The 71,685-nt window shown below is 46.4% G+C and overlaps 2 protein-coding genes across 2 annotated transcripts; both read left to right on the top strand.

Annotated features, from left to right (window-relative positions):
* The first annotated feature begins 23,881 nt into the window (after positions 1 to 23,881).
* On the top strand, positions 23,882 to 34,183 carry LOC145713299 (uncharacterized). Its single transcript, XM_081791723.1, has 3 exons — positions 23,882 to 24,765; positions 33,339 to 33,463; positions 34,061 to 34,183. The coding sequence occupies exons 1-2, from the start codon at positions 24,324 to 24,326 to the stop codon at positions 33,362 to 33,364; spliced, it is 468 nt and encodes a 155-aa protein (XP_081647849.1). The 5' UTR covers positions 23,882 to 24,323; the 3' UTR covers positions 33,365 to 33,463; positions 34,061 to 34,183.
* Positions 34,052 to 38,263, top strand: LOC132678240 (uncharacterized). Its single transcript, XM_078443361.2, is given in 3 exon segments — positions 34,052 to 34,187; positions 34,610 to 34,670; positions 35,470 to 38,263. Coding segments are annotated over 3 exon segments (1,764 nt in total). The 3' UTR covers positions 37,037 to 38,263.
* Positions 38,264 to 71,685: the final 33,422 nt, after the last annotated feature.

Raw genomic sequence — 71,685 nt, 5'->3', positions numbered from 1 at the left:
AACGAAACCGCACACAAAGCCGATTTGGCGAAGGGCTGATTATTCCCAGGGCTTCCTCTTTGAACAGCCGAATTTGGCCTGTTCTTCGATCTGGGATGAACAAATGACACCTCACGGTGGATCACCGCCACCTTGTAGCTGTGGCCGCACCCAACAGTCCTCGATGCCCAGTCCCCAGCTTTATGGAAAATGCTGACTCCAGCTGATCAACAAGAGGCAGATATCCTGCCGTCACGGAGTCATCCGGATCTGTTCTGTTCGTTGCTTGTCTCCACAGCCCCCCAGCTGTGGTCGCCTTCACCTTGAAGGGACGTGATACACCTTTACTGGGTTATCCTCATGGATCTTCAACAGCTTTGCCCTCGCACACAATCAGGCGGGATCTGAACTACATCCCGGGTTCTCCAAGGACACAGGTGCCACATTACATTAATGACTTCCTCCTCCAAGGACCTATAGGAAATGCAAATGCTGAAAAAAGTGGCTAGCAAAAAGGGCAGGGGACGGTGTCAGGCATATAAAGTGGGCTCTGTCAACTTCGTTAAATTTCTGGAAATTATCGGCAATCGGACCCCCACCCAATCCCTCCATGATATCATGACGAAATAGCTGTTCTCCGCATCAGCACCCGTAACACCTGCTACATTCTTCTGTTGTTCCAGAGGTCACCGATTCCTTGCTTATAAATTTTACTTGAACCCATTTATGCTGTTATTTGCAAATCGGCCCCCAGTGTGAGTGGACACCCCTACCACAAATGGCTGGAGGCTCTCCGAAGACGTTTTTAAGGTTTATGTATTTATTTTGAGGGAGACAGAGACAGCGTGAGCTGGGAGACAGCGTGGAGGGGGGCAGAGAGAGAGAACCCCAGGCAGGCTCCGCGCTGTCAGCACAGAGCCCAATGGGGGGCTCGAACTCACGAGATCATGCGATCCTGACCTGAACTGAAACCGAGAGGTGGATGCTCAACCGACTGAGCCACCCAGGGGCCCCAGCTCTTCAAACTGCCGCGGAGCTCCCCCCATAGGACTCCCCGAGTGACAAACCGCTGGAGTTCACGCACTCTAGGTATGACGCCACGGCAGTGGTACACGGGGGAGCTCAGCAAAGTGGTTGCTCTTTATGTCTTAACTAGGACATCTTGTGAAGGAGCAGACCCAAGGGCCATCATAAGAGACCCCACAGTCATTTTTGCACTCCCTAATAATGACCGTCTTCATCTGTTGACTATACTTGGGTGATTCTCTAAGAGTTGCCTCTTTGGGGGGTAAAAGAACTCTGGGAATCTTTTGCCCCACTCACCCTCATTTATCATTCAAAGTACCTCTTGTCTCCAGTTGGTTAAGTGTCCGACTTCGGCTCAGGGCACGATCTCGCGGTTTGTGAGCTCGAGCCCCGCGTTGGGCTCTGTGCTGATGGCTCGGAGCCTGGGGCCTGCTTCGGATTCTGTGTCTCCCCGTCTCTCGGCCCCTCCCCTGCTCATGCTCTGTCTCTCTCTGTCTCTCAATAATAAATAAACGTTAAAAAAAAAAAATTCAAAGTAGCTCTTGTCTCTACATATCCTAAGGCCATAATCCAAGGCCTCGCCAGGAGACTCCTTATCTTTGTCAGGGTTCCAGACACTACGATAGTCACAAGGGCACTCACTTCACTTCCCAGAACATACAGTGCTGGCCTCTCCAACGAGGCATTCAATGGAAGTTTCTCCATCTCTTCTAAGTCTCAGGGTGCAGGCCTCATAAAGCACCATTATGACTTATTGAAATAAATTCGGCTTAATTTACGAAAGACGGTCTATGCCTGTCATGAGTCAGTCATCAGGTGTGGATATTAAATGTGTCTGTCTTCATCTTTTTTTTTTTCCTAGTACACTGTACTTTTTTTAATGTTTATTTTTGAGAGGGAGAGACAGAGCATGAGCAGGGGAGGGGCAGAGAGAGAGACACACACAGAATCCGAAGCAGGCTCCAGGCTCCGAGCCGTCAGCACAGAGCCCGATGTGGGGCTCGAACTCACAAACCGCGAGATCATGACCCGAGCCCACGTTGGACGCTTCACTGGCTGAGCCACCCAAGTTCAAGAATATTTCTATCCAGGGGCGCCTGGGTGGCGCAGTCGGTTAAGCGTCCGACTTCAGCCAGGTCACGATCTCGCGGTCCGTGAGTTCGAGCCCCGCGTCGGGCTCTGGGCTGATGGCTCGGAGCCTGGAGCCTGTTTCAGATTCTGTGTCTCCCTCTCTCTCTGCCCCTCCCCCGTTCATGCTCTGTCTCTCTCTGTCGCAAAAATAAAAAAAAAAAAAAAAAAAAAAAAAAAAAAAGAATATTTCTATCCAGACAGCTGAATCCGATGGCTTATAATGGCATGGAATACTTTAGAATCATACGACCAACTGGGCTTTGTTAAAAGTTAAAAGTTTTGTTAAAACAAAGTTTTAACTTTGTTAAAAGTTAAAAGTTTGTAAAAAAATTTCCACAGGCCTCCCGGCCTCTCATGTTTGGTGGTTGGCTTAGAAGAAAAAACTTAGTGCTTCGCTGTTTTTTTTTTTTTTTTCAACGTTTTTTATTTATTTTTGGGACAGAGAGAGACAGAGCATGAACGGGGGAGGGGCAGAGAGAGAGGGAGACACAGAATCGGAAACAGGCTCCAAGCCATCAGCCCAGAGCCTGACGCGGGGCTCGAACTCAGGGACCGCGAGATCGTGACCCGGCTGAAGTCGGACGCTTAACCGACTACGCCACCCAGGCGCCCCAGTGCTTCGCTGTTTTTATTATGAAAAACTCCTGCAGTCTTGGCCCTCTGCCTCATGGGGTGCTGTAAGTGGTGGGCAATAAGAAGGTGAAAAAAATGTTTCTCCCAAGGAATTGACGGTCTTAAAATTGCAATCTTTGTGTCATCTACACTGCGTTTCTGCATTTTCCGGCGCCCCGTGGATCCTGCTGTTAGAAATAAGGTGGAATGTGATCACAGTGAAAGTGGGCACACAACTTCCGTGTGTTCGTCATGCTGCCATAGTTTCGAGGAAGTGTGCAGAGAGAGTAAGTTTCTGACGACCGAGTCCTAAAATAAATGTCTGGAGAAGACACGGTAAGTGGAGGGTAGTTCCCCAGTGCTGTCGGTCTCCCACAGCCACTGAACACATACGTGGGGTGTGTTAGGTCCCAGTGGCCGGCAAAGATGTGGCCGTGAACTTCACCCTGGAGGAATGGGCTTTACTGGATCCTTCACAGAAGAAACTCTACAGAGATGTGATGCGGGGAACCTTCGGGAACGTGGTCAGAGTAGGTAAGGGCGACGACTTAACTTTACCTTGTCAATCCGCGGACAGGTGTTTCTCCCTTAACATTGCTCTAAGATGTGGAATGCGGGCAGGGAGGACACTGGTAACTAAATGAGGCATGGAGCGGGGCAGGGGGACAGCGCCTGGGTGGCTCAGTCGGTTAAGCGTCTAACTCTTGATCTCGGCTCGGGTCACGATCTCGCGGTTCGTGAGTTTGAGTCCCACTTCAGGCTCTGTGCTGATGGCTCCGATCCTGTCTCTCCTTTCTGCCACTCCCCAGCTTGTGCTCACTCCCGCTCTCTCTCTCTTTCTCAAAAGAAATAAACAAAAAAATTTTTTTGAACAAGGCATGGTCACAGCGAACAGATGATAGAGAGTCTAATAATTTTTCTCAAATTTGTAATCTTTTGGAATTGTTTGGCTCTGCATTTCGGAGGAAAAAAGGGAAGATCGTGACCTTGAAGATCAGTATAAAAGCCAGGGGGGTGGGGGGGGCAGGAAACTAAGGTGAGTTAACTCACAAGAGAAAGCAGTGTCTCATGTGATGATAGTTCAGAAGAAGGAAATGGTGCGGCTGGGTGGCCCGGTTGGTCAAGTGTCTGACTCTTGATTTTGGATCAAGTCATGATCTCACGGTCGTGAGGTCGAGCCCCATGTCAGGCTCTGTGCTGGTGGTGCAAAGCCTGCTTGAGATTCTCTCTCTCTCTCTCTCTCTCTCTTTCTCTCCCTCTCTCCCTCTCTCCCTCTGCCCTTACCCCGGTTCACACTCTCCCACTAAAGGAGGGAAGGAAAAAAGGGCAACGCCTGCTTCAAATTTGGTGATTCCTAGAAAATTTTCACCCAGAATACTTTCTTATATGTGACATACTTATTCAGTGCTTGCAAAATAGTTCACTCGGAAATGGTATTAATAAACCCTACATGTGAATATCACTCAGTTTTGATAATAGCAAGATGCTCTAGCATTCCTTCGATGTGGTTTGAAACAATTTAGACAAGGGGAAAACCTACCCTTTGGGTATAAATCATGAAAATGTAGTCCAGGGGCGCCTGGGTGGCTCAGTCAGTCGAGCTTCCGACTTCGGCTCAGGTCACGATCTCGCGGTCCATGAGTTCGAGCCCCGCGTCGGGCTCCGTGCTGACCGCTCAGACCCTGGAGTCGGCTTCGGATTCTGTGTCTCCCTCTCTCTCTGCTTCTCCCCTGCTCGCGCTCTGTCTCTGCCACTCTCTCTTAAAAATAAACAAACATTTAAAAATGTAGTTTAAATACCCTTCTCATAAATAGAAAATTTGTTAAGGAAGAAGTCATTACTAACGTGCTTCTCATTTTTTATAGAAGTCATACAGTAGAGAGAGTCTGTGAAAGTCAAGAGGATCAGTGTGGAGACAAGTTCAGTGTTATTCCAAATCTCAATCTGAGTCCATGTTGAAGAGTCCTCGTGGGTCATTCATTCATCCCTTAATAGTCACATCAGATGTCGCACTGGCCGTAAGCCCTATGAGTACCAGAAATATGGAGAGAAGCCATACGAGTGTAAGGAAGGTGGTAAAGCCTTCAATTCTCTCCAGTATTTTGGGGAAAAAAAAAAAAAGAGGAAGAAATCACAAGGGAGAGCAAAACTGAGAAAGTTAGGAATGTGGGAAAGCCTTCCATTTTTGTGGATCCTTTAAAAGTCACCAAAGGGTTCGCACTGGAGAAAAACCCCTACGAATGTAAGGAATGTGGGAAAGCTTTATGTGGTCCACAGCCTTTTCAAAGACACATGGAAACGCATACAGAAGATGCTCCTTAGAAATGTAAGGAAGGGGGAATTTAAGCCATTCCACTTCATTGAGAACACATAGAAGGACTCCCACAGGAGAGAAACCCTAAGAAAAGAAACAACGTGGGCAAGCCCTTAGTTCCTACACTTGCTTGCAATTAAACGAAAGAACTCATTCTGGGGAGAAACCTTATGAATGCCAAGAACGTGGGAAAGACTTTTCCCAACACCAAGCCTTAGAAATACACACGAGAGGGGCGCCTGGGTGGCTCAGTTGGTTCAACATCCGACTTTGGCTCAGGTTAAGATTTCACGGTTCCTACATTCGAGCCCCACACTGGGCTCTCTGCTATGAGCAACAGAGCCCGCTTCGGACCCTCTGTCCCCCCAACTCTCGGCCCTTCCCCGCCTCTCAAAAAATAAAAAAAATAAACATTTAAAATGAAAAAAAAAAAAAAAGAATGTGGGAAGTCCCATCTATCCATCGGTTTTTCAGACACACTGGAGAATACATACTGGAAATGGATCGTGTCAGTGTAAGGCAAGTGGGTTAGCATTTCATCTTCACCTTTCCTGTCCAAGGCATACATGGACTCACACTGGAGAGAAAACCCTACGAATCTGAGCAGCGTGGCACAGCCTACACAGGGCTTGCAGTTTGTTACAAGCACACAAAAGAACTCACACTGGAGACAAACCTTCGGAACGTGGGAAAGCCATCATTTCTCGTGCCAATTTGAAAGCGCCTGTGAGGGTGAGCACGGGAGAGACACCACGTGACTGTGCAGGATGTAGGAGAGGCTTCTGTCATCCTAGTCCTACCAAAGGCATGAAAGGACTCACCGGGTAAAAACCTCTCCTGCAAACCGTGTAGGAAAGACTTCAGCGGGCGCACGCCCTTAGATGTGAAAATTCTTCCGGGAAAGAAATAGACATGTAAGTAACATGACAAAGCTAGATGCGAATGAATGAATCCCTTTGTAGAGTTCCAGAAAACTTTCCACACGGAAGACTTGTTATTAAAGTTGCATGTGTATTGTGTTTACTGAGCCTCTTCCTTAAAAGCACATCATCGCAGGGTGCCTTTCTCCTAATTACTCTCAGAAACGAATGTGGAGAGGAGGGAATTCTGAGTTGTCTTTCCACCACAGCCCCCGAGACTATAGGTAGTTTTTTTTCCCCCCTTGTATCAGTCACTCATATTTTTTCTTTCCCTGTAGAAGCCTGTTGGATCCACAGGGGGAACTGAAGTCTGTTGGTCATGAGTAATTCGGTTTAATTTTTTTGTAATGTTTTGTTTGTGTGTGAAAGGGCCATTGAAAAATTAGTTTGGTATTTGTTGGTATTTTCTACTGGTCGGGTGTAGCAGTTCCTGAATATCCTTACTCCATTATACATGTGTACTGTACTTTTCTTGCTGAGAAAGCTCTTTTTTTAAGGTGATGGATACAGGAGCCTTTTTTTCATTTTCCATGGTAACAGCTGAAATAAAGTTTTGCCAATGGCAAGTATGGTGTCATGTGGACTTGTAGTTTCATGTTAATTTCTCCGTGGCAACACCAGGCAGGGGGCTGGGAGCTGTGAGGGTGACAGGAGCAGTGGGAGAACGGATGTCATGGGTAGAGTCCCCTCAGCCACAGCCATCTCCGCTGTTGCCTATTTATGAGATTTGCTGGCTTGCTTGTTCACACAACACTTGCAAATTGACTAGTTTTAAACGAGGAAAGAAATGGCTCCAGAATTCATCAAGTAATAGTTATTTCATTCGTGTCTCTCTCCCTAGAGCCCTTTACCCATAGAGCCTATGGCAATCTTCTGGGGGCGCCTGGGTGGCTCCGTCGGTTAATTAGGCTCAGGTCATGATCTCACCGCTGGTGGGTTCGAGCCCCACGTTGGGCTCTGTGCTGACAGCTCAGAGCCTGGAGCCTGCTTCGGATTCTGAGTTTGTCTGTCTCTCTCTCTCCCCCCTTCCCCCACTTCCGCTCTCTCAAAAATAGACAAAAAAAAAAAAAAAAAAAAAAAAAAAGTATGTTTGTAAACAAAGGGTCACAGGTCCATGAGTGGTTTCGCAGCCTCATGCCAATGCCCCCGACCCAGGGAGGACCTCGGACCCTGTGTGTAAACCCCACCTGGCCTGGCCCCTCTTCCTCTGAACAAGGGAGTCGCTCCACCGGAACGGACTCTGGACGCCTGTGTCCCCACGTTTACAAGGAGCTGCAGGAAGACGCCACGGTCCCCCTAGGGCCAGGACCAAGTTTTGTTTAAAAGCAAACGTCCCAGGAGGGGACAGGTTCGCGACCACCTAAGAGACTGGTTTTCGCAAGCAATCGGACCTTCTGCCCTGTTGTCACTCAGGAGCGGAGGGGCGGGTCCTTGCGAGCGGTCCAATCAGGGCCGCGGCAGGGGCAGGTGGGTGTGGCGACGCCCCGCAGCCCCCTGGAAGCTCGAGGCCTGGCTCCGGTTCGCTTCTCACCTGCGCTTAAAAGGTCCCAGGTGGCTCTGCTGCAGCGTTACTCGCGCAGTGACCTGCACCTGCCGCGGGAGCAGCGGGCGCGACGCCGGGCGACCCGAGAAGCCGGGAGATGGTGAGTGTGCGGGGCCGGGTGTGCCAGGACGGGGCGGAGTCCCCGAGTCCCCCGAGTCCCCGGGGGCGCCGCTCCGACCTCAGTCCCCCTCCACGCGCGGCCTGCGGGCTGTGCGGGCAGCCGGGACCCCGCGGCGTCCTGTCCCGTCACTGCGCGCGGCCGCGTCTCTCCCGATCCGTGCGGTGGCCACGGGGGGAGGGGGGGGGAGTCGTCAGGGGACAGTCGTGACTCCGTCTCCGGGATTCGTACGCGGGAGGTGCTGTGGTCTGTGGGGTCCCCAGCCCTTCCTGTCTCCCCAGGGGCACCCGTTTTCTCCGGAGCGTTCCAGATGTTGGGGAAACAGAGTCTCAAATCCACGACCCTGTCCTTTCCTTGAACTGGCAACAAATGCTTAATTTTCCAAATCCGGCTCCGCCTTCCCCCCCTCCAGTTCACAGCCTCAGTATCAACTATGTGTCCTCCGTGGTGCATTTCAAACAGACAACAGTATTTTAATTGCTTATCGTTTTCACACAGTCAGTGGATGGCTTCTTTTAAAAGGTTTATTTTGGGGGGCGACTGGGTGGCTCAGTCGGTTAACTGGCTCTTGATTTCAGCTCAGGTCATGATCTTATGGTTTGTAGGTTCGAATTCCATGTTGGGCTCTGCACTGAGCGCGGAGCCTGCTTGGGATTTTCTCTCTCCTTCGTTCTGCCCCTCCCGTGCTCACTCGCACTCTCTCTCTAAAAATAAATAAATAAGCTTTTTTTTTTTTTTTTAAGGGGGGGCACCTGGGTGGCTTAGTCGGTTGAGCGTTTGACTTTGGCTCAGGTCATGATCTCGTGGTTGACAGGTTCAAGCCCTACGTGGGGCTCTGTGCTGACCGCTCAGAGCCTGGAGCCTGTTTCAGATTCTGTGTCTCCCTCTCTCTCTGCCCCTTCCCTGTTCATGCTCTGTCTCTCTCTGTCTCAAAAATAAGTAAACATTAAAAAAAATTTTAAAAGAAAAAGGTTTATTTATTGTTTATGGATATTTTACATGAGGGGAAGCAGAGTCTATCCACCTGGAACTACAGCTGTATGAAATCCTTGTGCCCCTCCGGGCCGGATCTTTCCAGAGCTGAGCTGTCTTTTGGAACCTTGAACACCCTTTGAAACTTTCCTGGGCGATCTGTCCTCACAGCCCCGCACCTTCCTGGGTCTGTCCCATTGAAAACATTACATTCACTCTTTTAAAGTCTCTGTTTGACAATACATGTACGATGTATTTAATCAACGGGTCTTGCAAAACAGTATAAAATCGGTCCAAGGAGGCAAGAAAGAGGAGAGTTTCCGAAAGTAGTATTACATTGCATGTGTTAAAATTTCTTGTTTTCTAAAAAAAATAATAAATAAATAAAAATAGAATTTCTGGTTTTCTTTTTTTCTTCCCCGAGGCGGGGAGTTTAGACTGGCAACACCAGAGCGTTCAAGGATGACTGTTGAACAGTTTCCTGCCGTGCAAATAATAATGAATTAATATCATTAGTTTCTGAACGTGGGAGACACTTGTGGGTTTTCTTGTTAGAAAAATACCTTACAATTTTCTTGTCTCCTTTTACGTAATCACTGGGTTGGAGGGATTTTGTTGGAGTGTTCAGACACTGGGTTTGTGTCCCTTAAATTATCACTGGGGGGGGGGGGCGCCTGGGTGGCTCACTCGGTTGGGCATCCCACTTCGGCTCAGGTCATGATCTCACGGTTCATGGGTTTGAGCCCCGTGTCAGGCTCTGTGCTGAGAGCTCAGAGCCTAGAGCCTGTTTTCAGATTCTGTGTCTCCCCCTCTCTCTGCTCCTACCCCATTTGTGCTGTCTCTCTCTCTCTCTCTCTCAAAAATAAATAAACATGAAAAAACATATATCAGTGGTGGTCTAGAGCCACCCTACTGGGGTCAGAGGCATGCAGTCAGTGTCTTTAAGGTAAGATCCCCTTCTGGAACCTGCAAAGTACCTCGGGGCTCAGATCTTTCTGGGGGGCCTCTCCTGCAGGTGTCCTACCTACTCACACACACCTGAGAAGTACCCCTTTCTACTGAGAGAAAGCACAGAGCCCTGGAAAGCTGGGGACAGAAGTACACCAGGTGGGGAGGTGACACTCTTTCTGAAGTTATAACTGTTGTTCCCTGGGGCCTTTCTTTCTTTCTTTCTTTCTTTCTTTTTTTACATTTATTCATTTTTGAGAAAGAGAGAGAGACAGAGCACAAGCGGGGGAGGGGCAGAGAGAGGGAGACACAGAATCCGAAGCAGGCTCCAGGCTCTGAGCTGTCAGCACAGAGCCCGACGCGGGGCTCGAACTCACGGACTGTGAGATCATGATCTGAGCCAAAGTCAGCCACTCAACCGACCAAGCCACCCAGGCGCCCCGCCCCCTGCCCCAGGGCCTTTTCTAAGCATACACTGGAGTTTTGCATGTGCACAGAGTAGGTGTACTCAGAGTGCAAATTGTTTACATTGAGAAAGTCTGTGAAAGTCCAGTTCCGTGTCCTGGAACCGTGTCAGTGAATGGGGGGGGGGGGGGTCATCTGGGTCAGAACCTTAAACTGAACCCTGCTGAGTGTCCTCACTTGGGAGCCTGGAACCCTGAGGCAGGGAGAGGTTCCCTTTGCCCCGGGGAGAGGAGGGGAGGGGAGGGGAGGGGAGGGTGTGCAGGGCTCCCTGAGCACATTCCTGTGGCTGCTCGGGTGTCCCTCCCTTCCCTCCGCGGGGACTGACCCACTCCAGGGCTTGTCTCCACCGGGACCGTCTAGACCGGGGAACCTTCTGAAGGTGGCTCTCCTCGTGTCCTGTGGGACGCGGGCTGCTCGTCCCTGCTGAGTCCAGTTTCTTTCCTGGATTCCTTTATTGATGGAACAGCGCAGCCCTTGGGCCCCGGTTCCCCCCCAGCACTTGGGCCCCTGAACTGTAAGCTGGTGGAGAGAGACGGTGTGAGGCAAGGTGGAAAATGCGGGAAACCCAAGTAGGATTTGTGTTCCGTTTTACTCAAGGCAACCTCACGGTGTGAGATGAACGTGTTTAAGTTCTTGGGTCATTTTTCATTCTTCGGTCAGTTTTTGTTTGTATGCGTCCCTAGAGAACACTGACACCAACAGGCCAAAGCAACTGAATTCTTTAATCGATGCGAGGAAAACCAGCCAAAGCTTACATAAAACTTTGAGAAGCCGATGCATTTAAGGAGCTAAACTCAAACCCCTAACGCATCAGAATCTGCTACCCATTCTCAGAGATACCCTGAGGGTGACACAGGGGCAGGGCTGATTGTTGATGATGTGGGATCTTTGAGCACAATGGCCCAGAAAGAATTCTTGAGACATTCTTTGGTGCAAAAGGGTGGTTTTATTATAGCGCGGGGACAGGACCTGCGGGCAGAAAGAGCCGCACTGGGGTTGTGAGCAGGGACTGATTACGTAGGTTTTTTTAAAAATATAATTTATTGTCAAATTGGCTTACGTACAACACCCAGTGCTCATGCCAACAAGTGCCTCCTCAAGTGCCCATCACCCATTCCCCCGCCCCCACCCTCAGTTTGTGTTCTGCATTTAAGAGTCTCTTATGGTTTGCCTCCCTCTCTGTTTGTAACTATTTTTTCCCCCTTCCCGTCCTCCCTGGTCTTCTGTCAAGTTTCTCAAGATCCACATATGAGTGAAAACATACGATACCCGTCTTTCTCTGATTGACTTATTTCACTCAGCATAATACCTTCCAGTTCCATCCACGTTGCTGCAAACGGCAGGGTTTCATTCTTTCTCATTGCCAGGTCGTATTCCGTTGTATACATAAACCACATCTTCTTTATCCACTCATCAGTTGATGGACATTTAGGCTCTTTCCATCGTCTGGCTATTGTTGGAAGCGCTGCTATAAACATTGGGGTGCATGTGCACCTTATATAAGGCTTTCTACCCTATGCAGGTTAAGGTGACGTTAGGGCTTCAGGAAATTGGGTCTATAGGTTCCTGGAGTTCCTGGAGGTCTATTATTAGGACTGTGTTTTTCTTGTAAACCATTCAGACAGTTGCAAACTATATATGTGTGTATATATGTATATATATATATAGAGAGAGAGAGAGTGTGTGTGTGTGTGTGTGTGTTAAGGGGGTGGTGGTTAAGGGGTGTCAGCTCATGTCTTGCCCTCAGCTTGTTTTTAGCCCTCGGTAATGCTGTAACCCAACGAATGTGAGTTTGCTCTTTGGTGGGTCACAGGGGTAGAGGCTCATCCGGGGGGAGCTGTCACACAATGGCAACTATTTGGAGTGAATAAGATCACAGGGAAAAACTTCCAAAGCCTGGACTCCCCAGCAAGGGTGAGAGTGGGTTCCTTTTATTTAGAGTTAGGATGGGTGGCTCAGTCGCTTAAGCGGCTGACCTCGGCTCAGGTTATGGTTTGGTGAATTCGAGCCCCGCGTCGGGCTCTGTGCTGACAGCTCAGAGCCTGGAGCCTGCTTCCGATTCTGCGTCTCCCTCTCTCTCTGCCCCTCCCCAGCTCACGCTCTGTCTCTCTCTCTCTCAAAAATAAATAAACACTGAAAAAAAAATTTTTTTTAATATTTAGGGTTAGGATGAATATCCAGAAAGGGGAATTTTTTCCTCGTGTGTAGAGGTGGGCACAAGGTTGCACATGCATCTGGACACGTGATTATACATACAGTGTGTTGTTAATGAGGTTTGCGCTCCTTCTCGGGCGGAGAGTTTAACATTATAAATTGTTTTTGTTTAATTTTTAAAGTTTATTTATTTTGAGACAGGGAGAGCGAGCGAGCGTGGGGGAGGGGCAGAGGGAGAAAGAGAATCCCAGGCAGGCTCCACGCCTCCGGCACAGATCACGAACAGTGAGACCATGACCTGAGCTGAAGCCCAGTCAGATGCTTAACCCACCGAGCCGCCCAGGCACCCCCACATGTCTCTGTTTATTTTAAATAAATCCGTAGATAGCACAGTCTAACCTAAGAAAACTTGCTGCCCATAGATCCTGGATCCCTCCAGCACGGTTACACCAGCCCCACCCGAATACACGGTGTTTATCATTTCTTGAACTTTTGGTTAGTGTTTCCTTATATAAAAACAGCCATCACAGGGGGCGCCTGGGTGCCTCCGTGGGTTAAGGGTCTGACATCGGCTCAGGTCATGATCTTGCAGTTCGTGGGTTCGAGTCCTGCGTCCGGCTCCGTGCTGGTAGTGTGGAGCCTGCTTAGGATTCTCTCTCTCTCTCTCTCTCTCTCTCTCTCTCTCTCTCTCTCCCTCCTTCCCTCCCTCCCTCCCTCCCTCCCCCCTTTCCCCCACCTGCATGCACTCATGCTCACTCTCTCTCAAAATAAATGAATAAACTTAAAAAAAAAACCAAAACCCAGGCTTGCAAATGCATATTTTTCTTATCTACGTTTGGCCTTGTAATGAGCAGTTGGGACATTTTTTTGTTGTTTGCGGGCAGCTTACACCGGCCCCCGGCCTCTGAACTGTGACCCCTCCCCCCCCCCCCCCCCCCCCGCTCCCCACCCCCACCGGGAAAGCTGATGAGAACGTCTGGAAGCCCCCTTCTCTGGCGCTGACTTCAGACTCAAAATCGCACAAACCCCTGCCTGCCTGCGCGCAGAATCTGTGCTCCGGCCCCACCCCACCCCCAGGGAAAGCCCGAACCGGGCAGCTCCTTTCCTGGCTTTCTGAAGCCATTTCACAGCTGCCTGCGAGGCCGGCCCTTCCTCCCCCAGGGATGCCTGTCATGTGAGTCCTGAGCTTTCCCCTACTCTCTCGGGGTGTGTTTGTGTGTGTGCCTGTGTGCCACGTGGGTGTCATTCTTTTTTTTTTTTTTTTTTTTTTTTTTTAATGTGTATTTGTTTTTTGAGAGAGAGAGAGAGACCGAGCATAAGTCGGGGAGGGGCAGAGAGAGAGGAAGACACAGAATCCGAAGCAGGCTCCTGGCTCAGAGGCTGGCGCGGGGCCCAAACCCACAAACTGTGAGATCGAGATCATGACCTGAGCCAAAGTTGGACGCTCAACCAGGCACCCCAGAAGCAGCAGTCATTTAACTAGAAAAAGAGAAGGGAGAGTCAAAGGCCGCCAGTAGATGGGGGCCTGAGTCCACGCTCCTTGACCCCAGAGGACTCACCAGGACCTTTAAGGACCTCTGCTGCTTCTGCCCCTGCCTCTACTGCAGCCAAGATCCTGAGCCTCCAGGTAGAGGGCACGACACTCAGGTGCCCCTGTGGCACGGCAAAGGGATTCGTTCCACTTGATTTAAGTCCAGGGCCCTTAAACCCTGTAGGGCAGCCAGTGGTCACGGGAGAGGCTCTGGAGAACCCTGAGGCTCTCTGGAGGAAAATGTTAAAAGTACCCGGGTAGAGAGGACACCCCCCTCCCCCGAAGTACATCCAGCGATGGGAAAAAACAAGACAGAGAAGGAAGCAGAAGAAACAAAATGTTGAAACCAAGGTCTAAAATTTGCCCAACTGGAAATGCAACGTGTAATAAAAGAATTTACGCAATAAGAAGGAGAAAAGTACCCTGCTTGGCCCTCGGGGCCTCTCAGAGGTGGCTTCTGAATTCATCTTGCTAATTTAGGAACCCTCCTGCACATCATCAGTGGTAGGGTCAACTCGCAGTGACACCCGGGGACCCCGCTAAGTTGTAGCAAGATACCCGGATCATCTTTGGGGAGTTACTGAATATCATACAGAGGACAAGAGAGTATGACTCACCTTAATCATCAGAAAACCACTGTCTTGCCCGACTTCCCTGTGGTCATACCACGGTGTCCTGAAATATCCTTCACCAAGCAGAGCAACTCTGACCGAGCAAGGAATGAATTAAATTTAAATGAAGTCTTCGGCACTTGGAAATTTTATTTTATTTCTTTGAAGATTTATTTGCGGTAGCTTTTGAAATTTTAATTTTTTTATTTTACTTAATTTTGAGACAGAGAGAGAGAATGGGAGGGGCAGAGAAAGAGGATCCCAAGCCGACTCCGCACTGTCGGCATGGAGCCCGGCGTGGGGCTTGTACTCACAAACCGGGAGATCGTGACCTGAGCCGAAATCAAGAGTCGGGCACTCAGGGGGTTCCGGGGGGGGGGGCGGGGTGGGGGGGGCAGGCAAGCAGGAGCCAGGGCCTGACCACGTGGGTCCTGATGCCTCCTCCCTTGGTTTCAACACCAGGTCGCAGTGATCTGTGATAGGCTTCGCTATCCTTGGAACTGGATTACGGTGCCTTCCAGGCGGCATAAAGCCTTTTCCTGCATTTCATACCCTTGGGAATGTTGCTGCATTGGCCAGTGTGTGCTTTTTAATGGGACCCTGAAGTGCTGAAGAACATGCTTGAAACAATAAGATGGCTTTGCAACGATTATTCTGCTTTTTGTGTTTCATATTTACCTCGTGTGCTGCTCTTTGGTGGCACACGAGGGGACTGGCCTTATTATTCTGCATGTTGCAGTTCTCGTCAATGACCTGGTTTAGCCTGTCCTACATCCCGCTCGCAAGGGATGCGAATTAAAAGCTGTTCCTCTCTCTTAAGTTGAAAATCAGAAATTCTTTGAAAAGAGCATTGGAGGGGCACCTGGGGGGCTTAGCCAGTTAAGTGTCTGACTTCGGCTCGGGTCACGATCTTGCGGTTTGTGGGTTCGAGCCCCGCGTCGGGCTCAGCGCTGACAGCTCAGAGCCTGCAGCCTGCTTTGGATTCTGTGTCTGCGCCTCTCTCTCTGCCCCTCCCCTGCTTGCACTCTGTCTGTCTCTCTCTCAAAAATAAATAAACATTAAAAAGAATAAAAGTTGGATGCTTAACCAACTGAGCCACTCAGGCGCCCCCAAAATTTTTTGATAAGGATCAGAGAAGCTCCCTTCTGAGGTTCTGTTCTCTTGACGACAGTCGTCATGGAAACAGAACATGGCCTTACAAAAATTGCTTCCACTCCTTTCAATTGTCTTAAAAACAGTAATATACTTATATTCCTTTGGCAGCTTCCCTTTTTCTTCTAGCTTCATTACGACATAATTGGCAAATCAAATGTGCATATATTTAAGGTGTACAACGTGATGATACATACATACATTGTGAAATGATTATCACAGTCAAGCAAATTAACACATCTATCCTGTAGCTAAAAGAGAGAGGGAGAGAGGAAAGAAATAATGGCTGGAGACGTCCCAAATCTTGGGAGAGAGGCAGGGACACCCAGGTAAATGAAGTCAAGTGTCACCAAATGGGCTCAACCCAAAGAACACTTCACAAACACATTATGATCAAGTCACCAAAAATCAAAGACAAAGAATTCTGAAAGTAACAAGAGGAAAGTGACTCATCACACACGAAGGAATCCCAATTAGACTATCGGTGGATTACTCAGCAGAAACCTTACAAGCCAGAACAGAATTGGATCCTATATTCAGAGTGCTGAGAGAAGAAACTGTCAACCAGGAATGCTTTTCCTAGTAAAGCTGTCCTTCAGAAACGAAGGAAATATAAAAACTTCCCCAGACAAACAACTGTTGAGGGAGTTTATTTTCTTATTTTATTTTTATTTTTTTAAACCTTAAAAAAATGTTATTATTTATTTTTGAGAGACAGAGAATGAGCGGGAGAGGGACAGAGAGAGAGGGAGACACAGAATCCGAAGCAGGCTCCAGGCTCTGGGTTGTCAGCACAGAGCCCGACACGGGGCTGGAACCCACCAGCGGTGAGATCATGACCTGAGCTGAAGTCCGGACGTCTGACGCTTAACTGACTGAGCCACCCAGGCATCTCTGGTTGGGGGAGTTTTATCACCAGTAGGCCTGCCTTAGAGGAGATGCAAGAGGGAATTCTGGACGCTTAAATAAATGGATGCTGATGAACAACGTGAAAAAAATGTGGAAGTTTGAAGCTAACGGGTCAAACTGTCTTTGTTTTTATTTTAAAGTCCTCTAGGGGCGCCTGGGTGGCTTGGTCGGTTAAGCGTCCGACTTCCGACTCAGGTCACGATCTCACGGTCCGTGAGTTTGAGCCCCGCGTCGGGCTGTGTGCTGACAGCTCAGAGCCTGGAGCCTGTTTCAGATTCTGTGTCTCCCTCTCTCTCTGCCCCTCCCCCGTTCATGCTCTGTCTCTCTCTGTCTCAAAAATAAATAAACGTTAAAAAAAAAAATTAAAAAAAAAATAATAAAGTCCTCTCTACACCCGACAGGGGGCTCAAAATCACAACCCTGAGATCACAAGTCACACACTCTTCCAACTGACCCACCCAGGCACCCCTACTGTTGTTCTTAAGATAAACCAAATTGACAAAACTTTGGCTAGGCTAAGAAAAAAATGCAGGAGATTCAGATTACTGAAATCCGAAATGAAAGAGGAGAAACTGTATCTGACATCATAGAAATACAAAGGGATTGTTAGAGATTACTGTGAACAATTACACGCAAACCAACTGGGTAACCTAAAATAATCGGATAACTTCCTCAAAGCACACAACCTCCCAAGACTGAATCATGAAGAAACAGAAAAATCTGAACCGACCAATAGTGAGTAAGGAGATTGAATTCCCAATAAAGTCTCCCAACAAAGAAAAGCCCAGGACTGGATGGCCTCACTGGTGAATTCTACTAATCATTCAAAGAAGAACGAATACAAATCCTTTGTAAACTCTTGCAAAAAAAACAAAACAAAACTGAAGCAGAGGGAACACTCCTAGAGTTCTTTTACCAGGTCAGCATTACCCTGATGACAAAGCTGGACGAATCAATGAGATACACCACATTAACTGAATCAAGGGTGAAAAGCACACGATCATCTTAACAGGTGCAGAGAAAAAAAACCTTTGACAAAACTAAACACCCTTTCATGTTAAAAATTCTCCATAAATTTATTATTGAAGGAACGTTTATAGATTGTATGGGTTCTTTATGTATTTTGGATATTAACTCCTTCTTGGATATGTTATTTGCAAATATCTTCTCTAACTCAATAATTTACCTTTTTGTTTTGTTGACGGTTTGCTTTGCTGTAAAAATCTCTTGTTTTCAGTTTCAGATAGTCCTACTTGTAGATTTTTGCTTTTATCTGAGAAGACATCCCAAAAGATATTGCTGAGACCAATGTCCAAGGTTTACTGCCCATGTTTTCTTTTAGGAGTTTTATAGTTTCGGGCCTTACATTTACATCTTTAATCCATTTGGGGTTTATTTTTGTATGTGGTATAAGAAAGTAGTCTGGTTTCACTCTTTTGCATGTTGCTGTCCAGTTCTCCCAAAATTTATTGTCTTTTCCTCGTTGTACATTTTTGCTTCCTTTGTCGTAGATTAATTGACCATATAAGTATGAGTTTATTTCTGGGCTGTATTCTGTTCCATTGAGTTCTGTGTCTGTTTTCATGCTGGTACCGTACTGTCTTGTTTAGTATAGCTCTATAGTATTATTTGAAATCTGGGAGCATGATACCTCCAGATTTGTTCTTTCTCAAGATTGCCTTGGCTATTCAGAGTCTTTTCAGTTCCATACAAATTTTAGGATGATTTGTTCTAGTTCTGTGAAAAATGCTAAAAATGCTATTGCTGTTATGATAGAAATTGCATTTAATCTGTAGATTGCTTTCGTTAGTATAGACATTTTAATATTATTAATTGTTCCAATCCATGAACATGGTATATCATTCCATTTATTTGCATCATCTTAAACTTCTTTCATCAGTTTCTTATAGTTTTCAGAATACAGAATACAGGCCTTTCACCTTCTTGATTAAATTTATTCCCAGGTCTTTTTATTCTGTCCAATGCAATAGCAAATGGAACTGTTTTCTTAATTTCTTTTTTTTTTTTTGACAATTTCTTTTTTTTGACAATTGTTGTGTAGCACTGTAACAGATTGTATATTAATTTTATATCGTGCAGCTTCACTGAATTCATTTATTCTAATAGTTTTTTGGTGGAATCTTTAGGACGTCCTGTATTTCGTATCATGTCATCTACAAACAGTGATAGTTTTATTTCTTCCTTATCAATTTGGATGCCATTTATTTGTTATCTTTTTTTTTTCTTATTGCTGTGGCTAGGGGCTTCAAGTATTATGTTGAATAAAAGTGGCAAGAGTGGAGGCACCCAGGTGGCTTAGTCAGTTGAGCATCTGATGCTTGATTTCAGCTCAGGTCATGATCCCGGGGAGCCCCCATTGGGCTCCACACTGAGTGTGGAGCCTCCTTCAGATTCTCTCTCCCTCTGCTCCTTTTTCCTGTTCATAATCTCTAACTCTGTCTCTAAAATAAAAATTTTTCAAAAGTGGCAGGAGTGGACATCCTTGTCTTGTTCCTGATCTTAAAGGAAAAGCTTTCAGCGTTTTTTCTATTGAGTATGATATTAGCTTTGGGTTGTTTTTGTTGTTGATGTTTTTAACTAGGCTCCACACCCAACACAGGGCTCAGACTCACGACCCTGAGATCAAGACCTGAGCTGAGCTCAAGAGTCAGCCAGTTAGCCAGCTGAGCTACCCAGATGCCCCTATGGGTTTGTTTTATGACTTTTGTTATGTTGAGCTATGTCCCCTGTATACCCACTTTGTTTACATTTTTTTAATCATAAATGGATGTTGAATTTTGTTGAACTCTTCTGCATCTCTTGAGATGATCATATGATTTTTACCCTTCATTTTGTTAATGTGGTGTATCATGTTGATTGATTTGTGAATATCGAACCATCCTTGCATCTCTGGAATAAGTCCTACTTGATTATGGTGTATGATCCTTGATGTATTGTTAAAAATTCTGTTTGCTAATGTGTTGTTGAAGTTTTTGCATCTATATTTATCAGGAATATTGGCCTGTAATTTTCTTTCTTTTCTTTTCTTTTCTTTTCTTTTCTTTTTTCTTTTCTTTGTTCTTTTGTAGTCTTTGGTTGTGGCATCTGGATAATGCTGGCCTACAGAATGAATTGGAGAGCAGTCCTTCCTCTTCAATTTTTGGAATAGTTTGAGAAGGATAGGTATTAGCTTTTTAAATGTTCGATAAAATTTACCTGTGATATTGTCTGGTCCTGGACATTTGTTTGTTGGGAGTTTTTAAATTACAGATTCAATTTCATTACTAGTAACTGGTCTGTTCAGATTTTCAATTGTTTCCTGATTTAGTCATGGAAGACTGTGTGTTTCTAAGAATTTATCCATTTCTTCTAGGTTGTCCAATTTATTTGGCATATAATTATTTGATAGTAGTCTCTTATAATCCTTTTCACTTATGATTTTATTTGAGTTTTCTCTTTTTTGTTTCTTGTTGAGTCTTGTTAAAGATTTACTAAGTTTGTCTATCTTTTCAAAGAACCATCTCTTAGTTTCATTGATCTTTTCTATTGTTTTTTTTTAAAGTCCCCATTGTGTTTATTTCTGCTCTCCTCTTTATTATTTCCTTCCTTCTAATAAATTTGGGCTTTGTTTATTCCTTTTCTAGTTCTTTAAGGTGTACGATTAGGTTGTTTATTTGAGATTTTTCTTGTTTCTTGAGGTAGGCCTATTAAACTGGAAAATTCCCTCCTAGAACTGCTGGATTCCATAGGTTTTGGAATGTTGTGTTTCTGTTTTCGTTTGTCCCAAGGTATTTTTTTTTTATTTCCCCTTTATTTCTTTGTTGAACCATTGGTTGTTTAGTAGCATGTTGTTTAGCCTCTACGTTTGTTTTTTCCTTTTTTTTCTTCTTATAATTGATTTCTAGTTCCATATTGTTGTGGCTGGAAGGTGCTTGATATTATTTCAATCTTTTTAAATTTACTGAAAGTTGTTTTGTGACCTAACATGATCTATCGTGGAGAATGTTGCATGTGCACTGGGAAAGAATGTGTATTCTGCTCTTTGGGGATGGAATGTTCTCTATATGGCTGTTGAGTCCACCTGGTTTAGTGCGTTGTATAAGGCCACTGTTTCCTTATTGATTTTCTCTTTGGATGGTCTATCCGTTGATGTAAGTGAGGTGTTAAAATCTACTATTACTGTATTGCTGCACATTTCTCCCTTTGTATCTGTCAATATTTGCTTCATGTCTTTAAGTGCTCCTGTGTTGGATACATAGACATTTACAATTGTTACATCCTCTCATTGATCGATCCCTTTATCATTATGCAGTGCCCTTCTTTGTTTCTTGTTACAGTCTGTTTTAAAGTTTATTTTTTTTTCTGACACATGTACTGCTATTCCAGCTTTTGTTTCGTTTACTCTTGCACGGAATATCTTTTGCCATCCCTTCACTTTCAGTCTGTATGTGTCTTAAGGTCTGAAGTATATCTCTCGTAGGCAGCATATAGATGGGTCTTTTTTAAAAAATACATTCAGGGGCGAACTCACAGACCGCGAGATCGTGACCTGAGCCGAAGTCGGACGCTTAACCGACCGAGCCACCCAGGCGCCCCTTAACCTTTTAATTAATATGTGTCTTGGTGTGGACTTCTTGGGGTTTATCTTGTTTGGGACTTTCTTTGCTTCCTAGACCTGAATGTCTGTTTCCTTCCCCAGGATAGGGAAGTTTTCGGCCATTATTTCTTCAAATATGTTTTCTGTCCCTTTCCCTCTCTCTTTTCCTGGGACCCCTATAGCATGCTTGATGTTGTCCTAGGGGCCCCTTAAACTGTCCTCAAATCTATTATTATTTTTTGTTTTTGCTGTTCAGTCGGGATGATTTTCACCACCTTGTCCTCCAGATTGCTGATCCATTTTTCTGCATTGTCTAATCTGCTGTCGTTTCCCTCTAGTGTATTTTTCATTTCCTACTTGTATTCTTCAGCTCTGAATATTTCCTTTCTCCTTGTTGAAGATCTCACTGTATTCACGTTCTTCTCCTGCGTTTGATGAGCCTAGGACCCTTAATTTGGGCTACTTCATCGGGTAGATTATCTCCATTTCATTTATTTCTTTTTCTGAGGTTTTCTCTTGTCCTATCATTTAGAACATGTTCTTCTGTCTCCTTATTTTGCCTGACTCTGTGTTTGTGTCTAGGTGTTAGATCAGCTACGTCTCCTGGTGTTATGTACAAGACATCCTTTGGGGCCCAGAAGAGCAATTCCTCCGGTCACCGGAACCAGGCATTCCAGTGGTGTTACCGGGATGGGCTGCCTATGTCCTCCTGTGGTGTATGGACCACGACTGCTGCAGGCACGCTTGTGGGAAGGCCCTGCTATAATTGTGGGCACACTGGTGGGCGGAGCCTCCCTCCCCCACTGGTATAGGAGGTGTCTGCAGGGGCACCAGTCCCGGACGGGGCTGCCTGCCGTGTGTGGTGGTGGGGATGGGGGCAGGAGCCACCAGGCTTGTGCGGGTCCTGGCCAAGGCCACCTGCTGGATGTGACAGGGCAGTAGCTGCTTTTGGGGGAGCTCTGGTCCTGGCCAAGGCCACCGGCCAGGTGTGTCAGGGTGGGAACTGCTCTGGAGAGGCACCTGCTGGGGTGGGCAGGTTCGGCAGGGCGCGTCTGCAGGGGAACACCAGGGTGAGGTGAGCCGTGCTAGCAAAAGGTAGATGGAGAGTGTCAGACCTGGCAACTGGGCTGAAGGAGCACAAGAAAATTTGCCCCCACCAGTACCTCCGTGCCTTTCAAACTGCCGTCGCTGTGCTGGGTCTCTGAGTGAGCCTGGGCATTGGTCCTTTAAGAGCAGAGTCTCGGTTTCCTGTAGCCCTCCAGCTTGCCTGGAGGTAAGCCCCACTGCCTTTCACAGCTCCCGGAGTTAAGCCCTGCTGATTTTTCTTTCTTTCTTTTTTTTTTTTTTTTTTAACGTTTATTTACTTTTGAGACAGAGAGAGACAGAGCATGAACGGGGGAGGGTCAAAGAGAGAGGGAGACACAGAATCGGAACCAGGCTCCAGGCTCTGAGCGGTCAGCACAGAGCCCGACGCGGGGCTCGAACTCACGGACCGCGAGATCGTGACCTGAGCCGAAGTCGGCCGCTTAACCGACTGAGCCACCCAAGCGCCCCCTGTGGTCTTTCAGTAGGCCTTTTAACTTTTTGTTGAATGCTGGACGTGATGCACTGTGGAAAAGGAACGGAGGTAAGTAGGCCTTTAGTATGAGGGCTCGTGTTTATCTGAGTAGGGTGTAGGCTGTGTTTACTCTCTGTTGTAACTGTCAGAGGCTAAAATATTCTCAGGTGTTCTTGCTTTTGTCACCCATGTTGCCTTTAGGGTTTTATGGAAGCTTCTTAAATAAGCTCTGAAATGTACGGTCCTTTCGGTTTATTCCAGTGTTATTAAACAGGAGTCTTCCTGATGTAGTGGGATGTGGTGGGTGGAGAGGAAGTGTTCCATGGTCCTATGATCTAGTCTTTGTATTTTTTAAAGATGTTTTTTTATTTTATGTTTGAGAGAGAGAGAGAGAGAGACAGAGAGAGACAGAGTATGGGAGGGGGAGGAGCAGAGAGGGAGGGAGACACAGGATCCAAAACAGGCTCCAGGCTCTGAGCTGTCAGCACAGAGCCCGATGTGGGGCTCAAACTCAAAGAACCATGATATCATGACCTGAGCTGAAGTCCGCACTTAACTGAGCCACCCAGGCGCCCCTCTGACTCCCATTTTTTTTCCTTAACATTTATTTATTTTTGAGACAGAGAGAGACAGAGCATGAACAGGGGAGGGTCAGAGAGAGAGAGGGAGACACAGAATGTGAAACAGGCTCCAGGCTCCGAGCTGTCAGCACAGAGCCCGACACGGGGCTCGAACTCACGGACCGCGAGATCGTGACCTGAGCCGAAGTCGGACGCTCAACCGACTGAGCCACCCAGGCGCCCCTGACTCCCATTTTTTAATGTTTGTTGGCTGACAGCTGTAAAAGCCGCCCTCCTCCTCCGTCCCCTTGTGCCCCACAACTGAACAAGGTGACAAGAAAACCTGGCAGATCACTGCTTTGTTGCTGGCATGAGGGCCAGTCCCAGGAAGTCCCTGCCCTTGTGCACAAACCCTTACTCCAGACACCCACTGCACCTCAATAAAAAACCTAGGCCGGGGTCCTTCCCTTACTCTTTCAGGGCATTTCCCACCTGCCTGGGGGGCCTGCCCTACCTGGACACTTCCATTATCCAAAGAATTAACCTTTCCATATGTTCCTGGAAGGAATGTTGTCAGCCAGACCTAGGGTGGGGGCCCACCTGACTCTGCAGGTGAACCTCACAGTTATAGGAGGGGTAACACGGTATATATATTGCAATATACTTTGATTAATTATTCTATTAATGAATACTCCAGATCTTTACATATCAATCTCTGGTTTTTAAAAAGTATGATGATGAATTTATGCAACCAATTCTTTCTATTTTTTAAATTTTTTAATTTTTTAAATGTTTGTTTTTGAGAGAGAGAGAAAAAAAACAAGCAGGGAGGGACAGAGAGAGAGAGGGAGACACAGAATCTGAAGCAGGCTCTAGGTTCTAAACTGTCAGCTTAGACAGCTTAGACGCGGGGCTGGAACTCACCAGCATGGAGGTCATGACCTGAGCCCAAGTCAGCTGCTGTTTAACCGACTGGGCCACCCAGGCACCCCAACCAATTCTTTCTAAACAGCCAGTTGTTACCAATTTTTTTCTGCCACACCCGAGAACGAAAACTCACACTGCCCCGTTGCAGAAGAAACAAAGTTACAAATTGTTCTTTTTCGACCTTAATAACGTCTGAAAGTCTTTGATCATCCAACATACTGAGAAAAGAGTGTGCAAAATGTTTTGTGGTAGGATTTGCTAGAAAGACCAACATGGAACCGGACTCATGCTAACGAATGGCGAGGTCACTTGCGTGTGCGCTTGTGAGGAGGGGTCACGGTTCCGCGAGCGGCCCGGCGGCCTCGCGCTTCCCAGCCATGGCCTTGGAGACAACAGGCGGCAGCCCCCCGCCCAAGCAAGGTCGGCTCAAAGGCGTGACCTCCGGCCCGCTGTCGCTCAGGCGGGAGGGGGCGGGGCCGTGCGAGCCGTCCAATCAGGGGAGCCGCCGGAGCCGTACGTGCGGGCGACGCGCCGTGGACGCCGTGGACGCCGTGGACGCCGTGGACGCCGTGGACGGCGAGGGCCGTGTGCGGTGGCTGCTGTGCGGCCGAGCCTCGCACCCGCTGGCGCCGTCCTTGAGGGCTTCGGGAGGTTCCGCCGCGTCCTGGGTCGCCGCGACCTGCGCTGGCCGCGGCAGCCGGATGGTGGGCGACCCGGCACCCCGGAAACCGAGCGATGGTGAGTGTGCGGGGCCGGGAGTCGGGAACCGGGGGCGGCGGGACCTGGGCTCGCGGCCGTGACCCCCGCCCGGAGTGTGCGGACCCGAGTCCGCTGCCGGCGCGGCACGCAGCGCGGGGCCGGGCGGCAGCCGGGGACCCGGGCGTCCTGTCCCGTCGCTGTGCGCGGCCGCGCCTCCCGTAGACTGGGCGATGACCACCGGAGGGTCATCGGGGGACTGTCACGCCTCGGTCTCCGGGGTCCGGGCGCGGGAGGAGCTGTGGTCTGCGGGGTCCCCAGTCCGTCTCTCCCGGGAGGGAGGGGGGGGGGTACCCGTTTTCCCCTCACTTTTCCAGATGTCCGGGGAGTGGGGTCTCAAAGCCACGACCCTGTGCCCCCAGGCTAGCTCTTCGTAAGACTGGAAATAAATGCTTTAATTTCCAGATCCTTCCCTGCATTCCGAAACGCCATCTTCCCTCTCCAGTTCACAGCATCATTATTAACTGTTTGTTCTCCGTGATGCATTTCAAATTACGCAGTATTTTATCGTTTAACCACAGAGCCGCGAATGGCTCTTTTTAAGGATTTTGGGGGGGGGGGATATTTTACACGAGAAGAAAGCCAAGCATAACCACGGAGCTATGTTTTATGAAATCCTGCGCCTCCCCGCTCAGGATCTCTCCTGGGCACAGACATCCTGGGGGGAAGCCCTCCGAGTGGAAGTTCTCTAAAACTTTGCTGGGTGATCTGCCCGCACACCCCCTCCTTGCATTTGTCCCTTTGAAAAGATTTTTTCACGTGAGACTTAGTTCGGGCTTGGAAGACACTCCAAAAGTATTTCCAAAAAGGTGAATTTCAGGAAAAAAAAATTAATTTCCATTCGTTAAAATCTGTTCCCTTTTTCTACCAAGTGGCTATAGTAATATTCCGAGGTGTGTTCCTTCTTGCAGGTGATTTCAAGTGGCTTCTCAGGGCGTAGACTTGTAACATTTCCAAGCCTTCCAGTCCAGTTGCATACAAATCCGTTTCTTTTCTTGGGAGTAATCACATCTTCATCTTCTGATAGTAGAAATCGTTGGTTTTCTTGTTGAACTGGTAAAATTCCTGAAATTTTTCTTTCCTTCTTAACGTACAAAACACTGGGTGGTTTCACCGGATTCAGGAATTACTGGATTTCTGTCATTTAAATTTGTCATGGGGGGGGGGGGGTAGGGTAGGTGGCTCAGGCGGTTGAGCCTCCAACTTTCCACCCAGGTCGTGATTCGCGATTGGCGGGTTCGAGCCCCGCGTCGGGCTCTGTGCTGACAGCTCAGTTTCTGGAGCCTGCCTTGGATTCTCTGTCTCCCTCTCTCTCTGGCCCTCTCCTGCTCCCGCTCTTTCTCTCTCTTTCAAAAATAAACGCTAAAAAAAAAATTTTTTTTTTTTTTAATTATTCATGGTGGTCCAAAGCATGACTGGGGAGCACAGGCCCGCGGCCAATGACTCCAAGCTATGGCCAGCTCAAAGCTGACCAAGGGAGTCTCCCTAGGTCTAGATATTTTTACATGTTCGGGTTTTGCATCCATGATACGGATGCCCTGCGAGTATAATATACATATTGAGAAACTCTGTGAAGGTCCAGAGCTCTGTCTCCGGGACAAAATGTTGATGAACTTGGGAGTTTAAACTGAATCTGCTTGAGTTTGGAGGGGGGGGTTCTGCTAAGCTTCCGGGAGAGGGGAGGGTGTGCAGGGCTCTCGCAGTTCACGTCCGTGGCCGTTCAGGTGTCCCTACCCTCCCTCCCTGGGGACTGACCCGCTGTGGGGCTGCTGTCTCAACGGGGCATGTGTGGACCCCGGCCTGGACGTGTTTAACCTTCTGAACGTGGGTTTTCCTGAGCTCTGGGTTAGCAGGCTGCTTACCTGAGCGGATGTGAGTGTTTGCATTTCTTTCCTTAGCATTCTTCTCTCCGTTGACTATTTCAGTCCTTCCACTATGGCTTCCCTTCGCAGTCTACGGTTTTATTTCTGTCCGAGTGGGCAAGATGTTTTTCTTTCTTGGGCTTTGAAAATGTAAGGTGATTGAGAAATACGTATGAGGCAAGAAAATCTTGACACCAGTTTTTAATTCATTTCAGGCAACAGACTCTCAAGTGGTAAGATGGGTACATTTGTGTCCTCAGGCACAGTTTTCATTTTTGTTTTCTTTAAAGATTTTATTTTGAGGGCACCTGGGTGGCTCAGTTGAGCGTCCGACGCTTTGATTTTGGCTCAGGCCGTGATCCCAGGGTTGGGGGATCAAGCCCCGTGTAGGGCTCTGCACTGAGGTTTGGAGCCTGCTTGGGATTCTCTGTCTCTCCCTCTGCCCCTCCCCCCACTTTGTGCATTCTAAAATTAAAGCAAACAAACAAACAAAAAAGATTTTATTTTTATTTATTTTTTTTTTTTAAATTTTTTTTTTTTCAACGTTTTTTATTTATTTTTGGGACAGAGAGAGACAGAGCATGAACGGGGGAGGGGCAGAGAGAGAGGGAGACACAGAATCGGAAACAGGCTCCAGGCTCCGAGCCATCAGCCCAGAGCCTGACGCGGGGCTCGAACTCACGGACCGCGAGATCGTGACCTGGCTGAAGTCGGACGCTTAACCGACTGCGCCACCCAGGCGCCCCAAAAAGATTTTATTTTTAAGTAATCTCTACACCCAACACGGGACTCGAATTTACAACCCTGAGATCAAGAGTCAGATGCTCCACTGACTGAACCAGCCAGGTGCCCCTTATTTTTCATTTTAATTTAATTTAATTTAATTTAACTTTAAGTAGGCTGCATGCTCAGTGCGGAGCCCAAAGTGGACCCCGAACTCAAGACCTTGAGATCAAGAGTCGGGCGCTTAACCGACTGAGCCACCCAGGCACCCTCATGTTTCCATTTTTATTTTTAATTTATATTGAGAGAGCAAACGTGAGTGGGGGGGGGGTGGTAAGAGAGGGAGAGAGAGAATCCCAGGCGGGCTCCTCGCTGCCAGTGCAGAGCCCAAATGCGGGCCTAATCTCCCAAACCGTAAGATCATAATCTGAGCCAAAATCAAGAGTCAGACAGTTAACCCACTGAGCCGTCCAGGCATTCCCCATTTTTCATTTTTAGATCAGTGTTTGCATGTGCATGTCCCCAGAGAACTTTGACATTTAAAAGTCTATTAAGGCAGATGAATTTCTATTTTAACGGATGTGAGAAAAACTACCTAATCTTATATAAATCTTTAATTTTTTTTTTTAACGTGTATTTGTTTTTGAGAAAGAGAGCGAGACAGAGTGCGAGCCAAGAAGGGGCAGAGAGAGGGGGAGACACAAAACCGGAAGCAGGCTCCAGGCTCCGAGCTTTCAGCACAGAGCCTGACGCGGGGCTCAAACTCACGAGCAGTGAGATCACGACCTAAGCTGAAGTCAGGTGCTTAACCGACTGAGCCGTCCACGCGCCCCTCATCTTGTGTAAATCTTTTTAAAAGTTTTTAGTTTTCAGGGATTAAATGCAACCCCCTAATGCAGTGCATCATGCATAACTCATTCCTGACAGTATCCCCAGTGTGAAATATAGTGGAGGGACAAACTCTGATATCCCTTTCCCTTTTAGTTAGAGATATGAAATTTTCCACTTTTTATGGGTTGCGGTTTTATATCCATTAGTGGTTAAAGAGTTAAATCTTGGGGTGCCTGGGTGGCACAGTCCATTAAGCGTCGGACTCTTGATCTCGGCTCAGGTCCTGATCTCACGGTTTGTGAGTTTGAGCCCCACATCGGGCTCTGTACTGATGGTGTGGAGCCTGCTTGGGATCCTGTCTCTCCTTCTCTCTGCCCCTCCCCAGCTTGTGCACTCGCTCTTGCTCGCTCTCTGTCTCAAAATAAATAAACCTAAATAAAAAAAAAGAAATCTTAAAATGATTTCCTATGTAGAAAAGTTTAAATTAATTTAAAATTAAAGTAGCAAAAGTTAAAAACACTACTATGTAGTGAGATATAGTGTATAAAAGTTTATTTTATACTAATTGCATGCTAAGGATAAAAATTCATAAACTAGTAGAGTTCAGAAAAAAATTAGGTTTATTTATTTTGAGAGAGAGGCAGAGAGAGAGGGAGAAAGCGTGAGTGGGGGAGGGGCTGAGAGAGAGGGAGAGAGAGAGAGACTCCCAAGCGGGCTCCGTGCTGTCAGCACAGAGCCTGACATGGGGCTCGATCTCATGAACTGTGAGATCATGACCTGAGCCAAAACCAAGAGTGAGACTCTTAACCAACTGAGCTTCCCAGGTGCCCCCAGAAAAAAAAAATTTTTTTTCAGATAAAATGATGAGAGTTCAGGGTTTGTTTGGTTTTTTTTAGAGCATTTTATGTTTACAGAAAAACTGATCACAAAGTACAGAGTTCCCACTTGACCCTTCTACATCCACAGTCTGCACTATTTTTAACGTCTCCGATTATGGTGATCTATTTGTTACAATTGATAGACCACTAGTGAGGCACTGAAGTCCATTCTTTATATGAACATAGATATTTTGTGTTATACAGTTAATGGGTATACAATTAATTAATGGGTTATACAATTATACAATTTAATTATACAATTAAAGGTATGATGACCTGTGTCCATCATTTTCTGTATCATAGAGAATAGTCTTCCTTTTCTAAAAATATCCACCTATTTCTTTATTCAGCTTTCCCTCCAACACACCAATCTTTCACAAATACCTTTTTTTTTTTTTTTTTTTAATGTTTTGTTATTTTTGAGAGAGCGAGCGAGAGAGAGACCGAATCCGAAGCAGCTCCAGGCTCTGAGCTGTCAGCACAGAGCCTGATGCGGGGCTCGAGCTCACGGACTGTGAGATCATGACCTGAGCTGAAGTCGGACGCTTAACTAACTGACTGAGCCACCCAGGCGCCCCTCCCCTCTTCTTTAAATAATTTTTTTAATGTTTATTTTTGAGAGAGAGAGAGAGTATGTGCAAGCGGGGGAGGGGCAGGGGGAGGGGGATAGAGGATCTGGAGCAGCTCCAGGCTCCGAACTGTCAGCACAGAGCCCGACGCGGGGCTCGAACTCACGGACTGTGAGATCGTGACCTGAGCCGAAGTCGGGCACCCGACCGAGCCACCCAAGCACCCCCTAGATGGATTTCTTGTAACGTTTCTTGCCGAACAGGTGTACTCCTGTCAGATTCCTCCATTTTTATCTCAGAGTCTTTACGTCTCCCTCGTTTTTGAAGAAGAATTTTGTCTAGCATGGCATTTGTCGGACAGTGGCGTTTTGCTGCCAGCAGTTTGTCACTCCAGTCTCTTGCTTAAATAGTTTTGGAAAGAAGTCCAGTTTAATTCTTAACCCTTTTCCAGTGTAACTGATGTTGGTTTTTCCCTCTGGCTTCTTTCACTATTCTCTTTGATTTTTCTCCAGTTTGGATATGATGCTTGAACGTGCATTTTTGTTGTGGGGTTCCCCCCCCCCCCGATGTCCCGTGTTCTCTTAGCTTCCTGGGTGTGCAGTTTGCTGTCATGGATGTTAGGACGATCCAGTGATTCTCGCTTCACTGATTTTCTTCTGTTCCTTTCTGCCTTTCTTTTCCATCAGTTATTTCCACTGTGTGTGTTTTACACCTGTTGTCCCAAAGTTCTGGGATGTTGTGTTATGTTTTTCTGTTCTTTTTTCTGCCCCAGTGAAACAGATTCTTTTGAGGACTTAATATTTTTTTTTCAACGTTTTTTTTTTTTTTTTATTTTTGGGACAGAGAGAGACAGAGCATGAGCGGGGGAGGGGCAGAGAGAGAGGGAGACACAGAATCGGAAACAGGCTCCGAGCCATCAGCCCAGAGCCCGATGCGGGGCTCGAACTCACAGACCGGGAGATCGTGACCTGGCTGAAGTCGGACGCTCAACTGACTGCGCCACCCAGGCGCCCCGGACTTAATATTTTTATTAAGAATATTCTGGGAACACCTGGGTGGCTCAGTCGGTTAAGCCTCCAACCCTTGATTTCGGCTCAGGTCGTGGTCTCGCGGTTCGGGAATTTGAGCACCGCCTCGGACTCGCTCGCTCTCGAAGTAAATAAATAAACTTAAAAAAAAAAATAGAATATCCTGGGCATATTTGAAAATAGCTTCTTTTCTGTCTCCAATTTTGAAGACCGTGGTTTGCCCTGTGTCCTCAGTTCTGTAACGGATTTAAGAAGAGTTGTTCATTTTAAGTTTTTTGCTTTTTCCTTGTGAGGGAGTTACTGCTTCTTAGTTCGTCATGAACTGAGTTCGACCTGAGCCGAAGTCGGACGCTCAACCGACTGAGCCACCCAGGCGCCCCGTGACTCCAATTTTTAAAAAATGTTTAAATTGACATCCAAGTGAGTTAGCATGTAGTGCAATAATGATTTCAGGAGTAGATTCCAGTGATTCATCCTCTATGTATAACACCAGGGCTCATCGCAACAAGTGTCTTCCTTAATACCCCTTCCCCATTTCATTTAGCCCATCCCCCTACCCACAACCCCTCCAGCAACCCTCTCTGTTTGTTCTCCATGTTTAAGAGTCTCTTATGTGTTTGTCCCCCTCCCTGTTTTTGTATTATTTGTGCTCCCCTTCCCTTATGTTCATCTGTTCTGTGTCTTAAAGTCCTCATATGTGTGAAGTCATATGTTTGTCTTTCTCTAATTTCCCTTAGCGTAACACCCTCTAGTTCCATCCACATAGTTGCAAATGGCAAGATTTCATTCTTTTTGACCGCCCGGTAATACTCCATTGTATATATACACACCACATCTTCTTAATCCATTCACCTGTTGCTGGACATCTGGGCTCTTTGCATACTTCGGCTGTTGTCGAGAGTGCTGCTATAAACACTGGGGTGCACGTGCCTCTTCAAAACAGCACAACTGGATCCCCTTGGATAAATACCTGGAAGTGCAATTGCTGGGTCGAGGGTAGTTTGATTTTTAACTTTTTGAGGAACCTCCATGCTGTTTTCCAGACTGGCTGCACCAGCTTGCGTTCCCACCAGCAGGGCAAAAGAGAGCCTCTTTCTCCGCATCTTTGCCAACATCTGTTGTGGCCTGAGTTGTTAACGTTAGCCGTTCTCACAGGCGTGAGGTGGTATCTCATTGTGCTTTTGATTTGTATTTCCCTGATAGTGATGTTGAACATTTTTTCATGGGTCTGTTAGCCATCTGGATGTCTTCTTTGGAAGAGTGTCTATTCATGTCTTTTGCCCATCTCTTCACTAGATTATTTGCTTTTTGGGGGGTGCCGAGTCTGAGAAGTTCTTTATAGATTTTGGATACTAACCCTTTATCCGATACGTCCTTTGCAGACATCTTCTCCCGTTACATCGGTTGCCTTTTAGTTTCGCTGATTGTTTCCTTTGCCGTGCAGATTTTTCTTTTGAGGAGGTAGGTCCCAGTAGTTCACTTTTGCTTTGGTCTCCCTTGCCTCCGAGAGACGTGTTGAGTAAAAAGTTGCTGCGGCCGAGGTCAGAGAGGTTTTTGCTTGCTTTCTCCTCGAGGATTTTGATGGCTTCCTGTCTTACGTTTAGATCTTTCATCCATTTTGAGTTTGTTTTTGTGTCTGGTGTAAGAAAGTGGGCCAGGTTCATTTTTCTGCATTCTGACTCCAGTGTTTGATGCTTGCTCCCAGCTTGGAAGCTCATCCCTCCTTCTTCCTCTTGTGGTCCACATCTATCCAAGGCAGTAAGAAAGCCTTAGTGCTTCCTGCTTTGGCAATGGCAAGAGATTCGGTCCACAGAAGCCCCTACCCTTGTGTGTGAACTTTTAGTCCACCCGTAACCTGATTAAAAAAAAAAAAAAAGTCCACGTGCTTTCCTTGCGCCCTCAAGCCACTTCATCCTGCTTGAGAGGCCTGCCTTCCTCCCCACAGACGCCAATTATGAAATCAACTCTCTCATACCCTATTGGCAGGATGTACTGCCATCAGCTTAGGGACTCCGATGCTTGGGTCCGGGCTGTTCGGCCTCTGCGCATCACACTGGAGCGCGTAAATGAGAGAAGCCGCGGGCGCTGCCCCTCGTGTGGCCGGTCGGGAGACTTCCTCCCGAAGTTGGACAATGGAGATTTTATGTCCTTTTCGAGGAAAGCACTGCAGAATCCTTTACCTACTTGATAATCATCAACAGATGCACAGTCAAACCATCGCGGACGTCCACGGACTCCCTCGCGGCCTGTAGTTCTTAGCCTGTTCCTCGAGGTCAGCGTGGGCCAGAGCACACGGTTACAGTTTGGCCAGAAAGAGCTCTTCTGGCACCTTCTCATCTCAGTTTGTGTCCTAAAAATTGAGAAGCAGCCCTGAGGCTCATGTGTAGAGGGTCTTCGGGGAGATCTAAATTGTCACGCCTCTTGAGCATGTCCTGTCGTGCTGGGTTATCTAGCCCCTAACTTCTGAGTAACTTACTGGCTCCAGGAGATGGGTCAGGGAGAGGATGGAAAAACCGAGTGTAATAAATATCACACAAGTTAAAAGTGCTGCTTCTTGATGAGAATATGTTCATTTATCCAGCTGCCTCTGGCTACTTCTGGTGGCCTGGAGTGCCTCAGGCCGATGTGACAAACTGATCCTTGTTACACGTTGGATTTCCACAGGCCTCCTGGACTGTCCGGTTTGGTGATGGGACTGGAAGAAACAGCTTCCGGTTCTTCACTGTGTTTTATTCATTAAAACCTCCTGCAGATCTGACCCCGTGCATCATGGAGTGCTGAGTTAAATGGTAGGTAATAAGGAAGGAGAGGAGTTTTTCTCAAAAGGAATTGGTGTGCTTAAAATAATACTTGTTTCATGTGTATAGCCTTTCTCTCATTTCTCCAAGGGGCTTCTAGACCCTGCCATTAGAGAACAGTAACATTTAAAGTGATCACAGTAGGGGCACCCGGGTGGCTCAGTCGGTTGAGCGTCCGACTTCAGCTCAGGTCATGATCTCAGGGTCTGTGAGTTCAAGCCCCGCGTCGGGCTCTGTGCCGACAGCTCAGAGCCTGGAGCCTGTTTCCGATTCTGTGTCTCCCTCTCTCTCTCTGACCCTCCCCGTTCATGCTCTGTCTCTCTCTGTCTCAAAAAAATAAATAAAGGTTAAAAAAAAATTAAAAAAAAAAATAAAGTGATCACAGTAAAAATGTGTAAGTAATTTGCATGTGTTCATGATGTCGTTAAATTCCTGAGGAAGTGTGAACAGAGGATAAGTGTCTCATGAGCAAGACATAAATGTTTGGAGATCGCAGAATCGTACATAACCTTCCTGTAAATTGAGTATAAATCCCCAGTGCTGTCAGACTCCACGCATACTGCTGTAAACATATTTGTGATGTTTTAGGACTCAGTGACCTTTGAGGATGTGGCTGTGAATTTCACCCTGGAAGAGTGGGCTTTACTGGATTCTTCACAGAAGAAACTCTATAGAGATGTGATGCGGGAAACCTTCAGAAACGTGGCCTCAGTAGGTAAAGATGATGATATTTTTCTTTCTTTTTTTTAATGTTTATTTATTTTTGACAGAGAGAGAGAGAGACAGAGCATGAGTGGGGGAGGGGCAGAGAGAGAGGGAGATACAGAATCCGAAGCAGGCTCCAGGCTCCGAGCTGTCAGCACAGAGCCCGACACGGGGCTTAAACTCACAGACCATGAGATCATGACCTGAGCCGAAGTCGGACGCTCAACCGACTGAGCCACCCAGGCACCCTGATGATATTTTTTTCTTACTTAACTTTGGCATTAGAGAACAAGTATTTCTTGCTCATCAATCTTGTTCTGACATGTGGAAAAAGAGTACATTGGTCAGGCTAAGCTCACCATAGATATAAAATCTGGTAATTTTTATATGATTTCTAATAATTTGGATTTTTTTTTTCTGTCTGCATTTTAGAGAAAAAGTGGAAGGATCATGACACTGAATACAGGTGCAAAACCCAGGGGAGAAAAACAGGGTGAGTCGCACGATAGACAGCAGTGTCCCACATGAGAATCCTGCTATGTCGTGATTTTTTTTTTTGTTTATTTAGTTTTGAGACAGAGACAGAGTATGAGCGGAGGAGGGGAAGATAGAGAGGGAGACACAGTATCCAAAGCAGATTCCAGGCTCTGAGCTATTAGCACACAGCCCGACGTGGGGCTCGAACTCATGAACCGCGAGATCATGACCTGAGCCAAAGTCATATGCTTAACCTACTGAGCCACTCAGGCGCCCCTGTCATGATTTTTTAAAAACCAAATTATTCAGCTTCAAATTTATCCTTAAATTTTTTTCACTGAAAACATTTACTTAAATGTGACATAGGGGTTCAGTGTTTGCAGAATGGTGCACTTGGAAACAGCATAAAGAAACCCTGTATGTTAATGACCACTGTTTACATAATAGCTGTGGTCAAGTCCCCTTTACAAAGCATTCAGTATATCAACTTCTCAGTCTATTCAGAAAGGGCAGGAAACCTTCATTTTGCTGTAAATTATAAAAATGTAATTCCGATAGGGACCCCTGGGTGGCTCAGTTGGTTAAGTGTCTGACTTCAGCTCGGGTCATGATCTTACAGTTCGTGAGTTCGAGCCCCATGTCAGGCTCTCTGCTGTCAGCACAGAGCCCACTTCAGAACCCCTGTCCCCCCATCTCCTCACCCCTCCCCTGCTCCTGCTCCCACTCAGAAAGAAACGTTTTTTAAAAATAATTCCAATACCCTACCGAGTTATTAACAAAGACATCATTAATAATATGCTTCTCGATTTTTGCAGAAGTCCTACGGTAGGCAAACCTTGTGAAAGCAAAGAGGGTCGTCAGTGGGAAGAAACCATCAGCCAGATTCCAGATGTTAATCTGAACAAGAAAACTCCATCTGGGGTAAAAGCACCTGAAGGTCGTCCGTGTGGAGAAACCACCGGCCAGACTCCACATCTTAGTCTGAGCACGAAAACTCCTTCTGGGGTAAAACCCTGTGACTGTGGCGTGTGCGGAAAAGTCTTTGTGACTCATTCATCCCTTACTAGGCATGTCAGATCGCACAGTGGACACAGGCCATATGAGTACCGTGAGTACGAAGAGAAGCCATATAAGTGCAAGGAATGTGGGAAAGCCTTCAGTTCCCGCAAATCTGTTCACAGACACGAAAGGACTCACACTGGAGAGAAACCCTACGGATGTCAGGAATGCGGGAAGGCTTTCACGTGGCTCACAACTTTTCGAAGACACGTGATAACTCACACGGGAGATGGGCCCTTTAAGTGTAAGGACTGTGGGAAGGCTTTCAGTGGCTCCACGTCATTGCGGACACATGAAAGGACGCACACTGGCGAGAAACCCTATCAGTGTAAACAGTGTGGCAAGTCCCTCAGGTCCCCGCTAGGCTTGCGAATACACGAAAGGAATCACAGCGGGGAGAAGCCCTACGAGTGTCCGCAGTGTGGAAAAGCCCTCAGTTGCCCCAGCTCCTTTCGAAGACACGAAAGGACTCACACCGCCGAGAAACAGTACGCATGTAAGCAGTGTGAGAAGACCTTCAGTTCTCCTCTGGGTTTGCGAATACATGAAAGAATTCACTCCGGGGAGAAACCGTATGAATGTAAGGAATGCGGGAAAGCCTTCGTCTCTCTGTCAAGCATTCGAACGCACATGATCACGCACACCGGCGACGGGCCTTACAAATGCAAGGAATGCGGGAAGGCCTTCATTTGCCCCAGTTCCTTTCGCTCCCACGAAAGGACACACACCGGAGAGAAGCCCTATGAGTGTAAGCAGTGTGGGAAAACCTTCAGTTGGCCCAGTTCCTTTCGAATCCACGAGAGGACTCACACAGGGGAGAAACCCTACGCGTGTAAGGAGTGCGGGAAAACCTTCATTTATCGCACCACCTTTCAGGGACATGTGAGAAAGCACACTGGAGAGAAACCCTATAAGTGTAAAGAGTGTGGGAAAGCCTTCATTTCTCCCTCGAGCGTTCGAACGCACATGATCACGCACACGGGAGATGGACCTTATAAGTGTAAGGAGTGCGGGAAAGCCTTCAATTTCCCCAGTTCCTTTCGCATCCATGAAAGGACTCACACGGGAGAGAAGCCCTACGAGTGTAAACAGTGTGGAAGAGCCTTCAGTTGTTACACGTCCTTCCGGACACATGAAAAAACTCACACTGGAGAGAAACCCTATGAGTGTAGGGAATGCGGGAAAGCCTTCATTTATCGCACTACCTTTCGAGGACACGTGAGAACGCACACGGGAGAGAAACCCTACAAATGTAAAGAATGCGGGAAAGCCTTCAGTCGTCCCAATTCCTTTCGAAGGCATGAAAGATCTCACACCAAGTAGAAGCCTCCTGAAGGTAAGCCGTGCGGGGAGAAACGTTTGCTCTTCATCCTTCCGTGTGAAAACCCCCGCTGGAAAGAAACACGATGAATCTAAGAAGGCCTGACACAAATCAGTCCGTGTATAGTGTTCCAGAAAACTGTAACGTGAAAGAATCATTATAAAAGCTATAAATATATTGTCTTGATCAGCGCCTCATTCTTACGGCGGATCTCTGGGCTCCGGGTATTTACTGCTTGCTTCCAGCAATGAACGCTGAGGTGAGAGAATTCTGCAAATACTCTTTAAGCGATAGACGATTGTTTTCTCCGTAAATCGGTAACACTTACCTCTTTCCATTCTTGAGCTTGTTTGATCCAAGGGTGAAGTGAAGTGGTTTCTAAACAGGTTTAATTGTTATACGATGTTGCGATTGAATCCTGGATCAATGACATTGAGGTATTTGTTGGGATTTTCCTGCTGGCCACCTGTGTCAGCGGCCAGATATCCCTTACCCATCATGTATTCCATCACTCTTACGAGAAAACCAATTCTTGTTTTGGCCAAAAGAGCCTTATCCCGTTTTCCCTGTTAGTAAAAAGACGGCGTAAGTTTGCAAATATGCAGAGTTTATCTTGTAGCCTGATGTCTGTTCCCTTTGTCATTCCTTCTGGCTGGAATCTGAATAATCCACTTTGCATTAAGACAGACCTATCACTGGATAATAAAATGCAGAATTGGGAGATGGCTCTCTCACGTTCTGTTTTGTCACCTGGGGAATGAGACATTTTCTACAATCTATGTCCTCTGTGATTCCATGTTAGAACTCACCTGTTGCCTCACTTGTAGGAGATCTGGAAGGTGGTACAGGAGGCGTCAGGTTTCAGAGCCACCATACAGAGAGACGGACGGATGCGCAGGAGCTTTGAGGATACCCGCTTGCAGCCTGTGTTCCCGATTCCCTGCCCCGCCAATCAAGAGTGCCCTCAGAGCCAGTTAACTGCTTGACTTCATCTTCCCAGAGGTATAGGTTTCCGCAGATACCTCCCCACGCTCCACATAAAAGGTCCGTCACAGTCTAGGGGACTGTGGGGATGTGCCCACCGGGCAACTAATTTGAACTTCCGTGGTTGGGAGTATTCCCTGATGCTCAGACTCTCCTCTCCTCTCTAGATTATAGTCACGCAAGCTCTTATTTGCACAGTGAACACCTTGTTCTGCTAATACCACGAGTGACCGTGTATTCCTGGAACCACAGGTGACACTGCTCCTGACCCTGCCCTTCCCTGGAGGACTGGCGCCTTCCTCCCGTCAGGCAGGTTATGGAGGAGGGTTCCCTTTGCTCGCAGCTGTGCGTAATTCCTCAGTACGGTTTCGAGTATGTTCGAGCGTATGTGATTAAAAGCAGTGCATCTGTCGAAATGTTGTTTCTGAAAACATTTTATTAACTGTTTTGATACAGTCTGTATGCTAACAGAATAGAACAGCCCCTGCGGGCAGGACACAGTCTTCCTGGACACGGAGGCTCTCGCAGGCCCTGAGCTGACGGTCCCACGCAGCCAGGCTTTCATTTTGCCTTGGGGCCCGAGTCCAGGCCTGCTTTCCCACAGAGACCTCCTCGTTGAAACGATCTCGGTACCTACGGGACAGGAAGAAACAGGCCTTCTCGCATATCCCACCTCCGGGAGAAGGTGTGTTCCCCTGCGCTCCAAATGATGTAATCGTTCTCGAGGAGGCCACCCCTTTTCTAGACTCACTGGCCATTTGGGGAGGCCCCTGGGACCACGTGAATGACCGGGAGAGGTCGTGTACTTGATGGACCCTGTGCCGCCATCACACCTGATGAAGGAAGTCAACTGCAGAAATACTTTGTCCCCAGATCAGAGGCCATCCCTGATCAAAGACTGTGCAGATCGATTCCAGGCGGTCACGCTAGGGCTACAGGACGTGCTGGCCAGGAGCGCAACTCACCCGCCCATTTGTATGCATCCTTTGACCGTCGCCAGTGACCTGTCTGGTCCCATCACCAGAAACCACTCCTTATCCAAGGTTGCCCCCTTTGGGATAAAGAACGCTAGGAATATCCTGAATCACAATGATGCAAGTAGAAGTCAGGGTCCCTGCTAACTCTGTACATACATAAACTTCAAACTACAGAGGCTTTTTCGATACTCAGGGCAATAAATTAACTCCAGTTTCTGAGACTCCTGCTGACATCTCAGACATACTAATATTAAACTTGGCCCTGTGTGCCCATGAAATATGAAGCCACGGAGACCCCCTCTACCCTAAAGCTCTAGGCAGAAGGCACAGGACTTCCTCTGACATGGCTAAAACAGTGACCGACCGGAGCACCTGTTGTGAAAAAAATCACACCACTGGTAATATAAACAGTGGACGGAATTCCCAGGCCAAGGAGGGGGTTATAGCCGGTGGAAAATAGACTGTATGCGGCCCCTTATCTCCTATGCAGGGCTGCTTCCTATGACCAGACCGTGTTAGGTACTGAGACATGACTCACTCACCCTAACACACATGCCACTGATGACACCAGAACGCAAGGACTCATTCACTCCAGGCACTGATGTGATCAACTCCTTTCTCAAAAAAAAAGGGGAGGAAGGAAAAAAAACCCCGGACCACCGGACCCTTGCAAAAGGCATTCACTGGGACTTGCCTATTTATTTATTTGCCCATCCCCCTGCCCACCTCCCCTCCAGCCATCGGGTGTGGGGCTTGCCTCCTATAAGCTCAGGCCACAGCCCTCACGGAAGCCAGAAAGGCTCATTTAGACAAACCCTGATGTCTTCTAAATGGGTCTTCCTGCTGCTCAAGGCCTTAGACTCCACCCTCGGTTTTGGGGCCCATGACCTCGTTTTTGTCGTCATGTTTGCTGGCACCTTGTGACGAGAGGCCTTTCTGTACATGACCTTCATGTGAAAATGGTCATTTTCACGGGCCTGTGCAGTTACAATAGCGCCCACTCTCACATCCCACCCTTGGACCTTCCTCCTAGCATCACCCGCACTCTGTACCCCGCGTGTCAACATTTTGGGCTCCCTTTTCCACAACCACCTCAGGGCCACCGCAACACAGACAGGAGGTCTTCGTACCAACGGCACTCGTGCAGTCATTGTCAGGGGAGTCACTGTCCACGCCCGGGGCACGTATGGTGTCATTCAACAGACGCTCATCACGGGTCCCAATGAAAAAGTGTCCAAACGCTCTAAGCACCTACCGCGGACGGCTAATGCTTTAGAGGCTTTGGGTGGAGGAAAACTGGTAGCTGTGGCAGCCGACTACTTGGCTTTGGGCGGTTTACTGGCCAGGCAGGGAGGGTTCTGTTCCCTTGAAGGGGCTGCTTGCTGCACGTGGGCACACAACACTGGCAAAGTGCCACCAATAACAACAAAGGAGACAACAGGTGACGATAACCAACAACACTGCTAAAATAACCAGACAGAGCTCCAGAAGCCTATTGATATACCCGGATCTCTCCCAAAACCTCGGGATGACTAGATTCCAATGCTTTTTCAAAGATCCCTCATGTTTTTTTTTTCTATTATTTCTTTTAAATGTTTGTTTATTTTGGGGAGACAGACTGGAAGCAGGGGAGGGGCAGAGAGGGAGGGAGACACAGACTCTGAAGCAGGCTCCAGGCTCTGAGCTATCAGCACAGAGTCCGACGACATGGGGCTCGAACCCACAAAGCACAGGATCATGACCTGGGCCGAAGTTGGACGTTTCACTGACTGAGCCACCTAGGCGCTTTTTTTTTTAAATGTTTTGAGAGGGAGAGAGCACAAGCAGGGGAGGGGGAGGGAGAGAGAGAGCGAGCGAGAGCTGTCAGCACAGAGCCCGGAGCAGGGCTTGATTTCATGAACCGGGAGATCTTGACCTGAGCCAGAACCAAGAGTCGGACGCCTAACCGACTGAGCCACCCAGGTGCCCCAAGGTTTCCTCATCTTGATTAGAACATGTTGCTTGTGTTTGTCACATGGCTTTTAAAATTCATGTTCAAATTCAACTTTGCGTAAATGTGATGTGGCACAATTCAGTGAACAGCCACCAGGGAGTGAACTTTACTAAAGACACTATGTTTTTGATGTCCGACTATTGGCTTTAGGTGCCCCCTCACCCTGCCTAGCCCACAATAGGCAACGAAACTAAGACGGTTCACATATGCCCCCTTTCTCTCTGGGCCCATGGTAGGAGGGTCAAGCCTTGAAAACCCACAGCCCCAACTGCTTGACACATTAAAGGCTCTGCCTGCTTTCCCCCCTTTACTCCAGCCACCTGAACCCACTTACACTTGCCCTGCTTTCCCAAGTGCCTGAGTGATAAACTGGGAGCAGAAACCACTTCAGCCGCTAACCTGTAGGAACACAAACTCCAAGAGAGGAGTTGCTTGAGTATAGCCTACCTTGAGAATTAAATGGTTTGGGGAACCCGGTCTTGGAGGGCTCCCCACAATTCATAAATTCTTCCTGCAGGAGCCAAACCGGTTTCTCACCGTGAAGATCAGAAAAAAATGCCTCAGGGCGCCTGGGTGGCTCACTCGGCTGGGCGTCTGACTTGCACTCAGGTCATGATCTCACGGTTCATGAGTTCGAGCCCCGTGTCAGGCTCTGTGCTGACAGCTCAGAGCCTGGAGCCTGCTTCGGATTCCGTGTGTCTCTCTCTCTGCCCTTCTCCCACTTGTGCTGTCTCTCTCTCTCTCTCACAAATAAATATTAAAAAAAAATTTGTTTTTTAAATTGCCTCGTGTTTTGTGCAGGAAACAGGAAGAAATGTTTTGATACGTACACAATGCAGTCTGTTTTCTGTAACTTAAACCTCCCTTCAAAGAAAACGAATTTGCCAACGCGTTATCTGATTGGGGAAAGAACAACCAGACAACTCGAGCCCTCTGCACCTTTCCTCTTTGACTAACGGGGAGGCAATTTTCATAGTCCAGGGATTCTGTGCCATCAAAACATCACAGGCTTCATCATCATAACATAACAGAACATTTTCCCTCCCAAATACCTTACCATCGCATCAGCAGGGCCCCAGTGTGATTAACACAGAAAGCTGCAAGACACAGACTCTACTTAAGATTGAGTGGCTGGGATACCCAAACCCCCTGGGGAGAAAAATACAAGGACACGGGAAGGTACTGTAGCCCCGGATACCTACAGTTAACAGTGAACATTCAACATAGTCTAGCTCCCTATTCAACGACACACAAAACCTCCCATTAAAGGCCAATTTTCCCCAAATCTTATTAACTGATACATCGTGTCTGGCTTTCAAGCAAAAATTGGAAGGCATACTGAAAGGGAAGAGACAACGCATTCTGAAGGGACAAAACAGTCATCAATACAAGACTCCGGTACAGGAGAGACTCCGAATGACCGGGCTATGAATTTTAAAAAACTGTTAGTTTCACACAAAGCCAACCTCAGAACAAGGAAGATTATCTGGGAGAAAGAAGGGCATTACATACTAGTGAATCTGCTAATTCTCCAGGAAGACCCAATAAACCTTAATATGTCCTATGCCAAACAACATTCTCAAAGTAACTGATGCAAAATACACAGAACTGCACAGTAAGATAGACAAATCCACAACTATCACCTCACTCTGTCAGTAACTGGCAGATCCAGCGGGCAGAAAATTGGTAAATACATTGTTGAAGAGAGAAGGACCATCAATCAACTGGTCTTATGTGATATTGATAGATGATTTCATCCAACAACAGCAGGATAGACCTTCATCTCAAACTAACATGGAACAAGTACCAGAGAGACTACATTCTGGGCCCTAAAACACACCTGTAAAAAAAAATTAAGACCAGAAGCCCTACAAAGGATGCTGTCAGAACACAACAGATTTAAACTAGAAATCAGTAGCAGAAAAGATAGCTGGAAAACCACCAAATGTTGAAGACTGAGCCACACACTTCGTTTTAATATTTTTTAAACGTTTATTTATTACTGACAAACAGAGCATGAACAAGGGAGGGGCAGAGAGAAGGGGAGACACAGAATCTGAAGCAGGTCTCAGGCCCTGAGCTGTCTGAGTACAGAGCCCGACACGGGGCTTGAACTCCTAAAATGCGAGATCATGGCCTGAGCCGAAGTCGGATGCTCAACTGACCGAGCCACCCAGGCACCCCTGAGCCACACACTTCTTAAGAAAAAAGTTTAAATATTTCATCTGGGGCACCTGGCTAGCTCAGTTGGAAGAGAATGTGACTTTGATCTCAGGGTCATTTGAGCCCCGCGTTGGGTGTAGAAATTAAAAAAAAAAAAAAAAACTTAAAAAAATTGCAGCTGATGGAAAATGGAAATCTATCCCACACTTATGTGTGGGATGCAGTTAACAGCAGTGCTTGGGAGAGAAACTGATAGCACTTGAATGCACACATTAGAAAAGAAAATAATCCTCAACTTTTGGAAACTAGAGAAAGAGGAGTCGGAAAAAATAAAACCCAAACCAGTGTAATTAAAAACAGGAAATTGGTAGAAAAAATCAGTAAAACAGATTTTTTTAATGGTTTTTTTTGTTTAGAGAGAGCGAGAGCACAAGCAAAGGGGGGTCAGAGACAGAGGGAGACACAGAATCTGAAGCAGGATCCAGGCTGCCCAGAGCCTGACGCGGGGCTTGAACCCACAAACCATGAAATCATGACCTGAGCCAAAGTCGGATGCTTAACCACCTGAGCCACCCAGGCACCTCATCAAAGATGTTTATTTGAAAAAAAAAAAAAAAAATCAATGAAATTGATAAAGCTCTAAGCAGGATAGTCAATAAAAAAAGAGAAAACAAACTGTTAATACCATAAATGAAGGAGAGGCCATCACAGCTCATTTCATGAGAATTAAAAAGATGACAAAGGAACATTATGAATAACTCCATGCCCACAAATCTGGTAACCTAAATCAATTGGACCAAGTTCTTGAAAAACACATTTGACCCAAACCGCGCGTGCGCGCGCGCACACACACACACACACACACACACACACACACACACACACACAGGTCTGAACAGACCTAGACCTGTAGCTATTAAAGTAATTGAATCAATAATTACTTTCCAAAAAAAGAAAGCACCATGCCCAGGTGAATTCACTGGTGAATCCTAATAAACACTTAAGGAAGAATTATCTCAATTCTCTTCATTCTTTTCCACAAACTAGAAACAGAGGGAACACTCCCTAAGTTAGAGAGGCCACAATTACTTTAATACCAAAACCAGATAAAGACATTTTAAGAAAGGAGAAATTCAGATTGACATTCTCATGAACATAAATGCAAAAATAATAATATATTAGCAAATTGTGGCTTAGTCAGTTGAGCGTCCAACTCTTGATTTGGGGCCATCCCAGGGTCATGGGGTTGAGCACCATGTAGGGCTCCACACTGAACATGAAGCCTGCTTAAGGTTGTCTCTCCTCCCTCCATCTCTCTCTCTCCCTCTCCACCGCCCCCCCCCCTCCCCAGTGCATGTTTGCTCTAAAAGAAAATAATTTAGGGTGCCTGGGTGGCTTAATTGGTTGCGTGACTTCGGCTCAGGTCATGATCTCACAATTTGTGGGTTCGAGCTCTGCATCAGGCTCTGTGCTGACAGCTGGGAGCCTGGAGCCTGCTTCGGATTCTGTGTCTCCCTCTCTCTCTCTCTGCTCCTCCCCTGCTCACACTCTCAAAAATGAATAAATGTTAAAAAATTATTTCAAAAAAATAAAAAAATAATATATTAGCAAGTTGAATCTAACAATGTATAAAAAGAACCATACACCATGACCAAATGCAGTTTATTCCAGGTATGCAAGGGTAGATCAACATATGAAAATCAAAGTAATTCACACCAACAGGCTAAAGAAGAAAAAAACCATAGGATCATATCAACAGATGCAGAAAAAGCATTTGACAAATCCAACCCTCCACTGCTGATTAAAAAAAAAAAAAAAAAAAAAAACTACTGGGGCACCTGGGTGGCTCAGTTGGTTGAGTGTCCCAACTCTTGATTTCAGCTCAGGTCATGATCCTAGGGTTGTGGGATCAAGCCCCACATCTGGCTCTGTTCTGAGCATGGAGTCTGCTTAAGATTTCCTCTCTCTCTCTCTCTCTCGCCCTCTCTGTCCCTCTCCCCAACTCACGCTCTCTCTCTCTCTCTCAAAATAAACATTTAAAAAATTTTAAAAACTACTGACATTCTAGAAATAGAACGGAAATTCCTCAACTTGATAATGAACATCACACTGAATATCATAGACAAGAAGAGGTTTGAAACCTACCCCTTCTCCCTTCCCCTCCACACAGTTTCCTCCATTTTTAACATTTTGCATTAGTGCGGTGCATTTGTTCTAATTCATGAACCAATACTGGTACGTCATTATGAACTGAAGTCTCAAGTTCACGTTATAGTTCATTCTTTGTGCTGTATGTTTCCGTGAATCTTCATAAATGCGTGGTGTCATATATACACAATAACCACATTTTCTAAATACCATTCACTGTCCAAAAAATCTCTGTTCCACCTACTTACCCACCAATCCCCTACTCCCGTTTTTCAAATCTGTGGCATAGTTTTGCCTGCTCCAGAATACAAAACAGTTGGAATTATACAGAATGTAGCCTTTGGGGATGGGATTTTTTTTTTTTTCACTTAGTATGTTTTTAAGGTTCCCTGTGTCTGTTTTTTTTTTTAATGTTTATTTTTGAGACAGAGAAAGAGGGGGCAAGCAGGGGAGGAACAGAGAGAAGGAGAGGGAGACAGAGGATGCAGAGCGTTGACATAGCAGACAGAGGATGCAGAGCGTTCTCTGCGATGACAGCAGAGAGCCCGACGCAGGGCTCGAACCCATGAACCCCAGTCGGAGTCGGACGCTTAACCGACTGGGCCACCCAGGCGCCCCTCCCATATCTTCTCTGAGAGCTCGTTTCATTTCATCACTGAATAACAGTCCGTTATTTGAATGTATCACAAGTTGTTTATCCATTCACCTTCTGAGGGGCCTCCCAGTTGCTTCCCGTTTCTGGTGTATGTGAGTAAAGCTTCTGTGCCTGTATCTGGGCATGTTTCTTGGGACGTCTGGGTGGCTCAGTCAGTTGAGTGTCCGACTTTATTCAGCTCAGGTCATGGTCTCGTGGTCTGTGAGTTCAAGCCCCACGTTGGGCTCTGTGCTGACAGCTCGGAGCCTGGAGCCTGCTTCGAATTCTGGGTGTGTGTGTGTGTGTGTGTGTGTGTGTCTTTCTCTGCCCCTGCCCCACTCGTGCGTGCACGCTCTCTCTCTCTTTCTCTCTCAAAAATAAACATTAAAATTTTTTTCAAGTAAATAATTAAAATTAATTAATTAATTAATAAAATAAATACAGATGTACTTATTAACTGGCAAAATACCTATGCTGGTTTCCTAACACACTTGTTGAGGCACATTCCGGTGGGAAAGGCTAAACGGATGCTTCTTGATCTGTTTGCCCAACCAAGATAATAACCCAGAGGTAACTGCATCCAGGGAGGAATGAACAGGGATAAGTTCTATCAGAGACCTACCTGATACAGGGTTTTTTTTCACCTTTTTTTTTTTTTTTTTTTTTTTTTGGTATTTATTGATTTTGAGAGAGAGAGCATGCACACACGTGAGGAGAGGGGCGGAGGAAGAGGGTGAGAGAGCATCTCAAGCAGGCTCCACACCCAGCGCACATCCGAGAGCAATGTTCCATCCCACAAACCATGAGATCGTGACCTGAGCTGATCGCGAGAGTCAGACACTTAACCCACTGAGCCACCCAGGCGCCCCTTACCACTTCCTTGTTCAATTCACATGTTTGCTTGTTAACAGAACTATGGAAAGAGCTTGGAACATCACACACTTAAATAGTTTGGGATGTTAATAACCACTGGTTTCCAAATGTGGTATCGTTACTGGGGCGTACGAAGGCGGCCCCTGGCATTTGGTATGGCACCTGCTCTTTGCTCATCTCTGCCAGGAGAGTTCATCGGAACCCATTTTCCTTTACTTGGAAGTCACAACAACGTCCATTTACCGTCCTGTCTTAGGGCTAGGTCATAAGACGTTATCTACGTCAAAACAGAGCGCAGACACACGCATGTCAGATGTTGGGGTGTAAATGCTGCGTGTACGGGTCGTGCACGTTTGTGGATTTTCTACAGTCTCAGTTGAGAACAGGATGATGTACCACTTGCAGCGTGGGGGACAAGTTGCTGCACTCTGCACTGCCCTCCAACATCTGATCCTGGGGTCGCCTGGGTGGCTCAGTCAGTTGAGCGTCCAACTCTTGATAATGGCTCGGGTCACGATCTCATGGTCGTGGGATCAAGCCCCGCATCGGGCTCTGTGCCAGGCATGGAGCCCACTTGGAATTCTCTCTCTCTCTCTCTCTCTCTCTCTCTCTCTCTCTGCCCCTCCCCTGCTCGTTCTTTCTCTCTCAAACGTTAAAAAAAAAAAAAATCTGAGCCTGCCACTCAGACTTGTTCACTGGGAGACACAGAAGAAGGCCAGTTTTGTGTGTGAACCAGAAGAGAAAAAGTTCTGCATCGTGTCCACATTGCAGGGCAATGCCCTTCCATTCGGGTCTTATTACATAGGTCTGATGATGTACCAGAGTATGCCGTATGGAGCTTAGGGAAACCCCAAAGAGGAGAATCACAGGGCAGACCCCTAAAATTTCACAATACTCACTTCTGAACTTTCTTCCATTTGAAAAATGACCTTGGCTTCCTACCGAACCCTGGTAGAAACTAAATTTCTGACCAGAAGACACTGTGTAGTAATGACCCTTAATGCCCAACACTGTTATCTATACCACTGAGCCATAAAACTGTGTAACAGCAGCAGGATTCTGGGGCGCCTGGGTGGCTCAGAGCATCCGACTTCAGCTCAGGTCACGGTCTCGCAGTCCGTGAGTTCAAGCCCCGCATCGGGCCCTGTGCTAACGGCTAGGAGCCCGGAGCTCGCTTCGGATTCTGTGTCTCCCTCTCTCTCAGCCCCTCCCTCTGCTCACATTCTCTGTCTCGCTCTCAGAAACAAACAAACATTAAAAAAAATTTAGAAACAAAAAAGAGTGTCCATCATTATCACATTAAAATGCCTTAGGCTTCACTTCGACTTTTGTCTTATATCAGAAACACTATCCCTGCCCTTTTTAAAAATATTTCCCTGGTATACGTTGTGCAGTCCCTTATTTTCTGCCTTACTAACTTCTAATTGTAGACATGTCTGCCGTATACAGTATGTATTTGGATATTGTTTTGTGAACCAAATTAGAACTATCTTTCTTTTCATAGGTTTGTTAAACCCATTCACATACAAATGGTATGTTTGGTCCCAACCCTGTCATAATTTTCATAAAACTTGCTATTTTCTTTCTTTCTTTTTTTTTTTTTTTGGAGAGAGTCTGTGGGCGTAAGCAGGAGAGGGGCAGAGAGAGAGAGAGAGACAGAGGGAGGGAGACAATCCCAAGCAGGCTCCACACTGTCGCTGTCAGCACAGAGCCTGAGACAGGGTTTGATCCCACGAACTGTGAGATCATGACCTGAGCCGAAATCAAGAGTCAGACACTTAGCTGACTGAGCCACCCAGGTGTCCCAAAACTTGCTGTTTTCTAATGGTTTTATTCATTTACTTTTCTAATTATTTTTGATTTAGAGAAAATTTTCAAAGATAGTACAGGGAGTGGTCACATACGTGTGCCCATCTTTTTTTCTTTTTTTTTTTTAATGTTTACTTTTGAGAGAGAGAGAGAGAGAGCGCCAGCGGGGGAAGGGCAGAGAGCGAGAGGGAGACACAGAATCCGAAGCAGGCTCCAGGCTCTGAGCTGTCAGCACTGAGCCCGACGCGGGGCTCGAACCCACAAGCCGCGAGATCATGACCTGAGCCGAAGTTGAACGCTTAACGGATTGAGCCACCCAGGCCCCCCTATACGTGAGCCCATCTTACATTAATTAGTATGGGGAATGCGTTACACTTAATGGACGAACAACGTCCACACCTTATTCCATTGCCCTTAGTTTTTCCGTGGGGCCGCTCGTCTGTCCCAGGAGCAGATTCAGGATGTCACATTACTTTCGGCCTCCATCCGCTCAGGTTCCTCGCTGTGCGGGTCTCCTTGTTGCCTAACTGGAGAGTTTTGACGAGTACTGCTCGGGGATTTTGCAAAGTGCCCCACGGGGATGTCTCTGAAGCGCTTTCTCATCATTAGACTAGGATCGTGGGTTTGGGGAAGCGGGGGGGGGGGGGGGGGGAAGGGGGGAGACCGCACAGGCCAAGTGCCGTTTTCATCACGTCGTGTCAAGGGTACATACTCTCGACATGACATCACCGGCCGTGTTGACCTTGGTCACCAGACACAGGTCGTCCTTCTAGCTAGGTTATAAAGTTATTCTCACCTCCCCCCTTCATACTATACTCTTTGCCAAGTCTTCTTTGTTACACGTAAGGAGTGGCACTTAACGCCTCACCCCCCGTGAATGAATTTAATTAAATTTTTTAATTTATACCCAAGTTAGTTAGCACATGGTGCAGCAATGATTTCAGGAGGAGATTCCTCAGTGCCCCTTCCCCATTTGGCCCATCCCCCCTCCCACAGCCCCTCCCGCAACCCTCAGTTTGTTCTCCATGTTTCTGAGTCTCTTCTGTTTTGTCCCCCTCCCTGTTTTTATATTATTTTTGCTTCCCTTCCCTTATGTTCATTTGTTCTGTGCCTTCAAGTCCTCATATGAGTGAAGTCATACATTTGTCTTTCTCTAATTTCACTTAGCATAATCCCCTCCAGTTCCTTCCACGTAGTTGCAAATGGCAAGATTTCATTCTTTTTGGTTGCCGAGTAATATTCCATTTGGAATTCTTCTACATGGGAGATTTATTTTTCTCCTGCATGCATTTATTTACGTCTACTTATTTATCGAATGATGCATTTACAACCCTATGGATCACGGACACGTATTCTGTACTTTGGGTTACGTCCCGGTATTACGCCGTTCGCTCTGTTGCTCAACCTGATCCAGCGCTGGCCACGGGGAGCTCTTTAAGTTGGCTCCGTGTCCCTCCGTCATACGTGCTGGCATCCGAAGATGCCCCCGGGGAACGTCAGTTATACAGGCATACCTCAGAGAGATTCGGTAAAGTGAGGATCGAAAACAACATACATACCTTAGTTTAAAACTACTGAAAAGATGAATGGCTAAAAAATGCTAACCACCGTCTGAGCTTTCGACGAGCTGTCATCTCTTCGCTGGTGCGGGGCCTTGCCTTGGTGTGTGGACGGCTGCGGACTCGTCAGGGTGGTGTTTGTTGAAGGGGGCTGTGGAACTTTCTCGAAGTAAGACAACAGTGAAGTTTCCTGCCATCGACTGACTCTTCCTTTCATGCCGATGCTGTTCGGCAGCATTTTACCCACAGCAGAACTACTTCTCCCAAAACTGGAGTCCGTGCTCCCAGATCCTGCCGCAGCTTTATCAACCATGTTTGAAGTCTATGTCACATTCGAAATCCCCTGTTGTCGTTTCAGTGGTCTCCAGGTCTTCACAGCCTCCTCACCAAAGGTGGGTTCCATCTAAGGAAACCATGTTCTTTGCTCACCCAGAAGAGGCAGCTGCTCATCCTTCAGAGTTTTATCATGAGATCCCAGCAATTCAGTCCCACGTTCAGGCTCCACTTCTGATTCGAGTTCTCTTGCTGTTCCCGCCACACCTGCAGTTAACGTCCTCCGCCCCAGTCTTGAACCCCTCAAAAACCATCCACAAAGTTTGGAATCACTTCTTCCAAATTCCTGTTCATGTTGATATTTTGACCTCTTCCCACGAGTCACAAACGTAATGGCACCTACATGGCGAATCCTTTCTGAGGGATTCTCAATTTGCTTCGCCCAGATCCATCAGAGGAATCGATCTCCGGCAGCCTTAATGAAATGCATTTTGTAACTGACGAGACTCAAAAGTTGAAATTATTTCTTGATCCGTCGGCTGCGGAATGGATGTGGTGTTAACGGTCACGAAAAGAACATTAACCTCACCGCGCATCTCTGTCTCAGGTGACCAGGAACCTTTCTTTTTCTGACCAGTGGGTCTCAAGAGTGGGCTTAAAATAGTCAGTAAGCTGTACTGGAAACACACGTGCCGTCAACAAGGCTTGGTTGTTCCATTTACAGAGCACGGATGGAACAGATTTAGTGCAATTCTTAAGGGCCTTTGCATTTTCAGAATGGTAAATGAGCATCAGCCTCAAATGCAAGTCAGCAGCTGCGTTAGTCCCTAACAAGTCAGCTTGTCCTTTGGAGCTTTGAAGCCAGGCGTTGACTTCTCCTCTCTAGCTATGGAAGTCCTACATGGCATCTTCCAATGGAAGGCTGCTTTGCCTACATGAAAATGTGTCGTTTGGTGTCGCCACCTTCATCGATTGGCTTCGCTAGATCTCTCTGGATGACTTTCTGCAGCTTCTACATCAGCACCTGCTTCAACTTCCACTGTGATGGGCTGGAGATGTAACCTCATGCGCTAACCTGTGCTAGCGTCGAAATCGTCTTCTGCAGCTCCCTTGCCTCTCTGAGCCTTCCTGGAACTGAAAAGGGTGAGGGCCTTGCTCTGGGTTGGGCTTCGGCTTAAGCGAATGCTGTGGCCGGTTTGATCTTCTATCCAGACCAAACTTTCTCCCAAATCATCAATAGGCTGTTTCGCTTCCTATCATTCATGTGTTCACCGGAGTTAACACTTTTAATTTCCTTCAAAAACAGTTCCTTTGGGGGTGCCTGGGTGGCTCAGTCAGTTAGGCATCTGACTTCGGCTCAGGTCATGATCTCACCGTTCATGAGTTTGAGCCCCAGGTCGGGCTCTGTGCTGACGGCTCGGAGCCTGCTTTGGATCCCGTGTCTCCCTCTCTCTCTCTCTCTGCCCCTCCCCTGCTCACGTTCTCTCTCTCTCAAAAAATAAATAAATAATAAATTTTAATGAATTAAAAAGAGAATGCCCTCTGCCACTCTCCCCTACTCACGTGCTCTTTCTAAAATAAAATTTTAGGGGTGACCGGATGGCTCAGTTGGTTAAGCGTCAGACTTCGACTCTGGTCACGATCTCGCGGTTTGTGGGTTCGAGTCCCGCACTGGGCTCTGGGCTGAGAGCTCAGAGCCTGGAGCCTACTTCAGATTCTGTGTCTCCCCCCACCACTCTCTCTCTCTCTCTCTGCCCCTCCACTGCTCGTGCTCTGTCTCACGCTCTCTCTCTCTCAAAAATAAATGTTAAAATAAAATTTTAAAAGACGAAGTTTGAAATATGAGACTTGCCCACGTGTGACACAGAGACATGAGGCGAGCAAATGCTGTTGGAAAAATGGTGCCGAAGGATTTGCTTGGTGCTGGGTTGCCACAAGGCCTGATCAAATGAAGTTCAACAGGAGGAGGTGTGCCTGGATTCCCCCTCCCCCTCCCAGCGCCCTAAAATCAGTCATCTCTCCAAGAAACCTTGGCGATTTTTATTAAATCGGAGTCTTAGAAACCGAGGTGTGGATACTAGGATACTTTTTCTCCTAGGAGATCCTTTTTTTTCTAGGCATCATAAGGTTTTATGATTACACAGATTGTTTTGTAGGCTGCGTTCTCATGAGATATGTATTCTGCGTTATTTTTAGAACTTCAGGCTCGTGTATTTGTTCTAGTTGTTATCTCTGTACTTAGCCCTTTCTGGTACCTCTCTGTCTCCTCATCCAACAGGTCACTACCTGGTTCATTGTCATGCCCTCCAATTGCCCATACCTCAGTGAGCTTATTTCATTTCCTCTCATTTATAAGTTGTGTTATTTCCTACCTTGTCGGCATGTGCGCCATTCGCGTGGACACTTGTCTCCCACCCTGATCCCCATTCCTGCCTCAGTCTTCTATGTATATTTACATACTTCAAGTGCTCGCCATCATTCCTTTGGCCGTAGTTTCCCAACTGTTGACTGTCGCTTGGTTGGATGATGTTCCTCCTCTAGTCGATGGTGCTGAACATCCTATGTCCTGACGTACTGCAAACTGTTTTATGCAGCCTTGACATTTACAAGAAAGCATGTATAATCCTCAGTTCACACTTATGTCAAGTCTTGTTTAAAACACTGCTTCACTGTTGACCATTTTTTTTCACTGTTGACTATTATTTATCTTTGAGAGAGGGGGAAAGTGGGGGAGGGGCAGAGAGAGGGGGAGACACAGAATCCGAAGCAGGCTCCAGGCTCCGAGCTGTCAGCACAGAGCCCAACACAGGGCTCGAACTCACGAACCACGAGATCATGACCTGAGCTAAAGTCAATGCTTAACCGACTGAGCCACCTAGGTGCCCCTGTTGATGATTTTTTATACAAGAAACTAATAAGTCATCTAGGCACTTTGGGGCAAAGAAATAAAACTGAGTTGACATGCTAAGAGCAAGTCTTCAGGTAGACTTAAGTGTCAGCCTGTTTGAAACTTGACATTCAATATTAACTCATAATGAACGAAAATTTGTATTCGGACTTCAAGCTGTATTACAAAGCCATAACCATCAAGACAGTATGGTACTGGCACAAGAACACTCAGATCAATGGAACAGAATAGAGAACCCAGAAATGGACCCACAAACGTACAGCCAACTAATCTTTGACAAAGCAGGAAAGAATATCCAAAGGAATAAAGACAGTCTCTCCAGTGAACGGTGCTGGGAAAACTGGACCACTTTCTTAAACCACACACAAAAATAAACTCAAAATGGAGGAAAGACCTCAACGTAAGACAGGAAGCCATCAAAATCCTCGAGGAGAAAGCAGGCAAAAACCTCTTTGATCTTGCCCGCAGCAATTTCTTACTCAACACATCTCTGGAGGCAAGGGAGCAAACGCAAAAATGAACTACTGGTACCTCATCAAAATAAAAAGCTTCTACACAGCAAAGGAAACAATCAGCAAAACTAAAAGGCAACCAACAGAATGGGAGAAGATATTTGCAAACGACATATCAGATAAAAGGTTAGTATCCAAAATCTATAAAGAACTTCTCAAACTCAACACCCAAAACACAAATAATCCAGTGAAGAAATGGCCAAAAGACATGAACACTTTTCAAAGAAGACATCCAGATGGCCAACCGACACATGAAAAAATGCTCAACATCACTCACCATCAGGGAAAGACACATCAAAACCACAATGAGATACCACCTCACACCTGTCAGAATGGCTAACGTTAACAGCTCCGGCAACAACAGATGTTGACGAGGATGCAGAGAAAGAGGATCTCTTTTGCCCTGCTGGTGGGAATGCAAACTGGTGCAGCCACTCTTGGAAAACAGCATGGAGGTTTCTCAAAAAATTAAAACTAGAACTACCCTATGACCCAGCAATTGCACTACTAGGCATTTATCCACAGAATACAGGTGTACTGTTTTGAAGGGGCACATGCACCCCCATGTTTATAGCAGCACTGTCGGCAATAGCCAAAGTATGGAAAGAGCCCAAGTGTCCATCGATGGATGAACGGATAAAGAAGATGTGGTATATATATACAATGGAATATCACTCGGCCATCAAAAAGAATGAAATCTTGCCATTTGCAACTATGTGGATGGAACTGGAGGGTATTAGGCTAGGCGAAATTAGTCAGAGAAAGACAAATATCATAGGACTTCACTCTTATGAGGAATTTAAGATACAAAACAGATGAACATAGGGGAAGGGAAGCAAAAACAATATAAAAACAGGGAGGGGGACAAAACATAAGAGACTCAAATATAGAGAACCAACTGAGGGTTGCTGGCGCGGGTGTGGGAGGGGGGATGGGCTAAATGGGGAAGGGGCACTAAGGAAACTACTCCTGAAATCGTTGTTGCACTAACTTGGATGTAAACTTGAAAAATAAATAAATAAATAAATTAATTAATTAATTAAAATAAATTTGTATTAACCATACAGGATGTTTTTTTTTTTTTTTTTTTTTTTAATTTATTTTTGGGACAGAGAGAGACAGAGCATGAACGGGGGAGGGGCAGAGAGAGAGGGAGACACAGAATCGGAAACAGGCTCCAGGCTCCGAGCCATCAGCCCAGAGCCTGACGCGGGGCTCGAACTCACGGACCGCGAGATCGTGACCTGGCTGAAGTCGGACGCTTAACCGACTGCGCCACCCAGGCGCCCCGGGGATGTTTAATTTTACAAGTAAAGTTAGCTGGGCCATGGTGCTCAGGTGTTTGGTCCAAACGTTGTGAGTGTATCTCTATAAAGGGTTTTTTTTTTTTGAAAGAGATCAACTTGTTTTGAGATTAGCATTTAAATCGGGTGACCTGGAGTAAAGCAGATTACCCTCCACAGAGTGGATGCACCTCATCCAGTAAGGTGAAGGCACCAATAATAAGAAAAAGAGGGACACATCCCGAGCGGGAAGGAGTCCCGGCAGCAGGCAGCCTTTGCAGCTGAAGCCTTTGCAGCTGATCTTCCAATGGGTCTCCTGCCCGCCAGCCCGCCCTGCAGGTTCTGGACTTTAACACTTGAGAGTCATGTGATCTCATTCCTTAAGATTAATAAATTAATCTCAATCTCAATTTCTCTCTCTCTCTCTCTCTCTCTCTCTCTCTCTGGCCTCCTCATACACATACGCCTGCTACTGATTCCGTTTCTCTAAAGAACATGGGCTAATAGGGGCGCCTGGCTGGCTCAGTCAGTTAAACATCTGACTCTTGATTTTGGCTCGGGCCATGATCAGTTGTGAGGTCGATCCCTGTGTTGGACTCTGCGTTGAGAAAGCAGAGCCTGCTTGGGTTTTTCTCTCTCTCTCTCTCTGCCCCTCCCCTGCTCACTCTCTCATTCTCTCAAAATAAATAAATCAACATTAAAAAAAAAAAAAGAACATACTGGTACCAAGAGTGTTTTTAAAGGAATAAAATCTTAGGACACCTGGGTGGCTCAGTCAGTTGAGGGTCTGATTATTGATTTTGGCTGGGGTTATGGTCCTGGGTCATGAGATCAAGCCCTACATCAGGCTCCATGCTGAGTGTGGAGCCTGCTTAAGATTCTATCTCTCCCGGGGTACCTGGGTGGCTCAGTCGTTGAGCATCCAACTTCGGCTCAGGTCATGATTTCGGGGTGAGTTCAAGCCCCACGTCGGGCTCTGTGCTGACGGCTCAGAGCCTGGAGCCTGCTTCGGATTCTGTGTCTCCCCCTCTCTCTGCTCCTCCCCAACTCACACTCTGTCTCTCAAAAATGAATAAACGTTAACAAAATTGTAAAAGATTCTGTCTCTCCCTCTACCCCCTCTCCCCTGCTCACATGCGTGCGCTCTCTCTCTCTCTCTCTCTCTCTCTCTCTCTCTCTCTGAAATAAAATTAAACTAGGGGCACCTGGGTGGCTCTGTCAGTTAAGCATCCGACTTCGGCTCAGGTCATGATCTCATGGTTTGTGAGTTCGAGCCCTGCATCGGGCTCTGTGCTGACAGCTCAGAGCCTGGAGCCTACTTCGGATTCTGTGTCTCCCTCTCTCTCTGCCCCTCCCCTGCTCGCACTGTGTCTCTGTCTCTCTCAAAAATAAATAAAACGTTAAAATAAACTTAAACAAAGGAATAAAATCTCAAAGATGAGTTTTCTCAACTGATTCTGGAGTCTCTGGAATTGGCTAATACGATTATATTTAAAGATAACAGGCCCCTGAGGCAAGGCACAAAGCTTGACCCATGAAGAGATGCACAGTACACCAAAAGAACTACTTGTTTTTTCTAACTTACAGAGAAACAAATCTAGAGTATATGTGTGGGCATGGATATCAAATATGGAGGATAACGGTGGAAGGAGCCTAAAGTTGGTTCACGCTGAATTTATTGCTACATGTAAATGGGTGTCAGAGGCAAGCTGGAAGAGCAATACTTATATCAAACAAACTAGACTTTTTTTGGGGGGTGGGGTGTAGAGAGAGAGAAAGAATCTTAAGCAGGCTCCATGCCCGATGCAGGGCTCAATCTCACAACTGTAAGACCCTGACTTGAGCCAAAATCAAGAGTCAGACGCTTAACCAACTGAGCCACCCAGGAGCCCCAAACAAACTAGACTTTAAAACAAAGACTGTAACTAGAGACAAAGAAGGGCATCGTATCATAATAGAGGGGACAATCCAACAAGAAGATATAGCAACTGTAAATATCAATGCACCCAACATGAAAGCACCCAAATATATGAAACAATTAATAACAGAAAGGAACCAACTGATTATAAAAATACTAGGGGACTTTAACACCCCACTTATATCAATGGACTGATTACCTAAACAGAAAGGAAACAAGGTAACAATGGCTTTGAATGACACACTGGACCAGATGGTCTTAGCAGACATATTGAGAACATTCCATCCTAAAACAGCAGAATACACATTCTCCTCAAGTGCACATGGGACGTTCTCAGGAATACACCACATTGTTAGGTGACAAATCAGGCCTCAACAAATACAAGAAGACTGAAATCATACCACACACCTTTTCCGACCATGCTATGAAACTAGAAATCAACCACAAGATAAAATCTGGAAAGAGCACAAATACATGGAGGTTAAACAACACGCTACTAGACAATGAATGGGTCAACCAGGAAATCAAAGAAGAAAAAAAAAAATACATGAAAACACAAGGTTCCAAAACCTTTGGGATGGAGCAAAAGTAGTCCTAAGAGGTAAATATATAGCAATACAGGCCTACCTTAAGAAGCAAGAAAAATCTCAAATAACCTAACTTTACACCAAAAGAGCTAGAAAAAGAACAAATGAAGCCTAATGCCAGCAGAAGGAAGGAAATAATAAAAGCTAGAGCAGAAATAAAGGATACGGAAACTAAAAACAAAACAAAACAAAACCAAACCAAAAACAAAAAACCAATAGAACACATCCATGAAACCAAAGGCTGGTTCTTTGAAAAAAATCAATAGAATTAATAAACCTCTAGCCAGACTTATTAAAAAGAAAAGAGAGGGGTGCCTGGGTGGCTCAGTCGGTTAAGCGTCTGACTTCGGCTCAGGTCACGATCTCGTGGTCCGTGAGTTCGAGCCCCGTGTCGGGCTCTGGGCTGATGGCTCAGAGCCTGGAGCCTGCTTCCGATTCTGTGTCTCCCTCTCTCTCTGCCCCTCCCCGGTTCATGCTCTGTCTCTCTCTGTATCAAAAATAAATAAACGTTAAAAAAATTTTAATAAAAAAAAAAGAAAAGAGAAAGGACACAAATAAATAAAACCACAAATGAGAGAAGAGAAATGACAACCAAACAACCAACACCACAGAAATGCAATTATAAGAGACCATAAAAAATTATATGCCAGCAAATTGGACAACCTGGAAGAAACAGATAAATCCCTAGAAACATGGAAACTACCAAAACTGAAACAGGGCGAACCAGAAAACTTGAACAGACCAATAACTGGCAAAGAAATTGAACCAGTAATCACAAAACTCCCAACAGAAGTCCAGTGCCAGATGGCTTCACAGGCAAATTCTACCAAACATTTAAAGAAGAGTTAATACCTATTCTTCTCAAGCCATTCCAAAAAAATAGAAAAGGAAGAAAAACTTCCAAATTCATTCTGTGAGGCCAGCATTACCCTGATACCAAAATCACATAAAGACTCCACTAAAAAAGAGAACTACAGGTGAACATCCCTGATGAACATGGATGCACAAATTCTCAATAAAATAGTGGCAAACAAAAATCCAACAATAATAAAAGAATCATTCACAGGGCACCCAGCTGGCTCAGTTGGTAGAGCATGTGACTCTTGACCTCAGGGTTGTAAGCTCAAGCCCTGGGTTAGGTATAGAGATTAGTGATTAAAAAAAATAATTATAAAAAGAATCATTCAACATGATCAAGTGGGATTTACTCCTGGGTTGCAAGGTGGTTCAATATTTGCAAATCAATCAACATGATACACCACATTAATAAAAGAAAGGAAAGAAGGGCGACTGGGTGGCTCAGTCACTTAAGCATCTGACTCTTGATTTCAGCTCAGGTCATGATCTCACAGTTTGTGGGATCAAGCCCCACATCAGGCTCTGGGCTGACAGTGTGGCTGCTGCTTGGGATTCTCTCTCCCTCCCTCTCTGCCCTTCCTCATTTCTCTCTCAAAATAAATAAACAAACACTTCTTAAAAAGAAAAGAGGGGTGCCTGGGTGGCTCAGTTAAGCATCCAACTCTTGTTTTGGCTGAGGTCACGATCTGACACTTCATGGGATCAAGCCCCTCGTTGGGCTCTGCACTGAAAGTGTGGTGCCTGCTTGGGATTCTCTCAGTCCCTTTCTCTCTGCCTCTCCCCTGCTCATGCTCTCTCTCAAAAAAATAATTTTTAAAAAAAGTAAAATAAAAGAAAGGATAAGAACCATATGATCATTTCAACAGATGCAGAAAAAGCATTTGACAAAGTACAACAACCATTCATGATTAAAAAAAAAAAAACCCTCAACAAAGGAGGTCTAGAGGGAACCTATCTCAACATAATAAAGGCCCTATACAAACAACCCACAGTTAGAGCACTTGGGTGGCTCGGTCAGTTGACCGTTCGGCTCTTGATTTTGGCTCAGGTCATGATCCCAGGGTTGTGGGATCCTGGGGGTGTTGGGCTCAGCTCCAAGCATGGAGCCTGCTTAAAGATTCTCTCTCCCCCTCTGCCCCTCTCTTCCACTTGTGTGCCCACACGCTCTCTCTTTAAAAAAAAAAAAAAAAAAGACACAGCAACCTTCTGTATGTACGTGCATGACAACAGAGGGGCAAAACATGTTAGGCAAAAATTGGCAGAATTGCAAAGAGAAGTAAATGAATCCACTGGAGAGTTCAGCAGCCTTCTATCAGTAAGTAGGAGTTCCCAGCAGGCAGAAGCTCAGGATGGGCAGAGTTGAACTGAACACCACCATCAGTCAACTGAATTTTGACTGAACCACATTTAATTCTTCACCCAACAACAGCAAAATAAACATTCTCCAAGCTCGCATGGAATACTTACCAACACAGGTCACGCTCTGGGACACAAGACACACCTTAAAATTTTTGAAAGGCTAGAAATCAGATAAAGTATCGCCTGAGTCCAGGATTAATCTAGAAACAAGTAATAGGTACTTTGAAACCACCCCCAGCCCGTACTTGGAGAATAAACGATATACTACACGTGGATAAGAGAAGAAGTCTCAAGAACAATTAAAAATTATATTAAAGGAAAGTGAAAATAAAACATCAAAATTTGAGTGATGCAGCAAAACAGTATCCACAAGGCAATGTTTAGCATTGAATGCATACACTAAAAAGGAAGAGCCAGAAGCAACAATCTAAGCCTCTACTTTAGAAAACTAAAAAAACAAATTAACCCCAGAAGAAGCACAATAAAAATTAAAGATAAGATTGTGGACAATAAAGAATAATCAAGAAAATTAAAAGCTGGTTCTTTCAAAAAGGCAATAAAATAAAAGAGGAAAGACAAATTAATTTCAAGAATGAAAGCAGGGATGGGGCACTTGGGTGGCTCAATCCGTTGAGCATCTGGCTTTTGATTTCAGCTCAGGTCATGATCTCACAGTCGTGAGATCGAGCCCCATGTTGGGCTCCATGCTGAGCACAGAGTCTGCTGGGGATTCTGTCCTTCCCTCTCTCTCTCTGCCCCTCCCTCGCCTGAGGCCCCCCCCCCCCACTTCAAAAAGAAAAGAAAAGAAAAAAGAATGAAAGCAAGGAAAATAAAAGAGCATTTAACAAAATCCAACATCCACTTATGACAACAAATTAGGAATGGAGAGGAACTTTCTCTTCTTGAAAAAGAGCATCTACAATAAACCTGCAGCTAACATCATATTTAATGGCAAGAACGATGCCCGCCCCCCAAGAAGATCAGGAACAAAAATATCCGTTCACCACTTCTAGCCGACATTGTACTGGAAATCCTAACTAATGCAATATGACAAGAAAAGGAAATAAAAGGTATACAGATTGGGAAGGAAGATATAAAACTTTTTGTTGTATATACCATGTATGCAAAAAATATCAATCCACCATAACAAAAAAAATTCCTGGAACCAATAAAAACAGATATATACCAAGTTTGAAGGGTAGAAGGTTAATACACAAATGTCAATTGCTTTCCTATAGACCCAGACAAATGGAGTCTACCGATCTTTGGCACAGGAAACGATGGCAATTCAACAGAGAAAACATAGTCTTTTCAGCAAATGGTACTGGAACACTGGATAACTACATGCAAAAAAAATCTAGGCCTAGGCCTTACATCTTTCACAAAAACGAATTCAAAATGGACAAGAGATCTAAACATGAAATACAAAACGACGAAATGCCAAAGAGATAACCTAGGAGAAAACCTAAATGACCTTGGGTTTGGTGATGAATTTTCATTTCCAACACGAAAAGCACCATAAGAGAGAAAAATGGTAAGTTTACCTTCACTGAAATTAAAAACTGCTCTGTGAAAGGCAATGCTAAAAAAAAAAAAAAAAAAAAAGGAGGAAATGACAGTCACAGACTGGGAGAACGCCAAGAATGGAAAACGGTATGCGTACAATGGAAGACAGGCAGTCTCTTTCAAAACTAAATAGACCCCGAATATACAATCCAGTAATCACACTCCTTGGTATTTGCCCAAAGAAGCTAAAAACTTAGGTTCTCACAGAAGCCTGCACACGAACGTTTACAGGGGCTTTGCCTTTGCCAAGGCTCAGAGGTAACTACAGTATCCTTCAATAAGCAAATGGCTAAACAATTAGCGGCCAAAACATCCATATAATGGAATATTATTCAGTGATAAGAAGAAATGAGGTATGAAGCCAGGAAAAGGCAAGAAGAACCTCTAAACCATATTGCTAAGTGAAGAAGCCAATTTGACAAGGCTACGTACGTATGGTAGGATTCCAAGGGTAGGACATTTTGGAAAAGACAAAACTAGGAGATCACAAAAAGATCTTTGGATACCAGAGATTCAACACTGGGAGGGATGGGTGAAACAGGGGAAGGGGATTAAGAGGTACAAACTTCCAGTTGTAAAATAAATAAGTCACAGAAATGTAATATACAGCACAAGGAATGTAATAAAATCGTAGTAACCGTGTACGGTGACAGATGGTAACTAGACATACTGTGTTTCGTAACGTATACAAATATCAAACTGCTATGAAACTAATGCTATTGTATGTCGACTACGCTTCAGTTTAAAGAAAAGAAGAAAATTAACAGTAACAGAAGGTTCAAGGAATGGTCACCTTGGGGCAGGTGGCACTGGGGGTGCAGGAGCAAGGACATTGGAGAGGAAAAGGATATGCCAGCAAGGACTCTTCTTAAGTTTGACTTTCTTACCTTACATTTTTTCTTAACATTCACATGCATGATTTAAAATAAAGAGTGACTGGGGCGCCTGGATGGCTCAGTTGGTTAAGCGTCCGACTTCGGCTCAGGTCACGGTCTCACGGTCCGTGAGTTCGAGCCCCGCGTCGGGCTCTGGGCTGATGGCTCAGAGCCTGGAGCCTGCTTCCGATTCTGTGTCTCCCTCTCTCTCTGCCCCTCCCCCATTCATGCTCTGTCTCTCTCTGTCTCAAAAATAAATAAAAAACATTTAAAAATTTTTTTTTAAAAATTAAAAAAAAATAAAGAGTGACTGGTGGGCGGGGGCGGGGGGGAGTGTCGGTTAAGTGTCAGACTCTTGGTCTCAGCTCGGGTCACGATTGCGTGGTTCGAGCCCTGCATCGGGTTCCGCACATTTATTTTGAGAAAGAGAGAGAGCGTGGGCCAGCACATGAGCAAGGGAGGGGCAGAGAGAGGGAGAGAGAGAGAATCCCAAGCAGGCTCAGCACTGTCAGCACAGAGCCCGACTCAAGGCTCAAACTCTCGAACTGTGAGATCATGACCTGAGCCGAAATCAAGAGTCAGATGCTTAACCAACTGAGCCACCCAGGTGCCCCCTTAAATTTCTTTTTAATTGAAAATGCATCTGAGAACTTACATTCACCCATCTCACCTCTGGAGGTTCTCTCTCCTAAACGGAACAAATACTCTGGCTCCAGAATATTCTTGCCTAACTCACACCGTAGCTCTCAATCAACTTACATTTTCAAATGCCCCCAAATCAAAAATCTTACACAAAGGAAATAAAATGACAAAATGTTAAGGAAAATCAGAGTTCCCCTGGGGCCCCCATGTTCAACAGAAAATGCAAGTATTTCATTCGGCAGAGACAAGCGGCCTGCTTCCCTATAATTGAAAAGGAAAAGCCATATTCTGAAGGCTGAGCACCTTCCCAAGCTTTGGACCCAGACTCTCCAGGTGGAGGCAGAAGCCCCGGAGGGGGTTAGTCCCTGGGGAGGGCGGGGAGGGACACCTGAGCAACCACAGGAATGACCTTCCCCGCAACCCCCTTCCCAGGGCCTAATGGAATGCTCCCTCCCTCCAGAGTCTATTCTCCCAAGTGCAGAAGCTCTCGGCAGGATTCAATTTGAGATTCTGAGCCAAAGAACTCCCGTGGTCACAGACCCTTTGTCAGAAGACGGGACTCCTGACCTCCGCAGGCTTTCTCAATGTACACAGTCTACACTCTGAGTGCACCCACACTGTGGTTGCAAAACTCCAACCTACAGGTCTAGAAACAGGTCCGTAGGAACCACGGTTACAACCGCAGAAAGCCATCGCCGACTCATCACCCCATCCACCATGGTACACGCGCCCCCAGCTTTCCAGGGGTCTGTAACTCGCTTCCCTCAGTGGAAAGGGTTCCTCATACAGAGGTGAGCAGGTAGGACATCAATGGGGGTGGGGGGGCGCCATCCCAGGAAGAACCAAGTGGTATTTCTTCTCCCCATCTCATGGGGAGGGGGTGCTTAGCTTAGAGACACTAACCTCGGCCTCTGCCCCCAGTCAAGATGCTTTGGACCACTGTTGGTAACTTTTTTTAAAGTTTATTTATTTATTTCGAGAGAGAGAGGGAGCAAGGATCCCAAGTAGGCTCCACGCGGTCAGCGCAGAGCCCGATGCAGGGCTCAAACCCATGACCTGTGAGATCATGACCCCGGCCAAAGTCAAGAGTCAGAGGCTTAACCGACCGAGCCACCCAGGCGCCCCCTACGTCTGATATTTTAAAAGTGAAAACCCTGGTGTTTGAAGAATCCAGTAAAATGACTCAAACCCAGCGTTTCCAGGATCGCCACCCAGCCGGTGAAGCTTCCCACTCTTGATTTCGGTTCAGGTCATGATGTCGTGGTTAGTGAGACTGAGCCCCGTGCTAGGCTCTGCCCCTCCGAGGCTCACGTTGCCATGGGTGCAACCCCTTTCTCGAAATAAGCAAAAATTTGTTAAAAAAAAAAAAAAGCATTTCCATGTAAAAGTAAGGAAGAAAATTGTAAGGCACTTTTCTAGTTCAACCAGAAAACTCACAAATATCTATTCCTTTCAGAAAATAAATATGTCAATTAATTGTTATTTCCATGGCAAGAAACTGCTTGGAAAACAATCACATGTGAGCCCTTGTAGGGTTGCAAGTCTAAGCCCCAATATTCCACTTAAAATCACCCAAACAAGGGAGGCTGGGAGGTTCAGTTAAGTGGCCCACTCTTGATTTCAGCCCAGGTCATGATCTCACGGTTCGTGGGTTCGAGCCCCACGTTGGGCTCTGTGCTGTCAGCTGGCAGCCTGGAGCCTGCTTTGGATTCTGGGTCTCCCTCCCTCTCTGTCTGTCCCCGACTCGGGCTCTGTCTCTGGCTCTCTCAAAAATAGAGGGGCACAGGATTTCATACAACGTAGCTCCAGGTGGTGAAATCTCTGCTTCCTCTCATGTAAGATATCCACAAACAAAAATAAACCTTTTAAAAATGGGTAGCTTTTTAAGAACAGGTAGCTACTGACTGTGGGAAACTGATTAAAACACTGTGGGAAACAATTAAAACACTGCCTCAGTTTGAAAAACACCAAGGAGGACAAAAGGTTGATAATGCTGTGAACTGGAGAGGGCAAGGTGGCCTTTGGGGAGGCGGGGTAGAATCTGGAAAGTCAGGGATTTATTTTGAGCCCTAGGAAGAGCTAGGCTGGGGGAAAGGGTCCTGGATTTGAGACTCTGCTCCCCAAACATCTGGAACATTCAGGAGAAAACGGATGGTCCTAGGGAGACAGGAGGGACTGGGGACCCCACAGACCATACGTCCTCCCGCGTACGAATCCCGGGGACGGAATCACGACTGTCCCCTGACGACCCTCCCCGTGGTCACCGAACGGATCTGGGGAGACGCGGCCACGCGCAGTGACGGGACCGGACGCCGGGGTCCCGCCTGCCAGCCCGGCCGCGCTCCCGAGGGGACTGAGGTCTGAGAGGCGCCACCGGGGACTCGGGTCCGTAGACTCGGAAGCTCCTGCCACGGCCGGTTCCGATCAGCCCCTCCGCCCCGTCCTGGCACACCCGGCCCCGCACACTCACCATCTCCCGGCTTCTCGGGTCCCCGGGCGACGACGCTACGGCTCCCGCGGCCGGGGCAGGTCACTGCGCGATCCACGCGGCTGCAGAGCCACCCGAGGCCGTAAAGCGCAGGTGAGAAGCCATCGCGAGCAAGGCCAAGAGCGCGCACGCGGCTGCCCAGCGTCGCCACATCCACCCGCCCCTGCCGCGGCCCTGATTGGACAGAGTCGGAGCAGCTGGAGGTTACGTGGCCGAGCAGCACCTGCTTCCGCTCTTGGGCCCGCACTTGGCCGCTCAGAGGATGCTTGCCTTTAGCCGCGCCCCCGTGGGACACACGTGTGCCGGGGGATTTCAAGACTCAGTTTCTAGATGGACCGACCCCTTGTGGGTGTACAATGCGATGGTTTTCGGTACCGTGTATTCACAGTACGTGCAATAATCCCAGTTTTAGAACATTTTCATCATTTCAAAAAGAAAACCCTCTAATGCTTAAGCTAGTACCATTCCCTCCTCCAGCGCCCAGCCCTAGGCAACCACTCAACTACTTTCTATTTCTATAGATTTTAATATTCATTGACCTTCTTATGAATGAAGTTAGTACCATACGTGATCTTTGCAGTTCATGTCATTTTCTCAGTTGAATTCATTTACATTAGCCTCATTTTTTTATATCCATTTTAAAAATATTTATTTTGGGAGGGAGAGGGAGAGGGCGGGGGAGGGGCAGAGAGAATGAGAGAGAACCCCAAGCAGGGTCCATGCTGTCAGCGGCAGAGCCCCACGTGGGGCTCGATTTCACCAACCGCGAGATCATGACCTGAGCCCCACGTTTAACCCAGGCATCCCAAAGAATCTCCACGTTGTAGCATGTATCGACACTTCCATTTATGTCTGCAGCTGAGTAATATTCCATTGTGTGGATTCTTAACCTTAAAAATAAAACCTTCAGTTATTTCACCAGCAAAAATGGGATTATTCAAGAATAACAGAGAATTGCAATCTGGAACAAGCAGGCTACAGCAAAACTATAGGCGAGGCTGGAGAACAAAGGAGTGAAAGGCTCTTTTCTGGAAGAAAAGGGGGGGGGGGAGTGGGAGGGCTTTTATAAACAAAAATTCTATTGCAATAAACTGAGAGTTCAAAGTATAGTGGCTTTTCATTGGCCGGGTTGTGACAGTCTCTCATTGGCTATTCTCAGGGAAGGAGAAAAAACTTCCTTCCTCCCGCTGGGGTAGTAAAGTAGCTAAAGATGTTTAAACAGGCAAGGCACACCTGTTGTTGGGGTTTGCTAATGATCAGGAGTGGTCAGGCCTGAGAGCTCCCCCTGCTGGCCTCTTGAATCTATTTTAAACAGGGTATCGTTTTATTAATTTTCACAGGATAGAGCGTGCTTTGCATTTCATCCATTAATGGACATTTGGTTTGTTCCTACCTTTTGAATATTATGAGTGCTATCGCTGTAAACACTCATGTACAAGTTTTTGTTTGGATATGTGTTTTTATTACACGGGGGTATATGCCTGGGAGTGAAATTGATAGGTCATATGGAAATTCTATTCTTTTTTTTTTTATGTTTATTTTTGAGACAGAGAGAGAGGCAGACTGCAAGTGGGGGAAGGGGCAGAGAGAGAGGGAGACCCAGAATCCGAACCAGGCTCTGAGTTGTCAGCACAGAGCCCAACGCGGAGCTCGAACCCACAGACGGCGAGATCATGACCTGAGCCGAAGTCGGATGCTCAACCGACTGAGCCACCCAGGCGCCCCAAGGGTCAGCTTATTTCTTTTGCACGTGGGTATTCAGTTGTTCTGTACGGGGATTTTACACACACCTCTTCACAGACTCACTTTCCCTTGATCTTCACATGGTAAATTGGTCTTATCCTGATCCCATGTGGCAGAGGGTAGTCTTCTGACCCTCAAACCGATACCCAAAGATGAATTTACCCAAGTGAGTTGAAAATTTAGGTCCACAGGGGCGCCTGGGTGGCTCAGTCGGTTAAGCGGCCGACTTCGGCTCAGGTCACGATCTCATGGTCTGTGGGTTCGAGCCCCGCGTCGAGCTCTGTGCTGACAGTTCAGAGCCTGGAGCCTGTTTCAGATTCTGTGTCTCCTTCCCTCTGTGACCCTCCCCCATTCATGCTCTGTCTCTCTCTGTCTCAAAAATAAATAAACGTTAAAAAAAATTTAAAAAAAAATTTAGGTCCACACAAAAACCTACACGTGAATGTTTATCACGGCTTTATTTATAATTGCCAAAAGTTGGGAACAATTGAGATGTCCTTCGGTAGATGAGTGGGTGAACACACTCCTACATCCAGATAATGAAATATTATGTAGTGTTTAAAACAACTGAGCTATCAAGCCATTAAAAAGCACAAAGGAGGGGGCATCTGGGCGGCTCAGTCAGTTAAGCACCCGACTTTGGCTCAGGTCATGATCTCACGACTCTCGAGTTCGAGACTCACGTCGGGCTCTGTGCTGACAGCTTGGAGCCTAGAGCCTGCTTCGGATTCTGTGTCTCCCTCTCTCTCTCCCCATCCCCTCCTTGTGTTCTGTCTGTCTGTCTCTCTCTCTCTCTCAAAAATGAATAAATGTTAAAAAAAAAAAAAGCATGGAGGAAATTTAAATGCATATCACTAAGTAAAAGAAACCAGTCTGAATACTATATACTGTATGACGCCAACTACGTGACATTCTGAAAAAGGCAGAGCTTTGGGACAGTAAAAGGTCAGTGGTTAATAGTTGTAGGGAGAAAAGAAGGGTGACTAGGAAGAGCGCAGGGGATTCTCAGGTCATTGGAACTAATCTATATGATACCTTAATGGTGGATACAATGTCGTTAACACGTTCGTCAAAACCCGTAGCACGTACAAAAGTAAACTCTAATGTAAACCATAGATTTGGGATGACAGTAATGTGTCAGTGTAGGTCCATTGAGGGTGACAAATGTACCACTCGGGTGCAGGATGTTGATGTTGAGGGAGGCTGTGTAAGTATGGAGACAGGGGCATATGAGAACTTTGTACTTCCTGTTCAGTTTTGCTGTGAACCTAAAACTACCCTAAAAAATAAAACTTGTTAAAAGCAAAACAAAAACCCAGGCCCAGACAGGTTCATTGCTGAGTTCTACCAAACACTTAAAGAGTTAATACCAATTCTTCACAAACTCTTACAAAAGATAGAACAGTGAACATTTCTCAACTGACTCTACAAGGTCAGTAACACACCAAATCATTCTAAGACATCACACACACACACACACACACACACACACACATCAATTTCTTATAAATATGGGTGTCAAAGTCCTCAACAAAGTACAAGCAAACTGAATTCAGAGACATATACAGAGAATTATACAACATGACCAGGTAGGTTTTATTCCAGGTATATAAGGTTGGTTTAACATCCCCAAATCCGGGGAGTCTGGGTGGCTCAGTTGGTTAAGCATCCAACTTTTGATTTCAGCTCAGGTCATGATCCCAGGGTTGTGGGATCGAGCCCCACATCAGGCTCTGCACTGAGTGTGGAGCCTACTTGGGATTCTCTGTCTCTCCCTCTGCCCCTCTCCCCCACTCACGATCACTTTCTCTCTCTCTCTCTCTCAAACAATAAATAAATAAAATAAAGTAAATAAAAAAGAAAGAGCTAACTTCAACAATACTATAAATCAAATGGAACCAACAGATTACACACACACAAACACACACACACACACACACACACACACACACACACACAGAACTTTCCATCCAAAGCAGAAAAATACACATTCATCTCAAACGTGCACAGAACATTCTCCAGGATAGATCACAGGTTAGGTCACAAAACAAGAAGGTAAAAACCACCCAAGTATCCTTTCACACAGTATGAGATGTGATGAAACTAGAAATGAATTTTTAAAAAGTTTTTTTTTAATGTTTATTTATTTTTGAGACAGAGAGAGACAGAACATGAATGGGGGAGGGTCAGAGAGAGAGGGAGACACAGAATCTGAAACAGGCTCCAGGCTCTGAGCTGCCAGCACAGAGCCCGATGCGGGGCTCGAACCCACAGACTATGAGATCATGACCTGAGCCGAAGTCTGAATGAAGAAAATAGTATATATAGACATGATACAGTTAATATTTTTAATCATAGGGGCGCCAGGGTGGCTCAGTCGGTTCAGCGACCGAGTCTTGATCTTGGCTCAGGTCATGATCTCATGGGTTCGTGAGATCGAGCCCTGAGCTGGGCTCTGCGCTGACAGCGTGGAGCCTGCTTGGGATTCTGTCTCTCCCTCTTTCTGCCCCACCCCCCTCAAAATACATAAAGAAAATAATATTGTGTTGTATGCTTAAAATTTGCAAAGCGAGAAGATCTCAAGGGTTCTCATCACACACACCCACAGGCAACCAGGTGAGGTGATGCGTATGTTAATTAGCTTGATGGTGGTCACCCTTTTACAACGTGTACATATATGAAAACCTGTTGTACGCCTTAAATATATACCATTTCGTTTGTCATTTGCACCTCAGTGGAAGTAGGGGGAAGAAAGAGTCCTGGTCGGCAGCAATATTCTATAAAGGAAGCAAAAGGGCAGAAAAGCAAACATCTGAACTGGCTCAGATACGCGCCCTGCTTGGCCCACAGCGCGCAAGGAAAAGGCACATTCAGAAGGTGAAACGCGTTCCTAAGCTTGGGAGTGAGACTGCTGAAATGTAGTCCCGGAGCGGGTCAGCCTGGGCCTATGGACGCGGCCCTCACCCGGGCCTGTACCCCTGGCAGGAACCCGACCCCACCCCCGGAGCAGCAGCCATTTCCCAAACTACCAGCCCATGAGGTTCTTATGACGATCACAAAATGCAACCGTCAGAGACTTTTGAAAAAACAAGCCTTATTATTCCTGACAAGTGCTAGAGGATATACAGCATGCCAAGGGCCGTGCCAGGAAGTTTCGGAGACAAAGAGAGAGAACAGATCTGGGGTTCTGCTTTGGTCGGTGTTGAGGGTAGGGAGGTGAGGATTTCTCAGGTTCACTCCTTTTTGGAGAATTGAAAATATAAGAGTGGGAATGAGGGCGTGGGAAGGGATCATTCCAGCCATCAGTTATCTTGGTTACACAGGGCTTTCTTTTTTTCTTTTCTTTTTTTTAATGTTTATTCATTTTTGAGAGAGAGAGAGAGCGAGACAGAGTGCAAGCAGGGGAGGGACAAAATAATCCAAACCAGTCTTTCTCTCAGTCTCACCTTAACAGAATTTTTTTTTAAGTTTTTTTTTTAATGTTTATTTATTCTTGAGAGAGAGAGAGAGAGAAACAGAGTGCAAGTGAGGGAGAGGCAGAGATTGAGAGAGACACAAAATCTGAAGCAGGTTCCAGGCTCTGAGCTGTCAGCACAGAGCCCGATGCGGGGCTCGAACCCACAAACCATGAGATCATGACCTGAGCTGAAGTCAGATGCCTCTGAAGTCAGAGCCACCCAGACACCCTATTTTTTTTTTTATTTGAGAGACAGTGTGCACACATGTGCAAGCGTATGTGAGCAGGGGAGGAGGAGGAGGAGGAGAAGGAGAAAGAGAGAGAGAGAGAGAGACAGAGAGAAAGACACTTAAGCAGGCTCAACTCTCACTGCGGAGCCCGATGCAAGGCTTGATTCTCACGACCCTGGGACCACAACCTGAACCAAAATCAAGAGTCAGATGCCCAAGCAACTGAGCCACCCATAGAATTTTGTTTAACTTTACGTACTTATCTGAGAGCAAGAGACAAACAGAGTGTGAGCAGGGAAGGGGCAGAGAGAGGGAGGAGAGAGATAATCCCAAGCTGGCTCCACTCTGTCAGCACAGAACTTGACCTGGGGCTTTATTTCACGGACTGTGAGATCAGGGCCTGAGTGGAAATCAAGAGTAGTTGGTCACTTAACCGACTGAGCCACTCAGGGTCCCCTATCATTTCTTTTTGTTGTTGTTGTTATGTTTATTTTTGAGAGAAAGAGAGAGACAGAGCATGAGCGGGGGAGGGGCAGAGAGAGAGGGAGACACAGAATCCGAAGCAGGCTCCAGGCTCTGAGCCGTCAGCTCAGAGCCCGACGCGGGGCTCGAACTCACGGACCATGAGATCGTGACCTGAGCTGAAGTCGGAGGCTTAAACCGACTGAGCCACCCAGGCGCCCCACATTTCATTTTTTTTAAGTAAGCTATACACCCAATATGGGGCTTGAACTCATGACCCTGAGATCAAGAGTCGCACGCTTTACCAATTTGAGCCAGCCAAGCACCCCTCCCTCAATTTAAATTATTAA

The sequence above is a fragment of the Panthera onca genome, chromosome A2, assembly GCF_046562875.1.
Source record: "Panthera onca isolate mPanOnc1 chromosome A2, mPanOnc1 haplotype 2, whole genome shotgun sequence".
In the NCBI taxonomy this organism is placed as follows: Eukaryota; Metazoa; Chordata; class Mammalia; order Carnivora; family Felidae; genus Panthera; species Panthera onca.
This window is presented reverse-complemented; position numbering and strand designations above follow the sequence as displayed.

Excerpts from the sequence above, each read along its gene's own strand:
- LOC145713299 (XM_081791723.1), top strand. The coding sequence starts at position 24,324 with ATGGCGAGGTCACTTGCGTGTGCGCTTGTGAGGAGGGGTCACGGTTCC. Across the intron at positions 24,766-33,338 it reads ACCCCGGAAACCGAGCGATG|GCCTCCTGGACTGTCCGGTT; the intron begins GTGAGTGTGCGG and ends GGATTTCCACAG.